Source organism: Patiria miniata, unplaced genomic scaffold (assembly GCF_015706575.1).
Source record: "Patiria miniata isolate m_02_andy unplaced genomic scaffold, ASM1570657v1 HiC_scaffold_13, whole genome shotgun sequence".
NCBI classification, from domain to species: Eukaryota; Metazoa; Echinodermata; class Asteroidea; order Valvatida; family Asterinidae; genus Patiria; species Patiria miniata.
Genome location: NW_024037051.1, coordinates 3589363 through 3655208, shown reverse-complemented (window position 1 = coordinate 3655208; position 65846 = coordinate 3589363). Strand labels below are relative to the sequence as shown.

At 41.5% G+C, this 65846-nt stretch overlaps 5 protein-coding genes across 5 annotated transcripts; 3 read left to right on the top strand and 2 right to left on the bottom strand.

Moving 5' to 3' along the window:
- Positions 1–5535: 5535 nt before the first annotated feature.
- LOC119721513 (cholecystokinin receptor type A-like) lies at positions 5536–6516 on the bottom strand. Its single transcript, XM_038191590.1, has one exon. The coding sequence runs from the start codon at positions 6514–6516 to the stop codon at positions 5536–5538; it is 981 nt and encodes a 326-aa protein (XP_038047518.1).
- Positions 6517–10606: 4090 nt separating this feature from the next.
- LOC119721512 (galanin receptor 2a-like) lies at positions 10607–11611 on the bottom strand. The gene has a single exon (XM_038191589.1). It carries the CDS (start codon positions 11609–11611, stop codon positions 10607–10609), a length of 1005 nt encoding a protein of 334 aa, XP_038047517.1.
- Positions 11612–23601: 11990 nt separating this feature from the next.
- On the top strand, positions 23602–24561 carry LOC119721461 (galanin receptor 2a-like). The gene has a single exon (XM_038191541.1). It carries the CDS (start codon positions 23602–23604, stop codon positions 24559–24561), a length of 960 nt encoding a protein of 319 aa, XP_038047469.1.
- Positions 24562–38974: 14413 nt separating this feature from the next.
- On the top strand, positions 38975–39952 carry LOC119721511 (neuromedin-U receptor 1-like). Its single transcript, XM_038191588.1, has one exon. It carries the CDS (start codon positions 38975–38977, stop codon positions 39950–39952), a length of 978 nt encoding a protein of 325 aa, XP_038047516.1.
- Positions 39953–53084: 13132 nt separating this feature from the next.
- On the top strand, positions 53085–54071 carry LOC119720216 (trissin receptor-like). The gene has a single exon (XM_038189823.1). The coding sequence runs from the start codon at positions 53085–53087 to the stop codon at positions 54069–54071; it is 987 nt and encodes a 328-aa protein (XP_038045751.1).
- The last annotated feature ends 11775 nt before the right edge of the window (positions 54072–65846 follow it).

The following is a 65846-nucleotide window of genomic DNA, read 5'->3' as shown; positions in this document are numbered from 1 at the left end:
TTAGCCAGCGGAGGTTTTTTTTACCCCCCCCCCCACCCCATATTTTGTAGAGACTGCCCTTTTCCATTCAAAATGCCCTTTTTTCACCAGCGTTTACCCCCTCCTGATTTACAGTGTTGAAAACAAACCCGTAAATCCGTAATCCGTGGTTAGATTCGTCGTCCACGAATCGCGGAGCCCGGGTTCGAATCCCGCAGGTGTATTTTTTAACATACATGCTCAGTGATTTTCTATAATATATTTAATTTCCCGTCGTAAAACACCAACAGTACCTTAGCTTAATCGGTAAGCACTGCTGCTGGTACTGTCCGCGAATTCCAGTTTGTGCATCTTCGTACAGGTTCAGGGCACTTACTGACCACTCGGGGGCCAGGGCTTAGGGTGCCGCCCTGTTCCTCCCTTAGCTCCTTGCTTTTACATGGTGCCTGACCCTCATATGGATGGACAGGGAAGGAAGTGTGTATTGGCCGGGAACGCTGAGATCCCAGAAGAGCCCTAAGGGATTGCGATGGGGCATCGTTATGGCCCATCCAGTCCTTGAATGCTTGGCTAGCACATAACTTTTTGATTTTTTCAGCCTCTATTTTTTTTTACTTTGGTTCAGTTTGATATTTACATCTGCTCGGCAGGCTCCGGTAGTATTAAAAACGACATAAAGGTATATTTCATAACTCAATGAATATTTAATAATTGACTATAATCAAAATTAAATTTCGTTCGATCAATATGACTATAATTATTTTTTTTTTTATACATTTCCATTTGACCAAAAAAAACCCCCACAATGCACAATATACATCTTTCAAATAACGTTTTTTTGAATTGTGAACATTTCCAACAATATAGTAATTCGCAAAAAGGAAAAACGAAAGAAAACTATAAAGCCCCTCACACTCAAAACTGGACTAAAATTGAAAAACAAAGTCCAGCGGAACACAATTTACATTAAGGATTACATTTTCAAAAGTCATTACACGGGGCTTTATACAATTTACTGTGATTGACATGCAGGCGCGGATCCAGAGGTTTTTTTCGGGGGTGGTGGGGGGGGGGGGGGTCGAACCCCTCCCCTGCTCTGACACAACAAATTCAAGCTATTCTGCAGCGGTTATTAGGTATCTGACGGGCCTGAATCTAACGGGCCTGACCCCCCACCTCATGCTTCATGGATCACCTCGGGAGGCTAGTTTCACTACACCACGAGCTAAAGCAGGCCTTATTTTGTTTAATGCTCAAACTATCTCCCACTGCCTTCACCGGCACCCCAGCAAAAGTTCCTATGGATCCGCCTCTGACGTGAGTTGGTAAAGTTATATGGAATCATCACTATTTTGACCCAAATGAAGTTTCTGTAGGTCATGTAGAATGAAGATTGTTGCCCGAAATATCGACTTCTGAAATGATGTTGGAGGCCCCGGAGTGTGGGAAGCCGACGGGCTACGACCCAGCAGCTAAATAGGCAGCGTGATATCAGCCGATGGCTCATCCGTTTGCATTTTGACCCCTTGCAAACTTCATATGATGAATATAAACGACCTGCCAAAAGCGTGGATCACAACAGGCGAAATGGGCGTATCCAGAAATTTTCCTGGGGTGCGTGGGTTCATCAGCTAAAAAAAAAAAAAAAATATTAAATGTAGACTGGTTCCCCCCCCCCCGATCCTTTATTAAATGTGTGCTTAACAATGCAGTAGGCTATTTGATGATCTCTGAAAAATAGCTTCTGCATGCCTTGCATGCTGGATATTTTTTTGTTATTCCTTTTCCCGATATTTTTGGCGACTATTTACCCTTTAAAAACCTGCAGCTATAATTATGTCTTTATATCTAGGTCATGATAAGTTACCCAGAATGCCATCCAATAGGCGTAGAGCGGGGGGGGGGGGGGGGGAGGGGGTATTTCCCCCCCCCCCGCTAAAAAAAAAAAATGAGCGCGCACGCACATCTCCCTAAAAATTGTCCGTTTCGTGTGCATAATTATCAGTTTTGAACAACCGCCCTATCGAAAGATGGCCCCACCAACTATTTTATTTTACGGAGGCAAAGTGTCCTCAGAAAAAAAGTGTCTAAATTTCAGCACGGACTCGGATGTGCGAGTGCCCTTTACAAGAAATCCCCTCCTCCCGATACAAATGACCTACATCCTTTGACTTGGATATATTGGCATTGACAACAGAACCCAATTTTCACAATTCCTGCAAGGCTCATTCTGCCTTGACTACTGGAAAATATAACTGACCTATTTCTTTAATACGATATTTCACATGTTTTATTCAAGTTAGTAGAGAAGGGTCTCTGGACTACGGAAGACGGATAGTGCCACTCAATAAGTATGAATATATTTTTTTGGTACGTGTGAAAATATTTTTTTGTACAGCGTCCGCCACATAATAAGTGGCGGCCGACACATAATAACTGGCGGCCGCTGTACACAAAAATATTTTCACACGTACAAACAAATATATTCCGACTTATTGAGTGGCACTATCCGTCTTCCGTACTGGATGCATGGGGTCGAACCAATACCAATATTTGATTCCTAGCATGCATTGTTATAATCGGGTGGTGAGAAATAATATTGTAGTCTCAAGTAAAGTACATGATAAGCCTGGGTAAATAAAACTAAACATTTGGTTCTGTCAAACTATGAACACGTTCATGGTTTAATACAGTCACAATATGGGCATCCTCCATAATTGGGTGTGTACCATATTGGACCCTGGTAGAAGTTTGGAGAGATCATCGAATTTCATGCCGATCAGCCGAGTAAATATTATAAACTGTGGCCCCACAGACCACTGCATAAAAAAATATATTAAGCTTCTCATTACGAAAGGCTATTTGATAAGTCTTTTTCACTTGTAGTGATGAAACAAAGCAATTAACGCCATTAAAGTTTTGCCACCTCCGGTGGTACCAACATCTGGTCTGGTTCCTGGACTATTGCGTCTGGTCATGGAGGAAGGAATAGCTATTCCTTCCTCCATGGTCTGGTGCAAAGAGCTGAGACAGCGCTATGGTAAAGGACTTCTCCGAAATACTAATGATAACTGGCTCATTGTGTATAGACCAGGTACATGAAAAGAATTCAAGTAAATAGCCATTCTGAATCGAAGCACTGTGATCATGGGCGTCGCCGGGGGGGGGGGGCGAAGGAAAAAAGGAAAAAAAGAGGCGCGAAGTCATATTGGTTTAAATTTTATGGGTTGGGGGCGGCACAATGTCCCTGCCCCCTCTAAAACTGATAAATCGAGAATATGTTGAGAAATACAGGGAAAAATATGTTTTGCCCCCCTCTTAAAAAAAACCTGGCGACGCCCATGACTGTGATGTACTATGTGTGTGGTCTGGGCCAGGCTTAATAGGGCGTACCCAGTCTTGATCCATGAACACGATGCTTCACATCGATAAGAAAAATCAGGGTCTTTCTCCCTGATACAATTTGTTATTAAATTACGTCTGATTGATGTAAAAAAGCCGTGATTATCAGCGGGGGAACGAAATGTTACTTACAAAGGTTGATTGTTTGAGGGAAAAGCATATGGGCGAGTAATAAAACTAGGCCTCGTGTCGCGCACGTTACGGCACGTGCATGCAGCTTTCCTCACCGCATTATAGTCATGTGAATGGTATTTTTTTGATAGCCTAAATTCATGTATCGCATTTAAGTGGAAACAGTACCGGTCTTCACATAATGTCCATTTATAGAGTGGGTTACAGTGATTGTCGTATACGACAAAGACTTCAGCGTTTGAATGAAATGTCAGATCTTGGGCACGTTTCCGTTTGACGCACATTGAAGATGCTTTCTGATTTGTTTTCTTTCATAATACTCACGACTTCAAAGTTTCATCATACGAGGGACAAAACGCTAAAATGCTGATGTCTTTTCCCCTCAATTAGAAAATTAAACCCCGGAGAATGAAAGGCCGAGTCCAATTCCAAGGAGATAGTGAACATATATATAATTTTTTTTTTTTTTTGGGGGGGGGGGATATGTATCGGGGAAGTAGCAGTGCTAAAGTCGAATGGATCTTTTTCTGTCTCTTTTCCCAGTAGGTTAATTGGTTTAGTCTACACGTGAACGATGAAACAATTGCGAATGTATGTGAAAGTACGAACAACTGTTCTCATTTATGCACGTCGTGATAGCTATGTTTTACAAGAAGAAAAAAACACCCTTTTTAGTGTAGAGAAAAATGAATCATAATCATTAATCATTAAGGCCCAAAAAAAGTCTCCGGTTTCTGGTATGCGCGCGCGTCGCCGTAGCCATGCGCGTCGGCAAAATGAAAAAGTTTTTTTTTCAATGAAAGATGATGTCTCAAAACCGCCAAACTCACTGGTTTGACTGGAATCCTGCTGCTGCACAATTTTAACGTGTTTTTAGATTGGGTTATGGTCGAGAATAAGCTTTATGTGGCCTCTCTGGACTCCCATATATTTGCACTAAGTTTAGTCGGGCACCATTTGCAGTCATCAGCCGACATTTGAAGCAAAAAAATCAAGTAAAAAAAAAAAAAAAAGCCGCGTCGCCGCACCACTTTTTGGGCAAGCTCCATACCAGAAACCGGAGACTTTTTTGGGGGGCCTAACAACCTACACTGTAAAAACACCTACAATCCCGGCCATAATGGTTGGGACACTCCCTGAGCCTGCCACGGTCACCCACTCCCCCGCTCCTCCGGTCAATGTTGTTCTCTCCAGCTGATGGAACACACACCGCGCGATGAGAGACAACATTGAACGGGGGCCGGGGGCGAGATTTGGCCAGGATTGTAGTTAGATTTGACTAGGAAACAGTGACACAGCTGACAGCTGTTTCAACTTTGATGGCTAATTTCAAGAACGTTTGACCCTTTAATTAATTACAAAGATTTCAGATGATGGGCAATATTAACTGGTAATGGCATTGCCGACGACAAGGCAACGTGGTCAATAGTTGTCTAATTTATATGATATTTTGAATTGCCTCCAATTTATTGCGTGGGCCTAGGTGAGCAGGCATATACACGCAGAAGTGTCAGCTAGTACAATATTATACTACGTGTCAGTGCATGATTATAGATAGTTAGAATCTTTGAATTGTTTTTCTGCCTAGAAGTGCAACAAAATTGCTCAAAATCGTAAGTAGGGTACGTGCATAACACCTAACTTATTAAAGTTTCAGCTTGTATGCCTACTACAGAAAATATGTGCATAATTCTTGTATTCCCTCGCTGGCGTTCGTAAAAAAACCACCTTCAACGATTGTTGTCTTCCGAACAATATCATTATGGGCGGAAAGAAAAATTAAACTTCACAGAGTATTATTTGGTATCATCCTTATCTTCACTTTGAGCAATTAAAATTAAATCGGTAAGTCCGTTTCCGGACTACCAATGTTTTTCTTTTATTCCTATACGTGCCTTTCATTAGTCCGATAGAGTAGACCTACAAAGGTGTCCATGTACTTAGTTTGAAGATAGTAAGGGTAGTAATTTCCTGACGTTTACGTGGTTATAACAGAGTATGATACAATAATGAATCAATCCTTTAGGCCATGTCATCAGCGCGGAACTTTTGACCACAGAACATCTCCTTCAGACCGTTGCGGAACTGCCGGTATTTGAAGGCGTAGATGACAGGATTGACGCAGCAATTGGTGGCCACCATCGCCACGGACAGCAGGTAGTACCACTCGTTGGGTTGGGTCTTCCAGCCCAGATTGAACATGAAGAAGATGAGCTGGTTGGGCGTCCAGCAGACCATGAAGGTGATGAAGACGATCAGGAGCGTCTTGAAGGTGTTGCGCCGGGCCCGGAGGAGGGACCCCATCATGCCGGTCTCCGCGGATGATGACGCTCCTGCACCACCGGACGTGCTGGGACCGCTGGCGCCGGCGGGAGCCGCCACCGCGGGCTGCGGGCCGACTCTAGACGCTCCCCGCTTCAGTTCCAAACTGATGCGCATGTAGGCGAAGAACATGACCCCCACTGGTAAGAAATACACCAGGACCACCGTCAGGATGCCCACGGCTTGGGAACGGGCAGCGGCGTTGGAGAGGCACCTGCCGTCTTCCACCTTGAAGATGATCAAGTTGTAGACCTTGATGACCACGCCGATGATCCAGCAGGCTCCAATTACCGCTCCGATTTTGAGGTGCGGATGCTCGGCGAAGGCGGCCTGGTACTTGAACGGGTAGACGATGGCGAAGTACCGCTCTAAGGTCAGCGACAGCAGGTTGAAGGTGGAGATGACGAAGAGGATAAACAGCAGGAAGTTGGAGAGCCAGACGAGGCAAAGGAACCGACCCAGGCTGTCATCGGGTAAGGGGTCGGGCAGCGGGACCTCACTGGTCAGAAGGATGATCGTCGATCCCAAGAAATCCACCACAGCTTGGTGGAAGATGAAGGCGTTGGTGCGAGTCTGCATCGCTGAGACTTTACCGATGACAACACAGACGAGACCGTTGCCCAAGATGCCGAAGATGCCTATGAAGGTCTTGTAGATGCGCAAAACCAGAATGTCCTCCATAGCGACAGTGCTCGCAAAGCCAGTACCATCCACGAGAAACTGAAGTGTCGATATCCTGTCTGTTACAACATCAAGTCCCGTTTGCACAAGTTTCAGCGCCCACCAAAATATATACATGCAAGTCAAGGTCCCCACGCGAGAACTTCAACACCAACACATATCAGTTGACTTAATGTAGTGCAAATTTGGTGCAAATTTACCAGAAATTTATTCATCTTAAACTAGAGGCATAAAACAAAGATATCAAGCGTAAAACAGACCTTGCGGTGTCTTAAAATAGTGTGTGTAGCGGTCACAGATTAAATTTGCCACGAACAATACGAAAACAATTCAATTGTAACTGATCGTTTTCCCGGAGAGAGAGTGATTTTATAAATTTAACTTGCGAACAGTGGTATTTCTTTAATTTCATCACAGGTGAATTTTCCCCCGTGTGCGCTTGTTTAACCTTGGGAGTCCTCGTAGCACGACACGTAACTTCCACCGTAAATTGATGTAAATGAAATTAGTCACAAAACAGTTCGGAATAGTGAAAACACTTTACAGTAATTAAAGTCGGTTCCCGAAGTCAGGGTGTCCCTTTTCTTTTCTATGATTCTCATGTTTGTTTTTGCCTCTGAAAGTAGGGTCGGTCGGTCGAGAAAAATAAACAATCTGAAGAAAAGAAGTTGCAGTTGCAATCGTATAGATATGGCTAAATTAAATGATGCCAAGCACGTATTGTCTGCACCGAGCAGTGCACTAACGTTTTGGATGTAGTGCATCAATGACATACCAGTAAAGGTATACTATAGACACCTAATATGATGAGGCTACATCCTCTCATTTTGTGGGATTTCACTGGTTGCTATATACGCCGTACGTTGCGAGGGAAAATCTGGTATCATTTTTAATAGCTTGTCGAATAACACAGTGCCTGAATGCCTGAATTTGTATTCATTTTTTGTTCAATTGTAATTTTGTTTTCGGTAATGAGGTTCCAGACAGGGTCGGCAGAAATAAAATATAAGATTTTTTTTTCTTGGGTATAGTTAGCCCAAAACAGGGTCAGTCGGAACAGGGGGCAAAGAAATTAATAAAAAGGAAAGCTTAGGATCGCACTATGGAATAGTACTGACATTTATCAATGTAACATCGGTATGCACAATTAACAATCAACTCATCCTGATTTGGGTATTTCTGCATGCAGCAGCAACCTGGCATGCTAGCCCAGTGTTTTAATTACAATTGTTCAATAATTTGAACCTTAAAGCACAAGCAAGCGTTATAAATCTATCCCATTGAGCCAACAATTAATTATACAGGGTGAGTAAAAAATACGAAACCCAAATGTCGGGACCATTTTTTTAGTGAAGTTCTGCATGTAGCAGCTGCAAAATCTAGGATTTGAAAACCAAATTTATAAGGGTTTTTTTTAGTACAAGAATCATTCAAATCACTCATGTAATAACCATTCATTCATGTGGAGACGCGATTGTAATGCGATTCTACCGCGATAGGTCAATATTTTTTGAAAACTTCGGGTGTTAACAATTGAGTGTGTTCGTTTCTGCTTGCAAGCGTAATGATAATTTTAAATATCCGTCACCTCCAGCGTGTGTTACAATTTTATTATAGGTGAACTGTACGTTACAATTGTATTATAGGTATACTGTGCATGGTGAACATCAGGCAACGACATTATTTAAGGTCCGCCAATTTGCAATAGAGAAGTTACAGTTTCAAGCAGGTATTTGATACTTCCATTCAGCAGACATGTCTCGACCTACGTGATGCTGAGCTGTGAAGATACCGAAAGGAACTTGGGGCTTCATGGGCGATTTCATGATACCCCACGTATCATTTGAAGGGGGTCTTCTATCAATTATGTGCATGCCGTTAATCTATGAAGTCAAGGCATTTAGCGGTGGCGTTTTTTTATATAAGATCCCGTAAAATGAATTGCTTCAACTTCATTTAAAAATGCCAACATAATAAACCTCTCTTGGTTTGACAGTAGGTTCCTTGTTTTATCAAAGTAACTCACGTTACACAAAATGGTCATGGACAAAATATAGATACATTTGCATTTGAAAGTTGTCCTCATGCTGTGCACTGATGGGGAAAAATGTTTTTAGTGTCCTTACATTACATTAGGGTATGAGTCATACAGTGAAATCTTGATAAGTCAAACCTCAATGGAACAGGTTCAAAATTTGACTTCAGCAGAGTTTTGAGTTAAGCAGGGTTCCATTGTTATTGAAGGCAATGAATTCCTTGTTGACTTAACAGGTGTTTTGAGTCATCAGAGTTTGACTTATCAGATTTCAGTGTATTCTACCTTTACAATTAAAAAAAAATCACCAATAGAGGGATATACAGGGTATCTCACGTTACATTTTGTCCGCCTGTGTTCGGTACCAGTTAAAACATTTTTTAAAAAATAGTAATCAAGCAAAAAACACTTTTGAACAGAATATGAACCTTCCTCTTCCCTAAAAACAACTCACAATAACCTTTTACGTTTGCATGTAAAACCAAGGACCCAAAATGACTATACCAATAATCCATAAGTTTAGGCAAATAACACTTTGGGGGTAAAATACACTTAACCAGATTCCATCTCACTGGCACATCATTTAAATGGAAGGTCTTGTTGTTCCCTTCAATTTGATACCACATTTGAGATTATGGCGTTTTTAATTTCGAAGATTCCGGGAGAAATGGATAGTCAACTGCAGAATTTGTCTTCGCACCCACTCTTGGAAATTGCAAAGGCTAAAAAATGCCGGGATTTAATTAACCTAGTTTTACCTCCATCCTCCAACAGCGAATTGTACGCCTTCGTGTATTATTTTAATAGACTAACTAAAACGTATCGGTAATCGTATTTTCTAGAATAAGTGTTTGGGAAAAAATTGCAGAAGGAAACTGGCATGTTTTTAGAATCTACTACACTGATGCCAATGAATTAAAAAGAAAGAAAAAGAAAGAGGACATTTCCTATCTGCGACCGGTACCGTGATTGTTTTGCTTTTTACCTTGATGTTGTTTTCCATTGACCTGGAACATCATAATGGTCCGAAGAACCCGTACCATATAGGCCCTAGCGCTAGACTTACCCGCTATAATGCCCCACGGATATGTAATTCAAAACATGCAGCCAATATCAGAGAACCATTGTGTGGACACAAATTGGTACCATTGTGTAGTCTCGAACATTTAGCCCGACCATACCCGATACCATAAGGTAACCCCGATCCATGTAGCGTGAACCACTATGCCATTGCACCAAAAAAACATACAGCACCGAACCTACAGCCCGAAACCATTTAGAACCATACTATGAACTTACAAGATTGTTTCATAATGTAATTTATAACACCTCACCCACAAATTCTGTGTCTTGATTGGCCGAGAGCGAGACACATGATACTTTCTATTTTTGCTATCTTTCTGTGCACGGCCAAAAGTACTATACCGGTAGCAACCAAAGTACTATACCATTAGCAACCAAAGTACTATTTCCACGGCGCAGTATTTGTGTGCAAATGCATGCTGGAGTGCGCTTTGCGCGTAGCGCGTTTTGTTCCAAAGAGAGCGCGCCACAGAGTTGGGTTCAAACATTTCGCGAAGGGGTAGTTTAAATACATTTTCCACCAATTTTGTATTAAAATTGAAGTTCATTTCAACTGTGTTCAGATTTAAATAATTTAAAATATTAAAACCAAGCAGAATCTGTGGGTGAAGTGTTATAAAACAAATATTGAATGCTATATCTCGTGGTGAAGTAAAACTAGCCTCCCTCGGTGATCCATGGAGCATTCTATTTTCCCTCGGCTTCGCCTCGGGAAAATAGAATGCTCCATGGATCACCTCGGGAGCGAGGCTAGTTTTACTACACCACTCGAAGCATTCAATATTTGTATACTATACAGGACCAAACTGTTGATTTAAGTACCACAATGAAGCCCCGACCGAGTAACCCCTTCACAGAGGTCCGGTATGATATACACAACATTACCAACAGTCTAACAATCATAATGTCAATTTGACTGACAACTGGTAATTCATCGAATACACAGAACATTACATCGTCCAACAATGGTGTCTAAAGAACGGAAAGTGTGGTAGGTTGCGTAGAAGGTAAACGTAAAGACCTAGACCTAGCCAGGAGATGGGTGTTGGGGTTGGATTTCCTGCTAAAAATCTCCATCAGCCCACTGCGAAACTGGCGGTACTTAAATGAATAGATGAACGGATTCACGCAGCAATTAGCGGCCACCATCGCTACAGACAGCAAGTAAAACCACTCGTTGAATTGCAGCGGATACAAACCAAGGTTGTAGGTGAGAAAGATCACCTGATTAGGGGTCCAGCAAACCAGGAACGTGACGAACACCGTCAAGAGTGTCTTAAAGGTGTTACGTCTCGCCTTGAGTAGGGACCCCATCATACCCGCCTCTGGAGATGGCTCGGCGGAGGTACCGGCAGCTGCTCCGGGCGGTGCCGGTCCTACACGGGCCGCGCCCCGCTTCAGCTCCACACTGATGCGGATGTGGGCAAACAACATCACCCCGACTGGGAGAATGTACTCCATAAACGCAGTCAAGATCCCAACTGCTTTCGATCCAGGGAGCGATTGGCACCTTCCATCTTGGATCTGGAAGATGGTCATGAGGTAAGGCTTCATGGCGGCCCCCAAGAGCCAGCAGGAGACGATGACTGCTCCGACTTTCACACGGGGATACTTGAGGAAGGTTGTTTGGTACCTGAACGGGTGGACGATGGCAAAGTACCGCTCCATGGTCACCGCCAACAGGTTGAACGTCGACACTACGAAGAGGAAAAACAGCGTGAAATTGGAGAGCCAGAAGCGACAGAGGAATCTCCCGAGAGCATTTTCCGGCAGGGGGTCGGGCATGGGGACTTCAGTCTGCAGGAGAATCATAGCTGAGCCCAGGAAATCTACCACAGCTTGGTGGAAGATGAAGGCGTTGGTGCGAGTCTGCATCACCTTGACCTTACTAATGACAACACAGACGAGACCATTGTCTAAGATGCCTAGAATCCCGATAAAGGTCTTAAAGATTCGCAAGACAAGTATTTTCTCCATTATGAATTCTCAAATTTGAATCCCTTATAGTTTTACGATCGAGACAAGATCCCGTGATGCCGTGCGGGTCCTTGTTCTACGGTAAGATATACGTCGTGATTCTTAGTCAGGACAGGTACCTGACATATTCTTGACTACGCAGTAAGTATGCCTAGATCGTGAGACAGCCTTACATGTTATGGTAGTCAGTTCTGCTTTACCATTGGTAAGTGACTTCCGTCTGTAATGAGAAAAATGTTCCTTTTGTCAGCTTCGTAAGTTCACAATTAAACTAGCAGGGCTGCCACAGGATCATACGACTGTTTCTGTTTTGCGATGCTCCCCAATTTTCAAAGTGGTTGCGTCTTATATTGACAAGGGATGCAACTCGCGACGGTTCGCTCATTCAGATCTTCTCTTGACAATGTATGCAACATTTTCGACCTAGGAATAACAATCGATGAAAAAACTGCCTTACTTCCACCCGTACCGGTTCCATTTAATTAACTTGCATGCACTTACTTTAATTCCCCAAATGGGTCAGCTCTAATTGTGCGTCCCCTCGGTCAGAATCGAGGCGTATGTTTGAACGTGACTTAATCCTTTTGCCTCCTTTCGTTGCTACGAAGAGATGCGATGTACGTGCAGAAGGTAAACATGTCTTGTTCGTAATTTTGCTACACATGTTTGCTCATTACGGTTGGATAAAAGGGGAGGCTACATCGCCCCATTTTGGTTTTATGTGCCTGAACAAATGCCATGTATGGGCCGTATCAGCTGGTACAAGTTTCACCTTGTCGGCTGTCCCATTAATCTGAGCATGATGATGATAGGCGTGATGCGATCAAGCTAAATGAGTCGTTTGTAGGGAAGTTTGATTTGGCGATTCAGGCCAAAATAGGGCCACTTCATTACATCACTTCATCACAGCTCTTGGTGTTCCGACTTCCATAATTTTTGAACTAAAGATGGTATCAGCATGCGGTTTTCACAGCAGTAATGCTGAGATTGTGCTCTTTAATTTTCAAATCTGTAAAAAAAAAATGACCAGGGTCGACAAACGACTCATTTAGCTTAATCGCATCGTGTGCAGAGCCGCGGTCGAACGTCTGATATATTTAATATTCAAATTGTATGCGACCCCCGCGACTATAGAAACTGTGATCTCATTTCGATCAGAAATGTGGACTAAGCTGTTAATTGGTCAATTTCGATGCCATGTTTGTAATACATGTACAACATCGAGTCGCCGAAGACCCGATATAGAATGCGCCCGCGCTGAGTGGTCAGAACCTCAAGGTCAAGACGCAGTCTTGTTCTGTAAAATTTGCATAATTACTCGCAGAATCTGCTCACATAATTATCATAGACGCTTGCTGTGCTAGAGGATAATTATTCCATAGACTACTGTTCCATGCGATATTGCATTACGATTATTGGGCAAATTGGGGGCGTGGCAGGGGATGAGGGAGGGGGCGGGCTGCACTTGCTACAATTCCTTCCCGAAACCCATGCAAGGATTATGTGTTCTCCCCCACACCCGCTCTCCTGTAACGTCACATGAGCTATTAAGGGCCGTTAGAAATAAGTGAACGGTATTTATGCGACTCGGAAAAAGGTTGCTTGTTGAAGATATTATGATCTACACCGGGTGACAATCTGCATTGAAATCGGAGGAGGCGTCCATAGATCATAAGATCTTTTACGCTATTCCGCCCCTCCCCCGCCAACCCTTCAAAATCCAACTGCACGTTTTGCTTGATTCTGTTGGAGTGAGTACTGCATCAATAAACTGATTAAACCTTAGACGAAGATTGTGCCCATACATGCAACCTGACAGCTTGGCACCAGAAAGAATTGAATTCAGCATCACCCAAAAAAACCAAGCATTTGTATGTTGCCGCCAGAAACTTTGAACGGACTTCATTTACTAGGCGAGATAGGATTTCTGGCCCACGGTCTAATCAGGATCATTTACATTTGTCCCTAAGTAACGTACCGAATTATTATAATAAAACTTGGGTTGAAGGTCGTATGCTGAAACCCCGTGAAAGTATTCCCTCTGGCTTGATGTTATTAAAACATACACAATTTAGGTGATTTTCACTTTACCAGTGTGTGGAAAAACAACGTGTTGTGGACGAAATCGTGTTTCCAATGAGCTGAAATTTCAACAGAATATTACTTTTTAAATAGGTTATAGGAACATTCTTCTGTGAATTTTGAGGGTTGTTATTATTGAAATCCAATAAAATGCATGACAAGCAAATGATCCTGTATATTGCCTCTTAACCACCACTTTGCCTCTAATATGCACTCGTGTGCCATTCACATCAAAATGCAAAGAAGTGTTACTGTGGGCACGGTCGAATAGTGACATATTGGTGATATAACCAGCTAGTATTTGTCAGTGTCACTGAATGGGATAGTGCCATCCCCTTTCCAATCCCAATACCACCTCCCACCACCTCCACCCACCTATTGATTTTCGAAGGCCAGGTGTCCGGAGAAAAAAAACCCTGTCTACATTCCAAATGTTTTGCTGATGACCCCCCCCCCCCCTTCGAAAATTCCTGGATCCGCCCCTGGGAAGTCAACTACATCTTGCCAATTTTTTTTTTTTTATTCAGTGATGTAAACTCATGATAAACTCATTGCAATAAACATAACCACAGACAATAATATACTTGTCATCATTCTTTAGGGGCTTGGCAGGTCTCTGCAGGCTTGCGAGATACAGTGCCCAGGGCGCTTTTGAGGAACCCTTGGTTTCATTACAAAAAATACTAATACTAATAAGGACATTTATTTATCTATTTTAAATGGGTGCAGTGGCAATGTCTATTCCTTAAGATTTCTTTTTTTTTTCGGCCCAACGACCGACCCTACTTCAGAGGCCAAAACAATATATGAGAACCATGAATAGAAATAAAAAGGACGCTCTTATGGGAGGGAAAAGGCATTATTTGTGCGTGTCCAGTGTCGTATGACTAAACGACGCTTCAACTGTTTTGGATGCTTGACTTGAAATCACTCAAACATGCTCCGGCTTCGCTATCTTTTGAAGGCCGTAATGTGAGATCTCTCTTTATTCGAAAGGGCATCCCTGTTTGTTTTCCAAGGTTCTGAGATATTTCTGCTTCTGAAGAACCCTTGAGAAAAAAACATGCAGCTGCACCCGTGTAGATGGCTAATTTAAACGATGCCGACGCGTGTTGTGTCTTATATAATTTTGTTTAAAGCAATTTGCATCGAGATGATTTTAAGTTGATTGATATCACTGAACAAAATAATAAAGCCATTTTTGGCAAGATGTAGTCGACTTACATTATATCTGCACCATGCAGCTCACTAACATTTTGGCTGTAGTGGCAGTCGTGGTTTAACAGTAGGGTTTTAAAGTAAACTATAAACCCCTAATATGATGAGGGGCAACACACTTTAATATAGCTCTTTGGTCCCAATCCACGGCACGGCCACACGCCACTGCAGCTCCATTCCATGGTAAATGGACGCTCCATTGCTTTGGCGGCTCCCATCAGTCAGATGACGAGGATTTATTCAGGTGTTGTATTAAGCAAACAATGCATGATTTCATTCGGTGACAGATGGCATTTCATCTGTCGGCATTCCATTCGCCACCATTTTGGAAGGTTCCATTCTAATTCTCACCTCATAAAATTGTTCTTACCATTGCACTCACGAATAAAAACAGAGCCTGATTGACTGAAATTTGTATTCTTTTTTGTATTGGTGCGGGTTTGAGACAGAGCCGGTCGGCGGTAATAAAAGAAGATATATATTTCTTTTGTTCTTGGATTGAGTGCCCAAATAACTGTCGGTCGGAAATGAAAACCAAAGAATAAAAAAGGATACCCAATGCGATGGAGAATCTACTGCGTGCATCTATTTTTTCTAACCTCTGATTGACTTTTGCTATGGCCTGTCATTTTCTGCACGTGTTCATCACGGGTGAAAAGAGAGATATTGGCCCATTTTTATTGGTGATAATAATATCACACTCTTCCAGAGTAAAGTTAAAGATCATTGGGTATTTCACAACGGGAGAAAACTAAAATGTTTCAATTCTGATTGACGACTTAAAAAAAATCCCATAAAGTTTCAGATTATATACGGACTTTATTTTTTAAACAAATTTTGGTTTCATAAATAGGAAGTCTTTAGGATACTAACTTTATAAAACGATAACAGCTAGACAGGGTTTTGGCAGTATCAGTTTGATTTTGTTTCAATTTTTTCGGTAAGTAAATATTTGGATAATGACCAAATCTCATTTCCGTTTGAAATGTTCTGCATAGATTTTTATTTTGAAGGAGAAAATACCATGATTTACATACAATAAATGCATTTTTTGGTATCGGCAACGACAAAATAGCCAATTCTAGCATTTTTTTCACAAAGAACAAATTATAAAAAGGGTTAAAACAGAATAGCTTCATTTATAACGTTTGAATGTTATCTTTTTTGCAAAACAAGATACCATAGAGGTATTAACACTGACACATCATCGATTTCGAGCTAACAATGGAATCATTCTACCGGCACGCAGAACCAAGCCGGAAATTAAAAATATTCCTCCACCCTTCATATCTGTGAAATTGCCTACCATTATTTTGCAGACAACTGCAATAGATCGCTAATTTGTTGCTATCGACCTATATATTTCAATAACAAGAACGTCCGTCCTTCGCCAGTAAGAGTATGAAGCTCGCAGGCATTGTACGTTGGTTTCAATCTGTGGAAAAGGTGTTCATGTTTCATCAAAGTTTTGGACATGTTCGATAATAAAACAAAAATGCCTTTAAAATGTGGAGGGATGAGAACTACGTACAAAGCAGCTTGTTGGTTCAGATATTGTGTCATATTCTGAAAAGTAAGGCTATTATATAAACCTATATAACCTCCTGTGAAGGGTGAGTAAAAACAAAACGAAACCCAAATGTCGGGACCATTGTTTTAGTAAAGTTCTGCATGGAGCACTTCCAAAATCTAGGATATGAAAGCCTAGGGGGGGGGGCGTCATGTAGATCAATGATAATTTTTTTAGAAACTCAAAATCTCAGTGGGCACGACTGGGGGGGGGGCAAAGGTTTCATGGGCTGTCCCCCCCCCCCCCCGTGGCTACGCCACTGCTGAGGCGAAGCCGAGGGTAATTATCACCCATCCAGACTCACACCGGTTTTAAACAGAGTGTTTAATACCGACGGAACACATATTTATTCCCATTCATAAATACCTTTTTGGTCAAAAAACAAATCTTTTCGGTCCAAAAATCAAAACAAGTCAAAAACTAGATGTTGTTAACCATTTTGTTCAACAACTTTACTTCATGTTTTACGAAACACCTCTCTGACTATAATATGGAATGCCCCTCCACAATTGCGTGCGCGTTGCGCATTCCACCTCCAAGGTCGCGGTAGTATTGCGCATGCATACGTGGGGAATTTGAATGTTCAACCAAAGAAACGTAAAAGGCACCGGATTTCATTGGAGTCCAAATTTCATGTGACACTGGAAAAGTGTTTAAGACCAGCTAGCCATGGGCGTTTACCAAACCTCAGGCTTCGGCTTCGGCTTAGGCTCCGGCTTCGACTTATGAGGCTTCGTCTTCGTGCGGCTCCGCGCCAAGCCTCAAGGCTGCCAATAAGCTTTGGAACGCGTAGGCTTTTGCTGGCTTCGGCTAGCGGCTCCAACCATTCGCGATGCTTCGGCACCTTTCGTCGTTTCGCGTAACATTGTCAAGCTATGAATGACAATGATATGGATAACTTCAGCACCAATAAATGGCTTTATTTGTGTCATATCAATACAAAAGCGGGCTCTGCTGTGAAATTTCGAGTCTGCCTTGAAATACTTTGCGGGAAAGGGTACAATGGGCATTATACACTGTAAACAAAACCCGTAAAAACACTTGTCCATTTCCCGTATTGTTTACGGTTTAGTACCGTTATTGCTCGAACCGTCACAAGAAAGAACGTGCTACGTGCATTTCCAGTAAAACTTGGTGCCCTGACGCAGGCTGGGATTCACAATGGTTTGTATTCGTAACTTTTCAAAACCCCTCCCCTTTCAAACCCTCACAACCGCCTAGTTTTTAAAGCTGTGATTCGTGTGCACTCACGCAACGTTCGCTACGTGCTGATCATTGGGACGTCAAAGCTTTGGTATTGCGAAATTTGAAGAGTCAAGCAGCTAATCCTGCGGTGTTGACCAGCAATAGGTTGACCCCTTTCTGTGGGATCGGTAAAAAGTTGTAAATGAAAATTACAACTTAAAGATAATTTCATCTTAAGTGATTTGAAAACCACTATGCGTGTAAAAGACAAGCTGCAAGACGTATGCATACCCCACTCCCAGCTGCTGCAACTGGAACCTACCCCCCTCCCTACCCCTACACTCAGCTCTGACGCCACCCACTTTGTATTCCATTACTTTACGGCAAATTGCCGTCAAATTTACGGGAAATTCGCGTTAAAATTACGGTCACCGTCATTTTTGGAAACCCGTAACTGACCGTAATTTTACGGTCTTTTGTTGGCAACCCGTTTGACAGTGCTTTTACCGTAAAATTACGGGCAAATTTTTTACAGTGTATCCAAATCTGATTTCTTTTATTAGAATAAATTTTCTAATATTTTCATTCCAACTAAATTAATTCTTTTCCCCCATTTTTGTAAAGTCTGTCACATTTTTTTTTGGGGGGGGGGGTACTTTTATTGATACTGATTGGGTGAAAACCAGCTTAGCCCACGCGAACGGGAATTGTCTTACAGCCACTAAATCGAAATCATCATCATCATTATCTAGCGGTCGCAACCGAGATCTCGTTCACAACGCCACGCCAGGGGGGTGTTTCATAAAACTTTACAATTAATCTTATCCTGCCAAAATCAATCTTATCTCCAAAATAAACCCTTAAATTTACAATTAAACTTATCTCTGTTTCATAAAGAAATCTAAGATTGATATCCATCTAAAATTAACTCTGAATCGAACCTAACTGTACAATCAATCTTAAGTTTCATGATCAATGTTGGCGAAAATGTAAAAATTAACATTTTGTCAGGGTGAGTATAAACTCGCTGTGAATTACCATGGGTTTTCAGTTGCTTTTGATGCAGAATCCTTGTGCTTTGCATAGGGAGAGAGTCTTTGGGGACAGGAAGAACCCTTTTGATGTATAGGATGACAATACAGATGAAAATGATGCTACTGAAGCACTTCATGGGGGCGCTGTCAGGGGCCAAAAACTCCATCCCTTTTCAGTGAATGTTTGACTTCTTGTTTGGACGAGACCTCTGCGATTTATTCTTTAAACATTAACATAATTTACACAACTTAAAATATTTCACGAAGACAACACTTAAATACTCATTCAACTTAATTGATGCACGAAGGCGTTTTAAAAAAAAAAAAAACTTTAACATTTCATAAATCCTTATTTGATTTTTGATAAAAATTTGCAAAATTTGAGTTTTGCAGACAATATAATGTTCAGTGTAAACATAACTTCCACACTCATCGTTTCAAGTGAAATATCCCTTTTTCAAAAAAAAAGGAACACACTTTTAATGAAAAAAATTAACCTTACAGGTACAAATGTGCAGTGACAATTATTATTTCAAACATGCTTGCCACTTAAAGTATTACCCTAACTCCGTTCAATGTCAACCTGGCTTGATGTTCATTATATTATCATATGTCACATTAAGTCCCATAAGCTGGGAGGGACAGCCTCCCAACCCAACTCTTTTTGGGTCCACTTTTCTTAACAAAATTTTTCAAGGAATACACAGCATACTGTATGTGCAGCAATATTCAGAGATGGAATCAGGATTTTAGATTATAACAGTCTGGCACAGAATTGTTTGGCAGTTCACAGCAGAATTAGAGGTAATCTGACTTAGAGTTAAAAGTATTAGCTTACCTGTAGCCATTTTCTTTTGGTTGTATTTGTGTACTTGCTCAGCACCTTTCATCCAGCATTTCTTCTTCCTAATTGTTGCAACCTTTCGAGTAATGAAAACAACAATAAGTGAATGTCATGGGGACCATGGGATTCAATATTCATGTTTATCTCACTATCAGTAACAGAGTTTTCCAGAGGTAATACAGTTAATGAATGCTTTCAAAATATATTCCAATCAGCCTGTCCGCTGAATGTTTTTGTGAACACCACACACAAGGCACACACCAATGTCATACATTCTCAGTTAATGGTCAACAAGATAATTGCCAAGCGAATCGATTTCGGCCAATCCAGAGGCAGAATCTTTGGGTGATGTATTATAAAATGTATATCCTACTTACTCGTCCATACATTGCATTACAATGGCCTCTCCTTCCCTCCGGGAATTCTTCATCATATTTGTTTCCTCAAGTCGTTGAACTTCTCTTAGTAAAGTTCCTCCGTCCCTGTTTACAAATTAATGTTTGAAGTTAGTGCAAATTGAAAATATCATAAAAAAAAACCTGTCAGGCCTGTAACATTTGTTGACCCATTCGCCATTGTATGTAAACCTTATTTAGATGTAGGGAAATTTGCTAGTTAGAAATAAATAAATACAATCTTAAGGATTTTTCATAAAGGGAATGACTTATATAATCCAGGATCCTGGAAGAATTAGGGCTGTCTCCACTATACCGAATATTTGAATATTTGAATATCTCATCATCAACCAAATATTTAAACAGTTTTGAATATTCGAGGAAAAAGAAGAAAAGTTGTGGCGCTTTATTGCCAGATGCCACTTTTTTTTTATCGAAGGTGGTCCATTGTCCCCATCCTTTTAGAAGGTTAATACCCAATTCACACTGAAATAAAATACCTATGGTAAAACGCTCTAGCGGTCCATAATTAATATTGATCGCCGCCCTTCGTGTGGCACTTTTGACTGGCTTTGCAAGCAGTTGCAGGTGGCGTGTATAAAAAATGAATCAGAGAGTTTCAAATAATCAAATATTCGGTGGAACACGTACATGTAGTTTCGAAAAATCGAATACTAATTTACGTTTTTCGTAGATGGACAGCCCTAGAGAGAATTGACAAATTGCAATGCGAAAGATAAATTTTCATAATCTTCACACTCACCCAACCTCCCCCCCCCCAAAAAAAAAAACCCGAAAAGAAACATCCAAAACACTACATGATTAATTCCAAAAACAAATTCATCAATATTTCTGTTGTAGACCTAGCCTAAAGAATGGTTCGCCACTTAATTCACAGTCAATTAAAATTCCAAACCATATATTTGCAAGGACAGTGTCATGCATAACTTGATGCCCGACATTCACTAGTTACATGTACATGTTACTATACGTCCACTGTTCTAGAATCATTCTGACCGGTGGCTATAGTTACGGCAGCCGTAACGTGATTTTCAACTGCTAGGGCCTATAACCTATACTAATTAGGTATTGAACAAAGCCATAATTTAAATCCAGGCAAAATGTTGGGCCTATAAAAATGTATCGCTGTTATTCCAACCAGAACGATTTGGTAGCTCTGCCTCTTGGTTGGCTTTAAAAAAATCATGAACTTACTGAATATAGTGAACCCTGGATCAAAGTTTGTGCTGTGAGAATTTTATATTCTTTTGGCTCTTTTTTGTTCTATTTATTTATTAGGCCTAGCCTAGGCCCTAGTTTTCTTTAGTAGGCTATGCCCTCTACTTAAGTTTTACTAGACATGTCCTAGATATATCCCGTGGCTTTGGAGGATTTTTGTATTTTTTATAAACTAATTTTTTTTAAAGGGAGGATAGAGGAAACAATTCCATACATGGTCATCACTAATTTTTTTCTACAGTGACCTAGGCCTATGCCTATCACTTTTTTTAATTAATAATATTAGCCATGCAACATGGCCAAAGTCTTTAGCAGGAAAATTATTGAACAAAGCTTTTGAGAAAACACTTCAGATTTTTTTCAGAGCCGTCTCTAGAATTTTTGCAAGGGAGGTCAAGTGATGTCTGGGTATGGAATTCTTTCCGAGAATAGTCTGGTTATATTGACAGGTCGGAAATCACGACAGACGGTCGACTGCCGTAACGATAGCCACTGTGACTTGAGTACACAGCGTAGCGTTAGCACTGCGACAAAGAATTATCATCCATTATCTGCCAATACTTTCACTACAAAGTCTACATACAGTTCGTGACTTTTTCCAAATTATGTCATGAACTCATGAACTTACCTTTACACCGAAATTCTTTCGGTTGGAAACTTCCATTTTCTTGAAAAGATTCTTTGAGTCATGTTGTGCGAGCAAAAAAGATGTCCGCCATTAAAGGCAGATGAAAATTGTATAATTTTTTTGTGTCTGTCACGTGACAGATACGTCACGGAGCCTCACGAAGTCATCTCCTCGGCAGGCTTCGCCAGGCTCCATTTTTTTGGGCCCAAAACGGAGCCGCATGATAAAGCCTAAGCCGGAGCCTTCATTTGGTACGGGCTTCAAAATGGCTGCATGGAGATGAAGCCGAAGACGAAGCCTATGCCGAGGTTTGGTAAACCCCCATGTCTTTATCATCCGTTTTAGACCGGCCACGTGAAGGGCTCTCGACCAATAGGAATGCGTAAACGGTCTTAGGTATTTATGAATACTGGCTTAATAATCATTCCGTGTTCGGCAGCGCGGCATTATGCCTACTTCAGCCGGTGACGACAGCTTTTCATATACATACCAATTTAATTAATGTTATTCACGATGATTAAGTACCAAAACGCGTATATAAGGGACAAATGTTCACATGTTTATTTTCCATCGAACGTAGACAGATATTAACCCTTTCGCTGAGACGTTGCGATGCAAACTGCTCAATCTGCCGTCTTAAGTTCTTATAAATAATGTATTAATGAACGACGAGTCAACTGATGACGTCTTCATCTCCAATCGGAACTACATCATGGGAGAAACTACCACAGCAAAATCAAGAGCTAAACCCACTCCCGACAAACTCCGGCTTTTTCGAAAAACTAACCGAACCTGATAAAACCTCAACATATTGCTCTCCTTACTACTACTAGAGGAACAATTGAAACCAACTAAAGTCATATGGTTGTTACCAACACTCCAAACTTACGATACATGATTGGAATATAACCAATCTCAACCACAACTTTTTCGTGAGTCAGCTTCAATTCTTTTTTGAATCACCTATTTGCAACTGAAGAGTGCCAACAGCAAGGCACGAAAGCATGCTATTGCTAACAAGAGGATTTGCGAACATAATCCTCTGCTCGCACATTTAATCACATTTGATTACCCAACCTATCATAGTCACTCAATCTCTTATGTCCGCCCACTCTACATTTCAATCGGACATAACCATCAAAGACTAAGTCATGCTTAAAATCCATATTAAGCCATATACAAGTCAGCAGAGAAGAAGTGTCACTGAATGGGATAGTGCCATCCTTTCTCCAAACATCAATAATAAAAATCGACAGTGTCAAGGCTGCGCGCTCGCAACACCAATAATCTGCAAGCACAAATTCAGACAGCTTTATTTTTCTTGCTTGAACCGTGTTGGAAATCTTTTTATCCAGTCATATTATTTATATCGAGTCAAGAATGCGATGGATGAGCTAAAGATGAGCGTAGCAGAGAACAAGCGAATCATCGACCGCGACTAACTTGATCCATTGTGGCAACATTACATATTGCACTGCCCGGAAAACAAATTGAAAATCACAAAACCATTTTATTACCCATCCGGAGCCCACGTGACACGCACGCACAGGTCTGGCAATAAGGAATCAACGGAACTGACCATTAAATTGCATGTTACTGAAGAGCTGTCGCGCATAATCAGGGCTTTCTGGTGTTTCAGTCACTCGTTCAAATAAAGCCAAAAGGTAGGGACTGACAATCAGACAAATGCTATTCGGAGCAGCTTCTGTAAAGCCTGAGCCTCGATCGTGGTGTTTGTTGATTGCTTTTACGCATTGCTCTTTTCTTTATTTGCTTTGGCGACTGAAAATTACAAATGGAGAAAATACTTGCCTTGCGGATTTTTAAGACAATTATGGGGATTCTTGGAATCCTGGGCAATGGTCTCATCTGTGCTGTCATCGGTAAAGTCTCCTCGATGCAGACTCGCACCAACGCCTTCATCTTCCACCAAGCTGTGGTGGATCTCCTGGGCTCGACTGTGATTCTCCTACAGAGTGAGGTACCCATGCCCGACCCCCTGCCGGACAATGCTCTCGGGAGATTCCTCTGCCACGTCTGGCTCTCCAATTTCACGCTGTTTTTCATCTTCGTGGTATCGACGTTCAACCTGCTGGCGGTGACCATGGAGCGGTACTTTGCCATCGTCCACCCGTTCAGGTACCAGACAACCTTCCTGAATTATCCCCGTGCGAAAGTCGGAGCAGTCATCGTCTCCTGCTGGCTCGTGGGGGCCGCCATCAAGCCCTACCTCATGACCATTTTCCAGATCCAAGATGGAAGGTGCCAATCGCTCCCTGGATCTAAAGTCGTAGGGATCCTGACTACATTCTTTCAGTATATTCTCCCCGTCGGAGTGATGCTCTTCGCCTACATCCGTATCAGTGTGGAGCTGAAGCGGGGCGCGGCCCGTGTAGGACCGGCACCGCCCGAAGCGGCTGCCGCTACCTCCGCCGAGCCATCTCTAGAGGCGGGTATGATGGGGTCCCTACTCAAGGCGAGACGTAACACCTTCAAGACACTCTTGACGGTGTTCATCACGTTCCTAGTTTGCTGGACTCCTAATCAGGTGATCTTTCTCACCTACAACCTTGGTTTGTATCCGCTGCAATTCAACGAGTGGTTTTACTTGCTGTCTGTAGCGATGGTGGCCGCTAATTGCTGCGTCAATCCGTTCATCTACGTGGCCAAGTATCGCCAGTTTCGCAAAGGTCTGAGAGAGATGTTTGGGCGTAAAACTAACCGGATTGATACATCTACCTGGGCTACCTACTAAACCAACCTTCACCTTTAGTCTGCAAGACATTTCCAACCAAGCATCTCTATAGCTGTATGCTCGATCGTAGACTAATTTAGCATCGTATACCGCAATAATAATAGTTTACCACATATAATTCGTCAGTTAATGCTATGTGACATCATATTTACCATGTCGACAAGGCGGATCCGGGGGGGGGGGGCAACGGGGGCCATGCCCCCCCCCCAAAAAAAACCCATTTTTTGTTTCTAAGTGACGTCGCAATAAAGGCAGGCACTGCGTACACCACCATCTCAAAAAGATTTGGTTAAAGTGGTCAGAAATTGCCTCAGATCGCACCACAGAGCATCTAGAATCCAAAATTGTTTCGTGGTCCTTAAGCGGGCCCCGAACCCCACGCCGTAATTTTTGGGACCCACTTTTTGGGAGACCAAATGTCTTTTGCCCCCCCCCCCCAAATGTGTTCTTGATCCGCCCTTGCATGTCGATGTCTTTGTAAGTATATCACGGATAAGTGCACGTCTAGGACTGCAAATTTCTTTCAAGAAAAGCGTGGCCTCGTACGTGTCTTTTCTATTGATGAAAACTTAACAAATTTGCTTTGGGTGGATTTATTATCATTCAGAGATCAGTTGTAAAATACTTGAGTACAGGCCCGTGAGCTGGGGGGGGGGGGGTGGAATGACTCCCCCCCCCCCACACGCTCGGTGATGAGTTCCGCTTACGCTGCGAATTGTTTTTTTTAACATGCTTATAGCAGTCTCGCCAATTACCTCGTGATGAACACGGACAATGATGTAGAAATGAAGGAAAAAATAATCTAATTTAGGCCGCATGCGAAATTCACCACTAAAATGTTGAATTTAGAGCAATAACTGAACGACGCTGTTAAGCACTTCATGCATGATAAATGCTATGTGTTTACAATGTAGCGTGATTTTACCGCATCTTTGCGTAGAATTTCGTTGTTATTTGACGCACATGTATTTTATTTCATCCTGCAGGATACACAATAAATTACCGTTATAGTTACATTGTTAAGATAGATTGGCCGTTTGGGAAAATATAAGCGAGATGGCCCCTCAACTACTTGAAATATCACACGGTAATTATATAGACGAATCTGGGCACGTAATCACTCTATACACACACACACATGGCCTATATAAAGTAAAATGTCAGACCCAATTTAGCACGGATTAAAAGGGCTGAACCGCTTATGAAAAAACGTTAAGTGGGAGAAAAGGGTCAATTTTCGTATAATCACTGCAAATTGGCGCGTCTCTCAATCTTCCACGTCGCTTTTGTGCTATAGGCCCTACAAAGTCATGTCGAAGGTACCAAGTGTATCAAAGAAACCTAGCAAAGGAGGTATGTGCTTACCCTACAGAAAGGTTGTCCTCTGAACAAGATATGCCACTGGTTGGAATTTGAGTTTACGCCCTGGTATTGTGTTGATTCACCGAATTCACTCAAGTAATCGAAAGAGAGTGGGAGAAATTTGGACTCTTATTTAATCTGGTCTCTTTTACCTTACAATGGGCGCGTTCGAGCAGCTTACGCGTGTATAAGTGAAAACTTACACAAGAGCATTCGATTTGCCCACCAGTCAGTCTGTAGAACAGACAACATACCTGGTTTGTTTACAATATAAAATCTCGCCATAAAGCAACCTTTGGTCTTAATTTTTTCCAGAATGCCAGACGAATACACCGCAGCGTTCGATTACCCTCATGTCGGTGCTTAATTCCTCGAGTGTACACCTCGGGTATACACGGGGAAGCTACTCGAACGTACCCAATATCTTACTACAATTCATCGCCATGTGTCTGTCTGTCTGTATCTCCAGAACTGAGCACCGTATAAGTTGAAAATCGGTAGGTGTATTGTTCAGGACCCAAGAATGTGCAATGTTTTAAGTTGTGTGGATGAGCGTATCTCAAAAAACCTGCAAAAAGAAGCAATACCAGAGGCTAAACGTCTATATAGACGGCGCCACGCACTGCTGCACATTTTCAACGGGCACTGCACTCTATACGGCGCCATGGGTACGGGTTAACACACCTGGAAATGGTGGTTTGCTATATGGGCTCCACCATTTCTTCAAGGGGGAAGATCGCGCAACGTTAAGGTGGGCCTCGACCATTTTTTGAAGGGGCGGATGCGCAACGGTGAGGTTTAGATATGGCGAGCTGTTATACGGGCACTGCACTCTATATCGCCACGTTTGCGGGTGCAAAACGCACGGCCGAACCCGTTTTTATTGATGTTGACGTCAGTACTTTATTCCGCTCAACATGCGGCGGGCGTCGCTAACCGTTGTGGAGCAAAACCGTCCTGCCGGAAAAATCTTGTGTCCAATACTGTAGATAACAGTCTGCTTTAAACAGAGCCAAAGATAGTGTCCACTCCTATAAAATCTGGTCCCTTTACCCATTTATTTGTTGAACGTTCACAATCCTCACTTAGGCATTCGCAATATTTTCAATGACTCAGTATTTCATTGTCCTAAGTTCACACTACACCGGCACAGCTGCGCTCTGTGCCACATCGGGCAGTAAGCGTCACGCGCGCGCCAATCTCCATGTAAGGAATTACTTACGACTACTCGCGAGCGGCCCATTCCATAACATCGCTATAGGGGTTTTTCAAAAAACGTGAAATGAAATTGTTGAGTAAAATCGTTGAAAATGTATATATATAAATTTTTTACTTGTGTTGACTTTTAGACGGAAAAGGTATTTATGAATGGAGATGTGTTTGGCCGGTATTAAACAAGTCTGTTTAAGACCGGCTGGGGCCTGGTCGCCAGTAATATCCCTCGCCTTCGGCTCGGGTTATTATTAGCGGCCATTGCCGCAACTTGTTTTAAACGGACTTGTTTAAAACCGGTCAAGCGCACATTTATTCTCTTAAAGGCATGATAATCTGAAAGGGAGGATTTTTATGGATTGGACGTAGGCCTAATAATAAGTCAGAATAAACGTTCACATCACATCACGAAGTACACGATATCAATCCTGTACTTGTTATTGCGGTATCGTATCCTGATAAAGGAAGCAAGTTTCCCTCCCCGGTTCTAAACTATTGGAAACGATGTTGAAAATAATGTGTCCCCAGGGACCATTTAAATAGGATTTATCTTCCCTCCCCCGGACACCATCATGAATATTTGCTGTGAAAACAAGCGACCACACTCGGCGATGTTCATCTTCTTAGAAACGGATGTACTGTATGATTGCATTAACGATGATGCTCACTGATCTACTAAATCCAAAATTGTATAAAAAATTAAATCAAGACACAAAAAAAGGGAACGATTGATACGAACCTTTTATGCAATGTAAATAAGTAAAACCAAAGTCTACCGCGAAAAGAAATCAAAAATGCTCGTCAGACCTGTGGTTTATGTTCGATTTCCTTGGCATGGAATGATTGATCACTCAGGATGAAGGGCCGGGGCTCGTTTAATTACTATAGAGAGCGAACTCCTAATTTAATTCTTCAGCGTAGGGCGCAGACTTTTCAATTCATTTGAGTCTTACAGTCATTGTCAAGGCCGATTGAGTGTAATTTCGCATGATAAGCGGGATTGAGCGGAAATCAGCGTCTTTGCGTATGGCGAGTAGCTCTCAATAGTAATAATAACTCTTTGCCGAGAGAAAAAAATAATTACATCCAGCAAGAATAAGAGAATATTTATTAAATGGATTAAATATATACATTCTAAGATAGACATCAAACCCAGGGGGTAGATACATGGATGCAGGGTTCGAAATTAGTGGTAGCCCGCTAGCCAAATGCTAGTCAAAACAGCGGCGGGCCAGTCAAACTATTCCTTAAGTAGCCCGGCTGGCGAGTCAAAAAGTTATTGGGATACGGCAAAGATGAAAGGACAGGAATAAATAAATAATGAAATTCAGAAAGCAAACCTGTATCAATTTGTGTCTAATTTTATCAACTGTTTCAAAGGGTTACATTAATAGAAATTTTTCTTTAACACTGACAAAATTGCCTCAGAATAGATGAGAAATCTTGCGTGAGAACAAAAATGATAACGACGCAAAAATTTACTATGATCCGATGGATTCTAGATTTATTCAGGCTCGTTTGGATCACGTTTTAATACAGTTCTTATCAACGGTCATTTTAGATTCGTTTGTAAATAAAGCCTTCAAGTTTATTTAAACCAATTGTCCGTCCCAAAAGACATTTTAGTCTCCTATTTAAGTTTAAGTTTTTACCAATGACTGCCATAAAATTATTTCATATAATTATTGTCATGCTTGAATAAGTGATTGAGTTCCATGAGTCCACACGGATGATTTGGACGCGCGCCGAGAGGTCACTTTTTGGCACGAAATTTCTCTTGCACGTCATGCGATTTTTCAGTTTCCACTAGATTCCGAGGGTGATTGTCTTAAGAAATCTATTGCAATGTACCAAAACTAATTTCAAAAACCCTAACTTTTATAACAAGTTAATTTTCCTTTTCGAGGGGCCCTGGGGTCAACTTTCAGGCTCTAAACACGTTTCACATGTATGCACATTGCTATGTATGAGACACTCTATAAAGACAACAAATATGCGGGCTAGTGAAAATGCTCGCGGGCTAGTTAAGAGTCTGTTTCAGTAGCCGCGCTGGCTAGCTAAAAAAAAGTTAAGGTCGAACCCTGATGGATGTATCTATTATCGCACGTTACTCCCAGCCACTGCTGGTACCCACGCTACCCAGATGCAATTGAATGATTCTTCATAAATAGATGTTCAAATTGAAATGATAATTTTCTAGCACTGCATTAGTTATGAGCTTTTCAATGAAATATCGCACGAAATAAAAATAGGCCGACGATAAGTAACCAATTAATTAATTTCAACTTTTGAATTAGGAGGGGATGTCTCTAATTCGAATCTGAGACCAGCGGGACCTAGTTACGCATGCGCTTTTGCGACGATGCAGCTTATGAATAATAATTTCAACGGCTGTTCATTATTGACTACAAAAATGCGCGTGAACCGGATACGTGTATACAGCTAGTCGCACCGTTGGGACAACACTATCATGAATGATACTTGAAACAAGACTTGGAAAAACACGGGCTTTTGCGATGAAGTGACAGGAAAAGACGCAAAATAGCAGAGGTTATGATCGAACGTAGGAACTGTAGCGTAGCCATAAATGCAGGCCGGTCTGGCTGCATATACATGTACGGTACGCCTACACATGGGCGTCGCCAGGATTTTTTTCTACAGGTGGGCAAGCAGATTGTTTCCCCAAAATCCCTAATTTTTCCCCAGCATTTTCCCGATTGATCATTTTTGGAGGGTGGGCAGAGATATTTGTCCCCAACACAACAAATGAGCAACAATTATAGTTTCGCCCCTCTTTTTTGTTGGCACGTCCAGAGGGGGGGGGGGGGGGGGGGGGGGGGGGGAGGGGGGCCCTTTTGCCCAACCCCCAAACCCCCCTCGCGACGCCCATGCTGTAAAAGCGCGAGAGTACTAGTGTCTAGCCTTGGTCTAGCCTTGGAGTGGAATTTTTTGGGTTCTGATTTGACAGGTCTTGCATAAAAAACGCTACAAGTATTTCATAAGTACTTCCTTCGTGAAATTTTGGTTGAGGAAAATTGACATTTAGGGCTGAAATTAAAAAAAATGAGGATGTTGCCGCCAAAGTGGGTATAGCGCCCTCTAGCATTGGGTATTGTTTTTGGATAGATATTGAAACCGCTCCCCCCCCCCCCAAAAAAAGGAGAAAGTTTGGACTAAATTTGAAATCTTTGGCATGGAAATAATATGTAGAAATTACACCAAAAATACTGTTTTGTCGAAAAATGTGCATAACTATAACAAACCGCCCTCTTGCAGTAACCGCAGCGCAACCACATGACGTCAATTTGTGTAATTACCAGCCAAACAACATTCCTGGCGAATCTGTCGACGCATATAGAAATTAGGATGTGAGACACGATGTGCTCCCTCAAGCCGTAAGAAGTCCCAAAATCCCCATCGGCCCTCTCACGGTAAAAGGCTGCAACTTTAATGGGGGCGCTGTTTCCATTTAACGAACTATCAAGTCCATTATGGGCCTTATTCACGAGTCGGCCATATTGAATTGAAAGTGAGGTAAAGTCTTAATTTTTGGACCTTGCGAAGAGAAATGAAAGCAAGTTAATTCCTAATTAATTCCAGTCTGCTTCAATGAATAATTTCAAATTTGCAATTAAAAATTCCATAATGTTTAAAGCCAGATTTAAAAAAAAAGACAGTAAAATAAGGCTGCATTGTGCCTGCATAAATAGTTGGGGCCATCCCATTGAACAGTTAGCACTTAATGAAATACGTTCAAGGAACTCGACAAAAATGTCCCAACTCGTGAATCAGGCCCATTGCCTTTTCCGTTGCCGTTGCCGTTGCCGTTTCAAACATATAGCAGGGCGTATCTTGTATCTTGTATCTTGCATGTTTAATTCAGTTTCTTTGACAAATGGGAGTTTGTTGAGATGCGTGTTATAGTTGTGCTATAGATGTGACCTGATGTGACCTGATGTCACGAGACAAAAGGGCGTAACTATACAAGATACGTCGTTTTACCTTATTACATGGTGCGGCAGGGTTCGACTTAAGCGGTAGCCCGCTAGCCAAATGCTAGTCGAAACAGCAGCAGGCTAGTTAAGCTATTAAGTAGCCCAGCTGGCGAGTCAACAATTACATGTATTGGGTTATATCAAACAGGAAGAAATAATGCATTAAATTCAAAAAGCAAGCCTGTATCATTTTCTGTCTAATAGTATTAACTGTTTTAGGGTTAAAGGGAAAATACAACATTTGCAAACATCAAGAAACAAAATGATCAAATTACCACGAATTCTTTACTTAACTGCTAGGAAATGACAGTCTAAAGCATCCCGTACAATCATGGCTCCTGGAGTGCTGACATTTTTAGGTAAAGTGCTATTTTTTTATGAATTTCCAACGCTGGTCGGCCGACCAGCGTTAGAGAAAACTGTTTTTTTTAACTGCTCCTTATTTTTCATATTTAGTTAGCCTATTCCGTATTTTCTTTGCAATGTATTACACCTTTGAAGGGGTACAATCCAGCTAGACTGATGCTCTGACCTTATCATTCCCCAACGCTTATCAATTGCTTCGTTTCATCTTAAGTGGGGTCAGGGAACCAGACTACAAGAACATGATTGGTTTTTTTTGGTTTTTCCAGCATCTCCGAACCCAAAACGTGAAACAAGTCAGTGTAACAATATTTGCTTTAACATACTATTCCTCCAAATCCATTTATTTCTGAAAATTACAGCCAATTAGATCTGTTTATTAAAAACACTGTCAAGATTGCCTCAGGATACATGTTTTACATGTATGCACATTGTTGTTTACGAGACACTCTATAAAAGAAAAACATGCGGACTAGTGAAAATTCCGGCGGGCTAATTAAGAGTCGTTTCAGTAGCCCGGCTGGTTTTTAGTGAAAAACAAACAAATTAAGGTCATACCCTAATGGTACGTTATGCTCGTCGTCATTGTGCCATAACAGTGCATTGGATATACCCTTTTACCATAATAACCCTTTTTAGTGTGTTTGTGCTACTTCATGGTAAAACGGTGCAACCAATAGAGGAAAACAACTGAACATTCTACTATACAACATAAGTTACAATCTGCAGTAGAAAAATTGGTTTAATATTATTGGTAAAATGAAAAAAAAAAATAATAATGTAAGGCCTTGAATTTTAAAATAGATTTTTCTCGCTACACACAGAACGCATTAAGGTCTGGCGCATTTTGCAGGATTTGTGTTTGATAGCACTAAGCGGACTTTCTATCGTCATCAATAGTTCCCGCCCTAATCCTTGATGAATAAACCCTTTCCTTTGCACGCTTGCATTAAACGCTTTACGGTCAAGGACTTTTTTTCACGAAGCCAACATATCTACATCACTGCATTTCTATATGAGATACGCATTACTGGTAGTGCACCCATTTCAATAACTTATAACGCAAGAAAAAGGGGCTTAAGGACGACCGTTTTGCGAGCCGTGTATGTTTCCCGTTCTTGCCTGGTTTCTAATGGTCCATAATGAAGGTATATACAGCCATATAATGTTGCAGCCCAGTAGACCCCAATAAATGAAAAGAAAAAAAAAGTTTTGCGCGGCACCCGCTAGCTGGATGGAGTCATATACTTTGACCTTAATTTGCATGTTGACCCCAAGTGGGCGTAGTAAACCTTGGTGAAGTAATTTTGCCAGATCAACGTTAGGTTCTTTGCGTAATAACGAAACGTTTTGGAGTGATTTCACAGAGATGATGTTGTGATATTTAACTATTCAAAGTCTGAAAGAAAACAAATTCAAAAAAGCAAAACAAAACAAATCAATCATATTGTTCACGTGCCAACCGTGACTTCAGAGGAAAGTGAAATCGGAGTATACCATTTAAGGCCAAAAAAAAAAGTCTCCGGTTTCTGGTATGGAGCTTGCCCAAAAAGTGGTGCGGCGACGCGGCTTTTTTTTTTTTTACCTGACTTTTTTGCTTCAAATGTCGGCTGATGACTGCAAATGGTGCCCGACTAAACTTAGTGCAAATATATGGGAGTCCAGAGAGGCCACATAAAGCTTATTCTCGACCATAACCAATCTAAAAACACGTTAAAATTGTGCAGCAGCAGGATTCCAGTCAAACCAGTGAGTTTGGCGGTTTTGAGACATCATCTTTCATTGAAAAAAAAACTTCTTCATTTTGCCGACGCGCATGGCTACGGCGACGCGCGCGCATACCAGAAACCAGAGACTTTTTTTTTGGCCTAAGGACCTTTCTACATTAACCAAGCATTTCAATTAACAATTGCATTTTATGTCTGCGCACACTTTTTGGCCTTTTACAAAAAAAAAAAAAAAAGAACGCACGAAGAGACCATTTAAGGCTTGGCGAATTTTGCAGGATTTGTGCTTGATCGCACATAGCGGACTTTCTATCGTCATCAATAGTTCCCACCGTAGTCCTTGATAAATAAACCCCTTTCCCTTGCACGCATGGGTAGGGACGTTTGCATTAAACGCTTTACGGTCATTGACATTGTAGTAATTTCACGAGGCCAACGTATCTACATCACTGCATTTTTATACGAGAGACGCATTACTGATAGTGCACACAATTTAAAAAACCTACAACGCGAGAAAAAGGGATTTTAAAGACGACTGTTTTCGAGCAGTGTATACGTCTCCGTTCTTGGCTGATTTATGGTCATAAAATGCCAGCGGCACCTCAGCGCAGGCGGTAGGGTTTATCACTGCCCCCCCCCCCCCGCCCCTCTGGATCCGTGACACTGACTGTATGTCACTGACAGTCAAAGTCAAGTCTGTAAAAGCCCCATGTTATGGAATTTTCCAATTCAATCCTTAAGGTACATTGGGGTTTTCCACTTGACTTTGTTTTTCTATTTTGTATTTCCAGTTTTAAGGGTTAGGTTTTTCTTGCGTTTTCCTATTTTGCGAATAACTATATATTTGGGGAATGTTCACAATTAAAGAAACGTTATTATTTTGAAACATGTAAAAAACACATTACAATGTACAATTTATATTTTTGCTCGATACAATATTACATACTGCGTTTCTTACTTCAATTGAAAATTGCGACATTAATAATGGCATAGTCATATTGATCGAACAAAACTTCGTTTTGATTATAGCCAATTACTAAAAATTCATTGATTTATTAGATAGACCTTTGCTTTGTTTTTAATACTACCGTAGGCCTGGCAAGCAGATGTAATCATGAAACTAATCCCTTAGGGCTCTTCCAGGATCTCGGCGTTCCCGGCCAATACACACTTCCTTCCCTGTCTATCCATATAACCCCGGAGGGCCAGTCACCTTGTAAAAGCAAAGAGCCAAGGGAGGAACAGGGCGGCACCCTAAGCACTGATCCTCTGAGTGGACCACATGCCCTGAACCTGTACGAAGGTGCCAACCTGGAACTCGCGAACAGTACCAGCAGCAGTGCTTACCGATTAAGCTAAGGTACTGTTGGTATTTTACGACGGGAAATTAAACATCTTATAATGCATGACTGAATAAAACGCGGTGTTAAAAAGCAAAAAGACACCGACGGGATTCGATACCGGGCTCCGCGATTCGTGGACGACGGATCTAACCACTCGGCCACCAGGCTTCCTTAGAATTCTCCTCAAAAACAATTTGTCTTAATAATAGGCTGAGAAACCTGGAACATTGCTGTGTGCATCTGTTTTGACTTCATGGACGAACAGAATTGAAGTCGATGTTTCGGGAAGTAATGAGTCAACTGTTTTCATTTGATTGGAAAATTGTATAGGCCAACGGCAGCCTCGTTAGTAGTAGGCCTACACGTGCGCGAAACATACTTATCGTTACGCAACAATGAACACTATTATTATGTAGGCTATTTTGAATTTTGGCTGGTCGGGGGGGGGGGGGGTTCAGGCCCGTAAGATTTCTATATCCAATCTTATCATGTTTGTAATATTTAGCCTATTTTGTGTGTGTCAGAGCGGGGGGGGGGGGGTCCAGCTGGGTGGGGGGAGGGGGTGGGGTTCGAACCCCCTGCGGATCCGCGCCTGACTTCTACTGTTTGTATTTGGAGATATACAGATTCTCAACTCCATCACTGCTATTTCAAGAAAATACGGACCTTTTGAAAAAAAGGAAACGATAATTTGTATTTACAGATTTGTTTGGTAACACTGTTATTCAGGCCTCTATGCCTATTCCGTTCGCTGTTCCCAACAGTCCTTCACCAGGCTGTAATCAAACATTATTTTCCTGAAAAATTAAGTAAACAGTACGTTCTCATCCTTTATTGAAAAAAAAAACCCCAAACCGTAAATATACACGAAAACAACATTACACAAGAACACCACATTACACCAGGGGAGCTGTTCACGATACCGATGTGCCTCCTTTATGATAGCGCTTCGTACGTACCCCCGCCCGGCAAACAGGGCCTAGGGCGCTGGGCCGGGAAGGGCTAGGCTGATGAGCTTCACAGAATCTTGTGAAGGAAGTAGGGATGGCATTCTGGGTAACTTATCATGCCCTATATATATAAAGACATAATTACAGCTGCTGTAGCTTTTTAAAGGGTGCAGGCTAGTCTGGTTCCCTGACCCCATTTTCTTTTGGACTTGAACAATATCTTTAGGTGGGGCCGGTAAACAGCCTAAAATCCCGGCTAAAATGATTGGGACACTTCCTGAGCCTAGCAACAGTCACCCGCTCCCCCGCTCCCCCGGCCAATGTTGTTCTCTCCAGCTGATGGAGCACACACCGCGCAATGAGAGACAACATTGAACGGGGGCCGGGGGAGGGTGGGGGCCCAGCGAGATTCGGCCAGGATTGTAGCCACCGGAGCCCATATTTATTGGGGTTTTTTTTTGGGGGGGGGGGGGGAAACAGTCTAAAGTTTGTGTTACTGTTTCACGCACACCGTACTGCAGCGCCCCACGTGAACAATGTGTTTTCACTATGGCGGTTATGAAACCAAGTTTCACAATTGGCTAAAATTTCCTTTGGTAGCAAAAATAAGCACAACTGTGGTTATAATAACTGCCATGTGGTAAAATCTGCTACAAAATACTTTACCGTTTTCTGGAACTAATCTCTAAAAATTATAGAGATTAGTTCCACAACAAAAGTAGGATGTAAAATTGCTGTCTATGATCGTGTGAAGAAACTTGCTTGGAATTATAAGGATTGCGTATGAATTGTTTGTGAGGAAGTCAATCTGACTGCGGAGGAGTGACTTCATACTTCGGCAACGTATAGGCAGAACGGCATAAGTGAATTACATTGTAACTGGTCCATTTTTAGTATATTTCCCCCCGGATAATTCGATCGTATTGTTTAACTGATTTTCTGAGGACGTTTCGCTATTTATAATGCTGGGTATTGAATTCTTTCAAAATAGCACAATAGATTGCAGGAAAAAGGTAAAATTTAGGTATTGGTGCGAACTGATTCTCGGGAATTGACGGGTAAAGTTAAAGAAAAAAAAAAAAAAAAGCTAAAAGGGGAGATACTTTTTCAGTTAATTTTTGTGACATTTCAATTACCAAAATCACATAGCAGTATTAAATGCATGTACATGTAAAAAGGCTACTAGTGATTGACTCCACACTGAAGGATATCTATGTTTAGAGTATGACTTGTTTAGTGATCGTAAATACCAGTAATTTTATATTGAACATTCGTTATCGACACAATTTAATAAATCATTTAAAGGTCAGTCATTTTTAACTCAAAACTGGGTGGACTCATTGTTCGGAAAGTTAAAAAAATGTATTAAAATTACTCCGAAAATCCAATACTGCAATCGATTTTCTTTCCTTTGGCGGGGGGGGGGGGGTGACACTCTGCCAAAACACTCAGCATATATAAGTGGAATTTTTTTAAAGGAAACTTAAGCCGACCTGCAACGTTGGTCCATTTGTGTGCAATCTCTTTTCGATGTGAGTGGTATTCTGAAAGTGAAACTGATGCATTTATTATTGCACACCAGCCAGATATCATCACACCAGGCTTTACAACGGACATGCTATTGTGTTTTGTGCTTTTCTTCGCGACAAAAACTTAGTAAATGTTTTGATGCTGCCGTTTGTCCCCATTTTGGAAATCACGCGGCCGACAAACAAGAATAATGTGCTTTCACTGATAGGCTAATCTCTTTATCTCAGCACGTAGCTCAAGCCCCCCCCCCCCGCACAAAAGAGCTATATGCCACTTATAGGCTAATCTCTTTATCTCAGCACGTAGCTCAAGCCCCCCCCCCCCCGCACAAAAGAGCTATATGCCGAGCAAAAAATCATTCAAGACCATCTACTCATGTTGACCGCACACGGTGAGTTTTTCGTCTCTCGAGGCCAAAGAAATCAATCAGGATAGATATTTGCCTCACGGCCTCGCGAGGCTTACAACTCAGTAAAAAAGTGAGCTACGTGCTGAGCAAACGGCTTCGGGAGACTGTTTGCTCAGCAGGTAGCTCTCGTTTGCGGCGGGGGCTTTAACACTAAATGAATGCCACAAATATGATGCCCAGCAGTTGGTTGGATCAACTCAATGGAGTTATATTCATAATAGTGCGATACCAAGGGCAAATTCTTTTGCACAGCCGACAGAATGAAGTCCTACCAGACTTGCGGCAATTTGCATGGAAGTGAGGACACCAAATTGGCACCAAAATGGAAAAAAAATACAGGAACTCTTAGTTTATTTGACAAGCGCCCTCTACCCACGTCAAAGACTTTCCATTTCGTTCTGACATCAACGGTGGATCCAGGGGGAGGGGCCAACGGGGGCCATGCCCCCACCCCTCCCCAAAAAAAAAACAAATAGGAACCCGATTTGTGTGTATGTGTGGAGTTTTTTTTGTTCAAGTACGTCGCAAAAAAAGGCTGCCATTGCGTACATAACCCACAAAACTAAAGCAATACATTTGCACCCACTCCCCTTGCTTTTTATATTAAATTTGGGGTGGAAAATTGTTTGGACCTACTTTTTTCGGGACCAAAATGGTTTGCCCCCCCCCCCCCCAAAAAAAAACCCACCAAAAATTGTGTTCTTGATCCTTTCTGACATTAAGGCTTTCAAAAATCCACATGATTCTGGAGCAAGAGTTTGTTTGGGCAAAAAGCCCTTTTGTAATGAGGCACGTATCAACAATCTAGCTCCAATGACAACTTGCTTCTTCAACACCGGGGATTCACAAAAGAGACCCTAAAGTACGCCACCAAGCGTTCGGTCATGGTCACATCCACTCCTCTGCACTCCGTCCTATACCAAAAGGCGCAGGTACTTAGCGGCTAAACCCTTTCACAAACTGAGATGTCGTAAGGTGTTGTAAACAGCGGAAGACCCACGATACGTTTGCGTTTCCTTCACATTTGCAGAAGTGATTGACCGTCACTATAGTCTGGGGAATGGCTATCTGGGAGCTAGCAAAGCACTGCGCGTAAACTGTGCACCTACAATTGCAATTAAATCGCGCCATTTATAGGGCTTTTGACACCTTCTAAGTATTACTCCAATTTTTTCATAATTACTGTGTGTTTGGCACCAGACCTGTGCGTCAAGTATTTTTTTCTTTCACAACGAATCCTTTAATCAGATTTTGATATTGCTTTGCAATAGTGAGAGGCTTCAGAAATTAATAATGTCCCAGTTTAATAATGTCCTTCGGAGCTAATCATTATGCTTCGTTCCGAATTTGTAGTATTACGCACGTGATTGAACACGATGGCGCAAGAATATGACTTTAAGGTAGCAGGTTATTCGGCCTTATTAAAAGCTGGGCCGCGGCTTCACAGCTCGGCAGATAGACGCAAAAAGGAGGCTGAGTTTTTTTAGCAAGAGACAGCGAAGTGCACAGTTAATAAACCACCATGGAGCAGATTCTTTGGCTGCGTATCTTCAAGACCATCGTGGGTATTGTAGGTATCTTGGGCAACGGTCTCGTCTGTCTTGTCATCGGTAAAGTCTCATCGATGCAGACTCGCACCAACGCCTTCATCTTCCACCAAGCTGTGGTGGATCTTCTTGGTTCGTTAACGACGCTTCTGCAGAGTTTGGTCCCGCTACCAGACCCCTTGCCCAGCAACGCTCTCGGGTGGGTAGTGTGCCACATCTGGTTCTCCAACTTTGTAATTTTTCTCCTGTTCATCATATCAACGTTCAACCTATTGTCGTTGACCATGGAGCGGTACTTCGCCATCGTGCACCCATTCAAGTACCAAGCAGCCTTCGCCAAGTACCCAAGACTTAAAGTCGGTGCAGTCATTGCGGCATGCTGGATCATCGCGGTTGTTCTCAAGTCCTACAACCTTACCATCTTTAAGGTGCAAGACGGTAAGTGCGTCTCGAATGCTGCGAATCGCTCTAAAGTCATCGGAAGTTTGACTGCCGTCCTGCAGTACATGGTGCCGGTGGCAGTGATGCTGTTCGCGTACATTCGCATCAGCGTGGAGCTCAAGAGAGGAGCGGATAGGGTGGGACCGGCACCGTCCGTCATCAGCTCAGCTGCCGGAGCATCCAACGCGGGCAACGCCCAACCGGCAGGTATGATGGAGTCCCTACTCCGAGCCAGACGTAACACCTTCAAGATGCTCTGGATCGTCTTCATCACCTTCCTGGTGTGCTGGACCCCAAACCAGACCATCTTTCTCATGTTCAATCTCGGCTGGAAGCTCAACTTCAACGTCGATTGGTACTACCTGCTGTCAGTGGCGATGGTGGCCGCTAATTGCTGCGTCAATCCGGTCATCTACGCCTTCAAGTACCGTCAATTCCGCAAGGGGCTACGCGAGCTATTTTGCAAGCAGCTCATGCACGTTGAGGAAACGTTGAACTCCCTTGTAGTGTGAAAGTTGCACTCTGTATGTAAAATACGGACTCATTAGTTGTACTGCGCATGCTTTAGTGGATTTTGAAAGGTCATGTTTGGTAGTTAGAGTCCATTATAACGTAAAGGAGACCAGATTTTATAGGAGTTTATATTTCATACGACACCGAATCTTCACGCAAAGAACACGATAACTTTTCAACGAACTCGAAGACTCTAACGTGTGGATTTTCTCGTGGTATCAGTCCTACCAGTACAGGCATAAGCCCATTTGATTGGAAAAAAAGAACTGTAAATAATCTCTACATTTTCAAGTCGCAATATCCCTGAAAACTTTCATCGGAACGAACAATAATACACTACACTTTTTTAAACATTCATAGACTCGTTAAAATTGAAAAGGAGGAAAATATATTCCTTACAATTGGATTTCGAGTATTAAACCTTGCTATGATTTGTGCACTCTTTTATCGCGTTTACGTTCACTGTCTTCACTCGGCTGTATAAAGACACGATACCCAATAGCAAAGATTTTCCCCGGTTATTTTAACACTTGTATCAGATATATTAAATCGAATTATACCTTCGTTTCGTCACACAACATGTTTCGTGTGAGTGATAAATTAAAATGTTAAAGTTGCATAGGTAAATGTCATTATATCAGTGTTATTCACGAATGTAGCATTCTAATTCGTCCTAGTTTCGGCAAATCCGTCTCGAGTGGAGATTGGCGTTGTTTTGAAAATAAAAACAAAAAAAGTCATTTTGTTTTTGTAATATCTAGTAGGATAATGCATGTATAATGTCACAAGACGCTCGTTGTGAGCAATAACATAGTCAAACTTTTGTTTTTAATTGAGCAGTGTAGAAATGATAATGATAACAATAGACCATGATCATGTTGCAGCCATTTGATTTTTTCCTATTCAAATCAATGTTACCAAAGCGAGGCTGGAAGGAAAAATAGTCTGGTTCCTTTTTGCGCCAAAAAATCTCATTCAGTACTGTTATTGGATACAGGGAGCATGACTGCAATGGTGGCAGCATGATAAAGGTCTCTTTGACCCGGACTCCGGGTTGTATAGGGTCGAACGCTTTTCCGGGTCAAAATGACACTTTCTAGGTCAAAATGACCCGAAAAATGAGTCGGAGAAGTGTCAGTTTATGTATCATTTGACCCGGAAAAGTGTGGGGCCCAATAGAACCCGGATTCTGGGTCAAATCTGGTACCCGGGCTGGGACTTTACGAGTGTTAATGTTAGTATCATGATCCGTTTCATCCAGGCTCCACATCTGGAATTGTTTTTCTCATGAATGTCAATGTCTGTGGAAAGTTCCCTTTCTCTATGACTGTGGGAACAATATTTCCAGGGGGGGCATAATGAAAACCCCGCCCCTTTTTTTTCTTATATGGTGGCCACGACCTTAAAAGGGTGTGTTCGAAATGGCTCCACATCTGGATTTTTCTTGCTCATGAATATAAACGTCTGTGGGACGTTTTATTCGTTCATGAAATATGGGCACATTTTTTTCCAAAGTGGGCATAATAATTAAACCCCCCTTTTCTTTTAAGGGCTGCCACGCCCCCAAAAAGGTACTTTTGTGGTGGCTCCGAATCTGGAAAACACTAATAATCTTTATAATTATGTCTTTGTAAAGTTTCCTGCTTTTGTAACAAGTGGGAAAAACCGTTTTCACTGCGGGCACGACAAGTCCCGCCCCCTTTTTTAAATGGATGCCACGCCCCTAAAAGGGTAAATTTGCGATGGCTCCACATCTAAAACATTTTCTCGTATGGATATAAACATCTGTGACAAGTTTCACACTTTTATGCAAAAGTGTACAATTTTTTCACATATCCGCTGGACTACTGGCAGAATTGATGAAATGTTGGGGAGCTTGAGAACTCAACGACAAACGAATCATGTACGCAACGTGTATGTTTAACGTTGTAGAAAACCAATACAGGCAGCAGCGCGATAGCTGTTACGGTGCCATGAAGTAAGCATGCAAACAGGCTTTTAATTAAAATTCCTCCCTTTATTGACGCAGTCGTGCTGAGCACACTGGCTTTTAGCAGAGGTGGCGGCGCAGCATTTTAACACTGATTTCTTCCGGCTGAAACTCTCCTTATTAAAGTTTCGAATGTGTAAATTGTGCATAATTTCTCTGAATGCATCCCTAAGGAGTCATTTTTTTGTCATAAGTGATATCCTAGGGAGACACCGGACATTAAGGAGACATTTCAATGACTCCCTTATGTCACAACTCCTCTTTTGAGGCAAAATTTGGGTATTTTAGTTGCTAGATAGATTTCTCATGCACCGAAATGTAAAATTGTGTACAACCCTATGGGAATTCCCCCCCCCCCCCTTTAGGTACCATTCTCCGTCACGCTGGTAATTGTATGTGATTGAGTCTCGTATAGGAGTAGTGCCGACCAGTAAATAAATGTTCATAGGCACTAATCATAAATACCTAACTCAAAATAATAGGAATGTGAATTTTTGTTGAATTATGTAAACGTTTAGAAAATATTTTAAAAACTGTTTAAACGTTAAAATGTTTAACCAATTCACAAAGACTGACGCCTGCCAGTTATGTAGATTTGAACACTTTTTTATGTTGGTAAAAGTTACATTTTGAACAACAAATACATTGTAATAATATTATTAGTAGTGTGTATTCAATGACGAGAAATCGGTCATTTGGGAGACATTCCCATAGACTTGTGCACAATATTTTTCCATCTTTAATGTCACCTTACCCCAATTTTACCTTATCCTACGCCCACGAATTTCGGTATATTTATTACAATTATTTGGATAAGTAATTAATAAATCGGTTAATTACCCATATGTGTAGGGATAATAATGAAGCAAAAGCTTTTAAGGTAAATCCTAAACATACAAAAATAACACAAAACTACTACCAGACATTACGATAATTGCGTTACACGAGAGCAGACAAGGTTTTATCAATATTTGTATAAAAACAATGCCATTAAAGCCATCAATATTGGGGAATCTCTCCATGTTGTACATTATGTGCGTTTAAAAGAAATTGTGCCGGTTTTCTTGTGAAAGAATATATTGTGATAGCCTCCTTCAACGCTACCTTTAAATTGCTCCATACACTGTTAAAAATGCCCGTAAATATACGGACTCCGTAAATGTAAATATTAATTATGCTAATTAGCGTGATTACAATCAACCACATCGGCCCAAACACCTACACATAACACATCTAAGTACATATTGTTATTTCACCCACAACCGTGTACACATGTCCAAACTCATGTTAAAGGTCTGTTTATTTTACGGAATGAAAAAAGTTTTCCGGAAATTTTGCTGCCAGCAAGAAAAAAAGCGTTCCGTTTTCCTGCAGCAAAAGTTCCGGAAGTACAATATGTACTATATTATGTGCAGGTGTTTGGGCCGATGTGGTTGATTGTAATCACGCTTATTAGCATAATGAATATTTGCATTTACGGAAAGCCTCCGTAAAATTACGCCGAAAATACGGAATATTTCACTTTACGGAGTCCGTAACTTTACGGGCATTTTTAACAGTGTAGCAATATGCCATTCGATGTCAGATCATTTGTTGATATTGAGGTACAGTTAAAGTTGATGTAGAAATTACCCTTGGATGCCCCACGAGTCCCGTATGAATATACCAATTAACACAAAGTGAACATATTATTGAAATCTAGAGGTAATTCATGTTTAAACGTAAACATCAATTTACCCAAATTAATTCTGTACAGTTCATTGAATTTCAGTATTTGTAATCCTGCAAATGAGGGAGATTTTTGTAATTATTCTGACGGCTTTCCTTTGTAATAAGAACAGTTTATTACATTGTAAAGTTGCGCCACCCGAAATAAGAATACCATAATTGAAATATGAAAGGACAAAGGAATTGTAACGTGTAACAAGAATAGTACTTGTTAAAAACAACCTCAAAAGGTTCATCACACCAATGTTCTTTAAGATCATACCTAAAACATTTTTTATATATTTGTTCCAAGATAGACTTTCATCAATGTAAAATTCCAAGGAACGTGGTACCTTTGACCTGATTCAAAGCAACTCCATTAAACAACATGGGGTACCACAGTCATACTTATTCTGTCTTGCCCTGGAAATTATATAATTAGTCTTCAAACGATTTATAGATAACTGATATGATGAGAACCAATACCTTATATTTATGAGCCCATATTTAGGTTGTGCATAGTAGTGTTCACGTTTGCGTGATTAAACAGCAGATTTGTATCGTCTGAAAAACAAGGAAAATTGTATCGTATTAGTTTAATTACATTATGTCATTAACGTAAATGAGAAACAATAATGGTCGTAGTACTGAACCTTAAGGTACACCCAAAGAAATTGTTTTATGTTGCGATATTGAGGAATTAACACGACATATTGTTTTACGTATTCCAAGTAACTTCTGAACCAATCCAAGGCAATGCCGCGGACACCAATATGTTCCATTTTGCCAATGAGAATATCTTAGTTACCAAAAGCGTAAGACAACACAGGTAATATTGATATTGGTCTATACAAAATACTGTGTTTACTTTTCGAAAATTTTAGACAACACATGTAATATTGATATGGGTCTAATAGTTACAAATACATGTGCTGTGTTTACTACTTTTTGTATAAAAAGGTTCTGCTATTTTCATGTGGTCAGGGAAAACCCATTTCAGAAAGGAATTGTTGAAAAGCACTCTCAGAGGCTTAGCAAACTTATGCCTTGCTTCTTGATAAGAAACGAGGTTAATCCCTCATGGCCTCGACATTTCCATCAGGACGTTAAGAAATTGCAGTTGCCACTTGTGTTCAGTGACTGGGCTTAGATATGAAGAATGCGGGCACCTGTCAACAAGAAAGGTTTCAAACATAGAGATATATTAAATTTGATATAGCTCTATGGTTTCAAATGACTTGTTGGCTGGTTGTAGTCCACTTCGGGGGCGGATGCAGGATTTTTTTCGGGGGGGGGGGGGTTCAGGCCCATCAGATTTGTAAGCTCTGGCAGATGGCTTCTACATATCACTTGGTGGTCGGTATGTCAGACTGTCCCAAATTTACCAAAAGTATGGTGCCCCATATGTGCCATTGGCGTCGCATTTTTCAGCTCTGGCAGGGATGATTTTGATCGATTTCTAATTGAATAATAAAGCGCCTTTTGACAGCACGATTTCTAAACGTAATCACTCCCAGGGAACATTCATGTTGGAATTCTATCTTGGTATTCCTCAAGTAAAAACATGTTAAATAACTTGGAAATTTGTTTAAAACGAATTGTACTTGGGACCTTTTACATCCGGCATTTTCGCGAAGATTTATCTATCTAGGCCTACAATCGATGGATTCTAGATTTAGTAGGACTGGCTTGAATGCAGTCCTTATCAGCGGTCATTTTAGATTCTTTTTTACATGCTTATCAGTTCTCAAATTTTATTCAAAAAATATTGTACGTATTAAAAGACATTTAAGTCTCCTATTTAAATGTCAGTTTTCACCCAATGACCGCCACGGTACCACGAGTACACCACGTTCCATTAGTCCACATGTATTTTAGATTTTCGGAAGTCAAGTGAGAGGTCAATTTTTGGCACGATATTTCTCTTTCACGTCAGGAGATTTTTTTTCATTTTTCGTAAACTGAGATGCTAGTAACAATTCTACAAGCGCCGTTTTCGAGGGAGTTTGCCTTTAAGAAATCAGTGTACCAAAAATAATTGCAAATTTTAGAATTTTTGAAAGTAAATTTTTCTATTCGAGGGGTCCGGTAGCGCACCACTATGGGCGAACTTTCAGGCACTATTATTTGTGCTTTGTTAAACTCAAAAGGATCGCGTGAACGTTTGTTCTTCTGTTTATAATTCGGGCGTTTAAATGTTTCGGAAAATTTGTGAACGGATTTAGAAATGTGTTTTCGTTTAAACGTTTAAGCTTGTCACATCCTTTAAAAAAGTCAGAAGTTTTTACACGTGCTCAAGGCATACATTACATACTCAAAGTAAAGCTTGATTTACTCTCTTTAAACTTTCAGTCCCTGTTTTAGCGGGTAGCAGCTCAACGGATCATCATGTCTCTCTGTTAGTCCGTACGTACGTACGTTAGTTAGTACGTTAGTTAGTACGTTAGTACGTTAGTGAGTTAGTGAGTTAGTGAGTTAGTGAGTTAGTGAGTTAGTGAGTGAGTGAGTGAGTGAGTGAGTGAGTGAGTGAGTGAGTGAGTGAGTGAGTGAGTGAGTGAGTGAGTGAGTGAGTGAGTGAGTGAGTGAGTGAGTGAGTGAGTGAGTGAGTGAGTGAGTGAGTGAGTGAGTGAGTGAGTGAGTGAGTGAGTGAGTGAGTTAGTGAGTTAGTGAGTTAGTGAGTTAGTGAGTTAGTTAGTTAGTTAGTTAGTTAGTTAGTTAGTTAGTTAGTTAGTTAGTTAGTTAGTTAGTTAGTTAGTTAGTTAGTTAGTTAGTTAGTTAGTTAGTTAGTTAGTTAGTTAGTTAGTTAGTTAGTTAGTTAGTTAGTTAGTTAGTTAGTTAGTTAGTTGGATAGTTGGATAGTAGTTCGTTGGTTAGTTAGTAACAAACCGGTTGGCATTGTCTGTTGCTCCTAAATTTTTTGACCGAATTTCAACCAAACTTTGTCAAAAGTATCAGTAATCTAGCTCCAACATGTCACATGACCAGACTGTGGTCAGAGATCATCATGGGGTCAAGGTCAAATTTCAAATGAGCTCAAACTTATGACAACAGTAGCGTTGTCAACATGTTGGCCTTCGGTCAAACATCAGAAAATGTCCACGGTGACCTCTTCGTCTTACCTACAGTTATGGGGGTCAAAGGTCAAAATAGGTCAAATTTCAAAGAAGCGCAAATGACAATGCGCGCTGTCAACATGTTGGCCTTGGTCAAACATTAAACAATGTCCATGGTGACCTCTTCATCTGACCTACAGCTATGGGTTCAAAGGTCAAAATAAGGTGAACATAAAATAGTTGGCGCGCAGCTTCCGAGATCCGATCGACTTGTTAGGAGAGGAAGGCGAGAATCAATGTAATGTGTCCCTCAAAGATGAACGACCCTATAAAAAGCCTAAAACTGACTGCCTTTTTAAAAAAATGATCCCTCACTCCATTGCAAAATACGGCAACTTCTGGGTCAATTTCCAAACAACTATTGGCAAAGGTAATTCTTCATGCAGGGGACTTCTTTCATTGAATTCTTTAGTTCTGAATGATTTTGACATTGCTAATTCGTGCCACGAATAGTCGGTTAAAACAACACAATCTCGTATGCATATTCCGCCTTTCATTACATTAACCCTTTCATTACATTAAGTTGGTGATCACAGAAAACAGAAAGCCCCCCCCAAAAAAAAAAAAAAGATTGGCTGTTAAAAAGCTGTGCTGGTGAAAATAGATTCCGAGGTAACAGTTTTGTCCCCTACTCAGAAAAAAAATTGCGACAAATTATGCAATTACCTTCAGAGGTGAGTTCTTTTATTGGAGCTTGATTTGATTAAAAATTCATTTGACCAAAAGAACCTTCCGAAGCGGCCCTCGCCATTTATCAAAGAGTATATGTATGCAACTATTTTACCTCAAAGTGAGGGTTTTAATTGTCCATGGCAAGATAAAATTCGAATACTCCAAGGATGTGGAGATGTTTCACATGGAACTGAAGGGAAAAGAAACAATCACAATTGTATCTACATGGAAAAAGTAAGAAGCATTGTAATGCTTCTCATTCCCGTCAGCACTAAAACGGTAATGCACAAACGCCAAGGTTCTGACAGCTTTCTCCTTATATTGTAATTTGTTTAGCGAAGTGTAAATAGAGCAAAGTAACTTTTATTTTTCAATAGATTTTTATTTTTTTTATTTTATCATGTTATAGCGCTTTTAACTAATATCAAAGCGCTTTACATTGGGGAGATCTCTCTTGGGCACAGGGATCCCATTGATTGTTTGTCATTCTTAAGCCCTTTCCACCCAAATGTGCAAAATTCGCCCAAATGTAACCTTGCCCTTGTATCATTTTGTCACGTAAACAAGTGTTTCTTTCGTGACCGAGCGCACACACACACACGCATAAGATGCAAGTAGTAACAAGTGCGAGTGCACAATAAGCTCTGGCCGTGCTGCAAGAGGTCTTGCATGAAATGAAAAATGCGACGCCGAAAAATGCGACGCCAATGGCGCATATGGGCCACCATACTTTTGGTCAATTTTCGAGACAGACACACTGACCGAACACCAAGTGACATGTAGAAGCAACCTCGCCCCCACTGCTTACTTTATTTCCAACCTCGTTTTCAATAGTAAGCCCTGGATAGGAAACTTTCTTCCTGTATTCTGATTCGATACCGCAATTTGCTTATAATGGATTTATATCGTGTATTTGGTGTTGTTATTTCCAACGTGCATTACGTGTTTTCACGATCACTGTAATTTTATAGTCCACGCCTTCTCAATAATGCTTCTTCCCAATATGCGCATATTAATATGAAATGTGATACTTCATAATGGCAGACCAGATTGTTACATTTTAACTTATAAATAATTGTGTTTTCATAACTCACGCCGCAACGAATTGATGCTGTTTTTACCCCAGACACCGCATACAAAAACAAATGCTAATGGAACGCACATGCAGGCACCAGACTATTCCTCATTTGCACATGCAAATGATCCAATACCTGGGTGAGAGAGCAGGCAGTGTTGGGCGCGTACTGCTCGATACCCTGGGGACGAGGTTGCATGTAGAAGCTCCTGCCAGAGTTCGCTCGTACCCCCCGCCCTGCAAACAGGACGCTGGGATACGCTGATGAGCTTCACAGAATCTTGTGAAGGAAGTGGCCGATGACCTTTGTATAAAGCATCTGGCTGCAGCTGTTCAAGACCGAAGTCAGGCAATGCGCGCAAATGCTATCCGAAATCTTCCCATAGAAATGCACACATTACATACCGGATTTCTGTTTTATTGCGGACCATGTGGACAAAATTTTGAGTGTCGAATAATGCAATCTGACCGTTCGTGATTCGAAACGTGGTCTGAGCAAGTGACGGGAATTGTAAATTTACAACACAGATAAGTTTCACAGAATTTCCTACATTACGCTTTTCAACGAAAAAAACCCAACACATCTCTAAACTGAAATAAAAGAGTAATGAATCAGTCTTAACTGCCGTTTCAAACCTTGTAGAGTCATGACCGTGATGAGGCGCAGTTCACTGTTCACGCAAAATCCAACCAATCAGAGCGTGAATTCATGAGAGTATCCCAGCGTTCTGTTTGCAGGGCGGGGGGTACGAGCGAACTGCCAGAGCTTTATAGTGTGAACAGCGCCCTCAATTCAGGTAGCGCTGTAATCTCTGGTATTTCCATGCATGATGGACGCCGATCAAAGTGAACAATTTAGGACAATTTTTTCGCTGATTTGTCGTCTTCAGAGGATTTTACCGCCGAGCAGGAGCAGATCTAGCTTTCAGGAAACGGGGGGGGGGGGGATTGATAATTAATGACGCAGGGGACCGACTCAAGATTTCATTAACTTCGTACCCATCCAAATATTGACAGTGACAAAGACAAATTGCTACGCCGAGCAAAAGTTGTGTACTGTCAGTAAATCCTTGGCCTGCTTAGACTCTAACTAATGTTTCCGATATGATGGCATTTGCGACATTACCTCTACCCATGTGTACGTGTGCGCATCAACAAATTAAAGTCCCCGGTACAGCATGTACTGGTGCTCGTCAGATATTCCCAGAGTCCCTTGTTTCCGTCAACCATGTCTCGCAATCCTGAGATGGTTTCACCTTGCCCAACACACACAGACGTCATCAAGGAAACGGCTCTAATCGTGACAGAGTTTTGGCTGGTAACCTGCTTTTATAAAGCCAGACTTGTTTGTGCTTAGTAACTTTGTGTGGTTAGCGGTGCCGTGAAATAGGCCGCTGGTAACTGAATAAAGCAAACTATTGTGGCGAGCAGTCGATGGGGATCAGCAACATCGGGTTATTAGTATTCACAGTGCATTACCAAGAATTTAAACCATTGCTATGACGTCAAACTATTGTTAAAAGTGTGGATTCGGAACTACGAATCTGTTACGCTGGTCACAAAGTGTGGATTCGGAACGAAGAATCTTTAGTAAAGTGTGGATTCGGAATTACGAATCCACACTTTGAACAGTGCACGTCAGACAATTGTTCTCTATAATGAGCATTAATAGGACCGTATGCGTGAAAATGTCCTTCCGAAATTACCAATGCATCTTCACTGTCAGATACTCCGCCGTCACGCAAAACCTACTTCGAGTCAGAAAGAAATCATCGTCTGAACTATCAATTTGTCGACGGAAGGAGCCGCGACAAATGTTGCAACCTGACGCCACTGTTTTCTCCATATATCATCTCAATGAAGGGCATTCATTGCAAAAATGATGATAAGACATGAATCTGGGACTGAGAAATATTTCCAATTTTGTTAGGAAAAACTCTAAAAAAAATCTTGACTCTCCATATACTTTGTACACAATCGCGGAAGTGGCGTCAGGTTGCAACATTTATCCCAAGTCTTTTCATCTCCACTCACTGTTAATGCCAATACTTCTTTTGACGCAATGGTTTAAGTCGAAGAATACACTCGCAAGTGTGGATTCTTAATTTACGAATTCACTCGGCGCTTCGCGCCTCGTGAATTCTTAAATTACGAATCCACACTTTCTCGTGTATTCTCCTTAACTGACTCTTTTGTTAAGCTGTTAATATTAAGTCCCAGATAGAGATAGAATTGGGGCAATTTGCATCGATTTTAGGTCACAACATTGTCGGTGTTATGAAGCACCGATCAAATAGAACTCATCATGGAAGGCAAGTGACGACCGCCCCCTCTATCTCATCAAGAAAGGCAGTTTAAGACAATCGAAAAGCGAGTACCTACCGCGCGCGCGCCGTAAATTTGTCCAAAGGCGTCAAAGCAAGCTCTGTTTCATTTTGAGCTCACAATGTATGCAGTATTGTTTTTGTATGGCCAATGTGCACGACCAGTCGTAGGCCTATTTGCCATAATTAGCCCTTACGTCTAATAAGGCTTTATGTTTCCCTTTTTGCCTATAATAATGCACTACACACACACGCAGACGTGCGTTTCAGGAACGTTCTCAACAAAGGATGTACATGAGGACAAACAATGAATTTGTTCTCTCTTTGCATAGCTGTCCCTGTGCTGTTAGTTATACACGCACATGAAGACGGTGACTGAGCAGCAATTCCTAGTGACACCGGCGTCTCTTCACATTTTGTGTGTGTGCAATTCAATTAGTCTATTTAAGGGTAGATGGGCCTACATCATTTGTCGTTTGTGGATTTTTTTTTTCGTTTGAAGCAACAAAAGTACTCAAAATCTACAGAAGGGTGCGTAATAACCAACCTGATGAAGATTTAGCTCAATGCTGTATATTCAGAGAAAAACAATATTATATGATCTCGATTTTTGAATTGCGCCCGAAATCAGCGTCTGAGACACGTTCTCATTCAGCTGATTGCAGCTACTATGTTACGCACTAAACCGACTGATTGTAGTAACCGCACGCGCGTGTGCATCTTTGGAAATGACCGTCTTTAATTTCTTTTATTGTTTTCTTAGAAATGGCAGCATGCCAGAATAATTTCACAGGGATTTTAGTGCCACTATATTTAAACCAAGTAAGCTTTTCCACAATAACTGGGTCAGTTACTTTTTGGACAGCTGCAAATGATGGAGGCGGACACAAAAGAAGGGCGCTGTTTGGTTTGAGTAAATACAAAAGACTTTACCCAAATCAAACACTGCCCTCCAGTTATGTCTGCCATACCCCAACTAGGCTTATTAGTTCAGACATTAATTTGAAATTATTATGGAACTATCCATCTCAAACCTTGATCTGTTCAAAGCTGCTTTCCACTCGCACCTAAAATTAGACTGAGCAATCTTCTCCACAGCAATCCTGTTCCGAGTGTTGCTCCGGTTTAGCTGATAAGGGGAACCACAAGAAAAAGAAGTTGAAGCCGAAGGCACAGACGAAGACAAGTTTTGGAGAGAAAAAAAACCTGGTCACCAGGCGGGTCAATAATTTCACAATAGAGGCCCTAGAGCGCGCCACCAAGCGTTTAGTATTTTTCTCGACGAGTGCGCCACCAAGCGTGAAGCATTTAGCTCGTCGTGTAAAATGCTACCAAGGTACCAAGCAATTCGGCATGTGCTTTGCTGCAGCCATTCCTCAACTTCCTTAATAATTTGTTCACATGAAAAAAATAATAGTGCATATAGAGGGCTCGTTATTAAAACAATCACATTTCGATATAATAATAGTAATAATCATATCGATTTATATAGCGCGCATATCAACCAAACAGGTCATCATGGCGCTACCCCTGCTCACTTGGTCAAGGAAAACTTTCCAAATATCTTGGGGAATATATACAGCCCAATGTTGCAAATCCGCTAAATCAAATACATGACCATCTCTACCTTAAAGTATCCATTTACTTCTATGGAAGAAGTGACAAAGTGTCTTGCCCAAGGACACACGCACCACACACCCAGGCTGGACTCGAACCCACAACCTGCAGATTTAGCCAAAATTAAGATCATAAGTTCAATACACCAGACCACGAGGCCTATGGTACTCCACATAATTGGCTTATAATTACATGCGTATGAGGGTTTAGTTGTCAACAATGTCCCACGATTACAACAGATTATGCCCTTCGGATCTATTCAGCGATTCGTTCCGATGTCGTACACAAAATGTCTAACATTTCACACACAACACTGCATACAAGAATATGAATTATTGACAAGGTACCGGTAAGTTATTTATAAAAGCGGCAGGGCCGTGGCTTATCGTCTCGGCAGATAGACGCAAAAAGAAGCAGATGATTTTTCATTATACGCCATTCCGACATCGTGAACACGATTTTTAGTATTACACACGCGATTAAACACGATGGCGCAGGAATATGAATCATTAACGTGGTAGGTTATTAGGCCTATAAAAACGTTGGGCCTCGGCTTCACTCGGCAGATAGACGCAAAAGGGGCTGATTGGTTATCTGGCAAGAGAACGCAGAGTGCACAGTAAATAAACCAGCATGGAGGAGATTCTATGGCTGCGTATCTTCAAGACCATCGTGGGTATTGTCGGCATCTTGGGCAACGGTCTCGTCTGTCTTGTCATCGGTAAAGTCTCATCGATGCAGACTCGCACCAACGCCTTCATCTTCCACCAAGCTGTGGTGGATCTTCTTGGTTCATTAACGACGCTTCTGCAGAGCGAGACCCCGCTACCAGACCCCATACCCAACAACGCCCTCGGGTGGGTGGTTTGCCACGTCTGGTTCTCCAACTTTGTACTTTTTCTCCTGTTCATCATATCAACGTTCAACCTGTTGTCGTTGACTCTGGAACGGTACTTCGCCATTGTGCACCCGTTCAAGTACCAAGCAGCCTTCGCCAAACGCCCAAGACTGAAAGTTGGCGTGGCCATTGTGTCGTGCTGGATCATCGCGGTAGTTCTCAAGTCCTACAACCTTACCATTTTCAAGGTGCAAGACGGTAAGTGCGTCTCGAATGCCGCGTATCGGTCGAAAGCCATCGGGGGCTTGACGGCCGTCCTGCAGTACATCGTGCCGGTGGCAGTGATGCTGTTCGCGTACATTCGCATCAGCGTGGAGCTCAAGAGAGGAGCGGATAGGGTGGGACCGGCACCGTCCGTCATCAGCTCAGCTGCCGGAGCATCCAACGCGGGCAACGCCCAACCAGCAGGTATGATGGAGTCCCTACTCCGAGCTAGACGTAACACATTCAAGATGCTCTGGATCGTGTTCATCACCTTCCTGGTGTGCTGGACCCCAAACCAGGTCATCTTTCTCATGTTCAATCTCGGCTGGAAGCTCAACTACGACGAGTGGTACTACCTGCTGTCAGTGGCGATGGTGGCCGCTAATTGCTGCGTCAATCCGGTCATCTACGCCTTCAAGTACCGTCAATTCCGCAAGGGGCTTCGCGAGGTATTTTGCAGGCGACGTATGCAGCTCGAGGACGCGTCAAATTCTGGATCCTTTACGCAAACTACTTGAAGAAACTCGCGATGGACTCGAAGGCTTTGAGTTCATGGGTTTGCCAAGGCGACCTGTCGTACCTGGTTAAACCGATTTGTCTAACAGTAAAGCAACAAAGATAAACGACGATTGCGATGCCAGGTTCTATTTCCATGTCGAAAAATCTTTTGTGACTTTTCCTTCTTGGAACATTACCTGAAACACTAAGTCCATGTAGAAGTGTAGTTATTCCGTAACCAATCGATTTTGAGTAATGTTGTGATTTTTTGCACTCGACTATCACGTGCATACGCGTTCACTTTGCATTCAGAATAGATGCCCAATCGCACTGTTTTCATTAAAAGTGTAGCCTACACGGTGAGTCAAACAAGCGAAACCCAAATGTTGGGACTATTTATTTTAGTGAAATTCTGCATGTAGCACTTTCAAAATCTAGTATATGAAAGCCCAATTCATAAGCTTTCTTTTAGTACAAGAATCATTTAAATCACTTATGTACTTTTTAAGTTACGGAATTTTAAACAAAACTACCGTTTTAAAGTTCTGTCCACGGATCACAAAAAAATGTGATTTCTTTTAGCAAAACGAAAACTATTCACACACATCCCTATGTGAGTTTTCGTTTTGCCGAAAAAACAGTTACCTTCTTGTGATCCGTGGACTGAACTTTAAAACAGTGGTTGTGTTTAAAAATCCGTAACTTGAATTTGAATGATTCTTGTACTAAATGAAAGCCTATGAATTGGTTTATTATATCCTAGATTTTGAAAGTGCTACATGCCGAACTTCACTAAAAAATGGTCCGGACATGTTGGTTTCGGGGTTTTTTTACTCACCTTGTATTGGACGAGTTATTAAAATTAATTGAAATACGTATATACCTAATAAAACCTATTTAACACATTAGGCATACAAACGCTGTTTGCAACAGTTTATAAACGTTTTAACTCGCTTAAGAAAGATACCGCATTTACTATAGTAAAAGGCTATTTTTATTTAGATTCGTTATTCAGATATCGATGTTACTGAACATAAAACTCCCTAAACAGCTGGTTTAAGTTTTTCAGCAGCTTGTAATTGAAATTTGACATTCAGGAAAACACTGCGTTTACATTGCAAAAGTCTCTCGAACGTTTTAGCAACACTAAAGGAAGTTAGGAAGCGTTTGTTTTTACGTATACAAACGCTTCCTAACTTCCTGACGTAACGGAAGTATAATGTAAACCCTGGAATTAACGGTGTATGTCATTCAACACGCAGATTTTTCAGTTTCAGTTAGGGCCTATCAAAGAATTACTCTAGTCACGGGCATTGTTCCGGACTGAATTATATTCGCTTTGGCCTAAAAATAATCTGCTTATAATTAATTGATTATTTTCAGGGCAATCTCAAGACTAAAGCCCATTTGCTCTGATTTGCTACTTTGGTCGGCTTGATAGTATTGAACATTTTTAAAAAAATCACAAAAGGAAACATAGATGCAATATAATAATTTAAGTTGACCAAGGGAATTGAATGAAGCGGAGTTTGAACCTGCGACCACCGGATTGCCGTTCCGGTGCTCCACCAACTGAGCTATATCCAGCCCTGTGTTGGCGGTTCCCCATTTTGTCAAGAACTTTGTTCAAGGGACGCTGAGCTGTGGGTACGTAATTTATCATGCCATGTAGCCGGGGATCACGCCCAGAGTCTCGATACCTGCAACAAATTGAACAAAGAAGTTGAAGCGGGTTCTAAAACTGCGAACTCCATTTTGTCTATGTCTTTGTTCAAGTGATCCCCGTTTGCCATTTCCCATGTTTCCAACATTGCTAGTGTTGCTGGCATCGGGACGTTGGGCGTGATCCCTGACTGCATGGCATACACGGGTTTATGACTTCTGACCAGCGCCCGTTGAGCAAAGATATTGACAAATTGGGGCACCATCAACAAAGGGCTGGATAGCTCAGTTGTTCAACTTTTAAAAAGCTGACAAGATTTGACTGAAGGATTTTTCCCTTAACCGACGTGTTTTGTTTTTTTATAAAACAAAAGTCAGGTTGGCGTAGCGGTACTTTCCTCGCCTTCCACCGCTGTGACCCGGGTTCGAATCCCGCCCGGGCCAATATGTGGATTGGGTTTTCAGTCCCTACCTGATTCCGTGGGTTTTCCTCAGAATATTCATCTGGGCTTTTCCTCCCAACTCTAAAACTGTAATTTCTTGTCATTGTCTTCTCTCTACAGGTTTCTTCAGGCTTTCGAGCTACAGTGCTTAGGGCACTTTTGAGGAATCCTTGGTTTCATTACCAGAAAGAAATACAATAAATAAATAAATAAATAAATAAACAGAGTATAATATTACACAGTGTATATTAAGAAAAAATACGTCCGTCGGTGTACGTCGGTGAGGGGGAAAACCCCAATAATTAGAATCAGTTCCTCTAAACTTAATAAGGAAAGGAACTGGGTCGGTTTTACAAACTAATTTAATTAGTTGGGACCATTGCTGGTTATTGTTGTCAAGTAAAGAAGATCTATCGCTGTTAATTACATCAAGTTCGTTGGAACGCAAAAAGGACTGACCGTATATAGGAGTGGTGCTCGTGATATATATTTTTTAGTTGACAAGTTGGCAATTTGCCAGTTTCTGATTTGATTGAATTCTTTTGACGTGAATGAATTTTGCTAATGGGTTCATTGCGCGGTCGGAATTAACTTCATTATATTGAACCTTTTGGTTCCTGTCATATTCAAAACCTCTGCCTTGTTTTACATTTCGGCACGTTGATCAAAGCATTGATGTCACAATCTTCAAGAGTTTTTTTTTTTAATCAAGCTATCCTATATTAAAAGATGGTGTTTTTTTTTTAAAGGTCTAAGGAGTGTATGGAAACACAAAATGCAAGGGTTTATGGAGAGGCTTAGTTACATAGCTCCATGGTTATGCTCCGATTTCAGTATCCTCTGAAGTCACGATTGGCACGTGAAACAAAAGTTTCTTTCAGACTTTGAATAGTTAAATATAACAACATTATCTCTATGAAAACACTCAAAACAAAAAGGTACCGCTATTAGGCAAAACATAACGCTTACCACGCCCACTTAGGATCAACATGCAACTTGAGGTCAAAGTAGACATGATGACTCCACCCAGCTAGCACAGTAAAAAAAAAAATCGAATTCGTAACTTATGTTAAACTGATACCCATCCCAATAAATTGAAAATATGACCGGTAAAGTGCAATATTTTTGATTGCCCGACCTCACCAAAATCTCACTACCACTTGTATTTCCGGAAATAGAATTGCACAGATGTTTGTCGTGCACCCTTCTCTCAGATTAGGGCTGGTTAAAAAGAGCGGCAAAGTTTTTTGAGACCATTTTACCAAACTTCCTGGATGCCCCCTCACCTGTTGTTTTATGGAAACCTTTACCCAAATAGCATGTCACCAAACATGCCAGGCTTCACGACTATCACGATTAGTCAGTAAAATAGTCCATTTTCAGTCACAATACGCTACGGAAATACGTTGGTGCCATGTTAAAAAAAATATATTTTGCGAAATAACGCAATACTTTTTGCGGAAAATAACACATCAATATAGTGGTTTAAAGAGTGATTCTTGATGCAAGGCATCAATTTATTTCAAAATGAAATTGAACGGACTGGTTATTAATGTATTTTTTTGGGGGTGGAGGAGGTAAAATTGTTGGGAAACACCCATACGGGTTGGAAAATGTTTCTTATTCAATTGTTATTCGTTTAAAGCAGTTAGTTTTCTTTTAGCGTGTGTAATATTGAGCCGTTTTGAGCGTATAATTGATGCACAAAAAAATCATGACATCAATAGTATATACAACTTTAAAAGCCCTGCATTGTTGCAATAGTACACGGTGAGATGCAGCTCTTAGTCAATTGATTATTCACATTCAACTTTTAACGAAATTGGTTTCCCTCAATTTAAACTGCTCATAAAAATAATTGTGCAACACTTACGCTTGCAGCTGGCACACGGGAGCCATACGTGCTGAGCACAAAGTCATTCGAGGCCGTTTGCTCAGCACGTAGCTCACCGTGTGCGGTGAAACTTTGCTGAGTTTTCTGCCTCGCGAATGCCGTGAGGCAAATATCTCGCCTGTTTGATTTTTTTTCCGCCTCGTAAGGCGACAAACTCACCGTGTGCGGTAAACCTGAGCTACGTATTTAGCTAAAAATATTAACTAGCCAATGAAAGCACATTACATGTGCGCTTCTTTATCGGCCGAGTGATTTAAAAAATAAATGAGGACAAGCGCCAGCAGGCTTTAGAGGAATTGCTCATCTTGAAATCACGTGTAAAGAGTACGTAATTGTATTGGCTATATTATTATTGGCTCAGCACCGTGACGCTTAAATTGCCAGCACACGGTGAGTTTTTCGCCTCGCAAGGCGATACATTTCAAAAAGGGAAGGTATTTGCCTCGCGAACTCGCGAGGCAGAAAACCGCACACGGGGATATTTTGTGAGCTATACGTGCTAAGCAAACGGCCTCGAACGACTTTTTGCTCAGCACATAGCTCTCGTGTGCGGCGGGCTTTTGTTGCGGAGAATCATTCAGTTCTCTTCTGTCAGCAAGCATTCGTGATTTCTTTTGTTAAAAAACAGGAAACACTTAATTCAATCCTGCAGACTTAAAATCTGCTTCTCTGCTGGACGCTGAGTTGATCACAAAAAGTGTTATTATTTGTCTATACTAATTTCTTCAGAGGAAGTTTGTTATTTGCTTCCGATATACCCCCAATCAAGGGCAAAATTAATAGAGACCAAACCACAATTTCGTGAAGACCAAGTTTTTTTCTTTTTTGTTAAACTCATTATACCTTTTATTAGTTTTAATTGTACGTTTGGGAGACACTTTGTCGTCATTAATTATACCTTAGGGGGACACCGAACATTAAGGGAGACATTTCCTATGTTTCAAGGCAAATTGTTTAAGTCGCTAATAGGCAAGATCGATTGCTCCTACTCCAAAATTGGGGTTAGGTGACATTAAGGACGGCAAAATTGTGTGCACAAGTCAATGGGAATGTTCATCAAATGACCCATTTCCTAAATTATTATGTTTTCTTTTTATTCTTTCACCGTTCTGAAAATTCTTTATGGGACCTTTTTTTTTTTTTTTACAAAGCGCACGCTTTTCCTTCACGGCTGATCTTATCCCTAATTGAAGCCGCTGAAGAACGGCTATCAAAGACGCTGCAGTGCATGTCCCAAACGTCGAAACAAATTGCGAGTAAGGTCAAGCGCTGTTGTTATTCGTGGATTTACAACTCCCGCGGATCTTAATTTGATATTTTGACGTTTCCTCGGGGGAGCTGGGAGAGCCAAGCATGCACCACATGCACAAAAGACCAATACAGCCATCACTGATTTGACTAAAGGATGGTTGTGTGGACGTTTATATTCTTCTATTAAATGCTCTCTTATTTAATATCATTTCATTTAAAACGCGTTTTGTAGCCCAGTTGGGCGCATTCCAGGCCGTTAAATCCTTTTAATGAAAAAAACAAACCCTTAAATGGGGTATATCACACTGATATATAAATATGGGAAAGCGCATTGTCATGTTTAAATGTGTTCTTTATAGCACTTATTTAAGCATTTTCTTTGTCCACTGCAAATTATTAAGGATGGTTCATCCCAAAAATACGTTTTTATTTAATTGCTGTTTTACTATCTTATTCCACAGAGTGAAACTAGGAACCAGGCGACTTAAAGTGAAATCAAGTCTAATTTTAGATAGAAATACTTTGGAAAAGTATCACTCCTGTTGAATGTGGAATCATCGTTTTGTTCCCAAGTTCAGTCGGACGGAATGCATTGTCCCTCTTTTGAGACGTAAGAAGGTAGCGATGCAGAAGTTATTCATTTCTTGATGAGACATACCTTCTTATTTAGTCATGAAAAAAATCATTTGCAGCTGGTGTGGCAGGACATTTTGTGTGTGTGTGGGGGGGGGGGGATTTGTCCCCTAGTCTAAATCCATTGATACACTGAGTACACTGAACTAATCTTTATTAGTGTTTCATGTTTTTCTCTGTATGATACTCGTAATGTTTCTTGACTAACAGGAGTGATTTATCTTTCCTTTTCTTTTATTTTGGCTCCACCTTGAGGAACTACTTGTTTGGTGCACAGGTGCGCGCAGGCATATCAGTCTTAAACAAATAGTGCGTACACACGTCGTCACTCGTTGGCCTAAGTAATTGATTTTTTTTTATCTAGCAAAACGCGTGGAAGCTGCGGAAAATGAGCGGGGGCTAAGTTTAGTAAAGTAGTTCCAGCGCGTCGCGCGTGGGGGACCTCATCCCTGAGGGACGTATTTGTAAACCATAATCTCCGTTGTGCATAGTCTGGTTCCCAGGCCAAAAGATTCTGACTATTCCTGCTGAATCTCAGGTCAGGCAGCCTCCGTGGCTAAAAATAAACATGATGACACTGATGGCCCTTTTTCAAAGCTCGGCTTCGTTTCCGATTTCGCTCTATCACCTTTAGCTTTTAATGTTCTGATCAAATTTTTAAATAAATCTCTTGCTTCGTAATATCATACAGTTAATACAGTTTGATGTTTCTGTAAGATAACATTGACTAATGTTGATCTGGAATCGTCAAAATTAGGCACCCAAATAGCACTGTTAGCAGGCGGAGCCGAATGAAGACCGAGTTTTGGAAAATCTCAGTAACGGTCGTCAAATTCAAAATTGTACATGACGCAGCAAAAAGTTCGCCCATACGATCCGAGTATATTTGATGCACAAAATCGTCGTTGAATTTCAAGTTTTCTAAATGAAAGCAATGAATATTACAATCATGTAATTATCAACTCATTTAAAAAAAAATTAATAAGCAATTAGCAGTTAATTGAACCTATATTATACTCGGAAATACTCGGGCGCTATCCGATTGTCGACGAAACGGATTCGGCAAACTTCGGAAATTTTCAGGAAAAGGAGGAATTCCTCCCGTTTTAGTCACGTGACGTAAATTGTAATACAATGTATTACCGGAGGCTACCGGACCTAAGATTCATCAGGAATAGTCAGAATCTTTTGGTCTGGGAACCAGAATATTGTGCAGAGCGGACAGAATAAGCTAGAGAGAGCTGTCTCGGGAGACACAATATCCTAGACCAGCCAGGCAAAGTTGTCCGGAGGAAAAGTTGTCCGAGCAGAATCTCCGTGGGTGGGGGGGGGGGGGCACAGAATCTCCGTCCACATCGGACAAAAGTTCAGGTCGATATTTTGTGCGTCAGAGGCACAAAATAAAAAAAAATGGGTTTTTTTCCAGAGTGATGGAGACGTCCAAAAAATGGAAGGAAAACACAGGTTTTCGTTAAAATACAACACACGAAATAAATTCGTTTTGAGAAAATAATCGAATGCATTGAAGAGCACGGCGAGAGGAGAGCAAACTCAACACTTAATGTCTGGTGCCTAATTGTGCTGCACGTCCGGGCGATAAAATAACAGCAGTCTTTGTCAAACTAACTTAGTTAATTTAACTAATGTTAAAGAAGTTCAATTCCTGTTGTGTATACATTATGTTTTATGCTTCATTCTGAGCACTGTAATAAAGATGTCCAAGCACGCGATTTCGTTGTTTTTTCCTTTCTGTATATCAATGGAAAGACTGTCTTGCCTTTTGCATTCATGAAATAATTACGTTGTTGTCGATTGTACGGTTGTCTTCGACGTGCATGTTCGAAAGCGTCATTAATTCAAACGACTCAAGCTCATCAATGTGCACTGTCTATTCAATAGTTCACGCGCGACTATAGCCTTCCAAAGTTCAGGCCAAGTTCGGGCAAGGACAATTAGTTGACTAGTGGTTGATTTGTGACGTACCTTACGCCTGCGCACTGATAGCAACGTGCGAACGTCTCTAGTCAAACGCTGGTTAAAATGTCATCGCAAAACTTCTGGATCCTGGCTCTCTGCTAACGTTATTAATGCGCGCGGCTATTGGTTACCAGCGATGCAACCAACCCCAGTAGGCTGGTTCCAAATAGTCGACTAGCGTAGTCAACCACCGTCGACTAGACAGAGTTTGGGCAAACGTTAGTTAACCATTGGTCAACTATAGTCCTTGCGCGAACTTGGCCTAAGTTTGTCAAGCAAACGTTGAGTTTGATAGTCAAGCAAACGTGATTTTATGAAAGCAGAATCACTGAAAACACACTTGCAGTATAACACTGAAAATTCCTGATGACAGAGGTTGCAATATGATGAAAAGATGGCAAAATGCTGTATGAGCAAAACAAAACACACAAAAATAGACAAACAAGATTAACATGTGAGGAATAAAGAAGCGGTAGACTCAATCAGGAGATGAGGCTAAGATGCATATTGGGAGATACGAACTTGCTTGAATGAAAACTAGAAAAAAAAACACGGACCTCAGAGATCTGATAACCTCATCTATACCATTGCATACGCGAGGAAAACAGAAGCGAATGGTGTTAATAGAATAAGAGGTGCGAGTGAATTTAACATATAGATTGGTGCAGAATCGTGTGGAGTGGTTATGTATGTATCGAACTGAAGTATACATAAAGAGTAGACTTGTAGAAGAAGATTGTTAGTGAACTTTTGCGCCTCTGGTTCTTTTCAGGGCGATCGTGTAGTGTAGGGCCCCCTTTTTTTTATCAAATTAGAGTCAAACATGTTTTTCTATGGCTCAACATCACCTTTACAATCAAAAGTAAACTTTTATTCAATTCTATTGACGCCCGTTTTACAATTTTGACCAGATTCTTGGGGTAGAAATCACGATTTTCCTGCGCGGTTTGTGCCTTGCGATTCAGCGCGCCGTGCGTGCTCACGGTACATCGCGCGGTGATCGCCATCTTTGTTTTCGGGTCGCGTGTTGTCGCCGCGCTGTCATCGTCATTTTATCCCCAAATTTCCCTCAAAAAAACAAAACCCTGCCCTCTATCTATGATATACCTGTTTATTGAGAATGTCGCCAACTAGTTTCGTCGGTCTAACAATTTTAAAGTGGATCTTGTTCCCTTATAGGAACCGGGCCCTACACTACACGATCGCCCTTTTCAGCACCATTCTCTTAGTTGAGAAATTATTCGCACATGGTGTTTCCGCAAACCTTCCTTCTTTAGCCCCAAATCTTACTCGCCTATCAGTTGTCCCCCCCCCCCCCCCCTCCGGGCTGCCCCACCCAAAACGTGGGGATTGTCACTTTTGAAGTGACAAAATTCCCACCTCTCGCGCACAATTTAAGTGACAATAACCGATACATACGTGGGGCGCACTAGTAATTGCCTTTCCATATAGTACGCCAATGGTTACAATGTAATTTGATTGACCAAAATCCACACCCCCGGGGCATGAAAAACGTGACCAAATCCCCTGGCGTCGCCAAGATTTTTTTCAAGGGGGGGGGTGGGGCAAAGCAAAAATTTCCCCGAAATTCCTTAACTTTGTGATTATATTCTCAATTTATCATTTTTCCGAGCGTGAGCAGGGGTGCATTTGCCCTACCCCCCCCATCAAATTAACAGCAATATGGCTTTGCACCTCTTTTTCCTTTTTTTCCCTCCTTTTTTCCGTTTTCCAGGGTTGGGGGGAGGGCAAGCGCCCCCTTGCTCCCCCCTCCATCGCAACGCCCATGCAAATCCCGACATCAGACCTGGGGCAGCGACGGGGGCGGGGGGGGGGGGGGAGAGAGGGGGGGATATTCAAGTGACGGGCGCATTATACAAAATATATCCCGGTATGGATTTCGTTGATGTCAGCGACAGTAGTGGGAGTGTGTAATTGTGAGAGGTGAGGTCGGTGCTGAATGTCCTCCGGGGGAAGAGAAAGTACAAATGCGGATAGCCTTTTTTTTCGTCAAGGTTTTGATGGACTGAGCCGCTGCGAATCCTCCCCAAACCGATATTTTTAGCAATTCTGGTTTGGGGACATATTCTATGTTATACCATGGACGGTATTAGATTGCGATACACTTTATGATGTTCTTGACCTTGTACAGGGATTCTCATGATAACTTATTTATTTCCCTTAAAGCCATTTCTCCCTGTGGAAACTTACTTAAGTACGAATTTTCGGGCATCTCCCGCCCCTCGTCAGGTGTAATTGCTTGAATGTGTATTAGATTCAAAAGCTGAAAATCCATACTGCAAAATCTTTATGTTTGACGACGACCTGACGGACGCTGCCCTGTGCATCACCTCATGTTACCACGTATATGGGCCTAATAATAGACCCAGCGGTCAAGGTAAGTGAGGTGATGCTACCGGCGGCGTGCACGCGTATCCGTGTGCATGTCACCCAGACACGCATGCTTGTATTAGGCCAAAAAAAGTCTCCGGTTTCTGGTATGGAGCTTGCTCCAAAAATGGTGCGTCGACACGATTTAGTTATCCCATCTTATTTAAAGAGAATGTACAACATTTGCCTTTGCTGCAATTTTCAGAAATAAATGAATTTGGAGGATGAGTATGTTATAGCAAATATTGTTTAAATGACTTGTTTCACGTTTTGGACTTGTAGATGCCGGAAAAAACCAAGAAAACCAATCATGTTCTTGTAGTCTGGTTCCCTGACTCAACTTAAGATGAATCAGAGCAATTTATAGACTTTGGGGAGTTGTAAAGTCAGAATATCAGTCAAGAAGGCTTTGTACCCCTTCCCAGGTGTGTAATCAATTGCAAAGAAAATGCGGAATAACAAATTGGGAAAAAGTAGGAGCACTTTTTGGAAAAAAAAACAGTTTTCTCCAACGCTGGTCGGCCGACCAGCGTTGGAAAAATACATTTTTTCTTGAAAATGTCAGCACACCAGGAGCCACGATTTTACAGGATGCTTTAGACTGCCAATCCCTAACAATCCAGTAAGGTATTTTGTGATAATTTTGATCATTTCGTTTTGTGATGTTTGCAAATGTTGTATCTTACTATCTTCCCTTTAAATCTACTCGACAAAAAAAATATTGAAATAATAATCGCAAGACATTGATTGGGGAGGAGAATTTTTGATGAAGCTCTTTGAATTGAACTTTGACGATACACCAAATGCGATTTTAATCAGATCTTATTATTCTACGCTCTTGAGCGGCGGATCGAGATACCGGCAGACAATAGGACAAAAAGGAGGGCCGCAGCCCTCATTTCTGAGTGTTTGTGTTTTGTCGACCTCGATCCACCACTACTCATCCACCGTTCAACTTCTCCTTTTCTTCTGGCATTTTATTCGACGACTCAGTTGAACTGCATCCACCGGGGGACAAGAATGGTAATGTTCCCGTATTGCTGTCTAAAACTACAGCGCCGTGGCCTTGTGGTCCGGAGCATTGAATTCGTGTCTGCGGGTAATTCTGCAGGTCGTGGGTTCGAGTCCAGCCTGGGGTCATGGTGCGTGTGCCCTTGGGCAAGGCACTTGGTCACTCACTGCTTCTCTCCACCCAGGAGTAAATGCGTACCTGTGAATGCGGTTATTGTGGTTGATTTTAGCTGCTTTGCGCCGAAATGGCAGCATCGAGCTGTATACTCCCCAGGGAGCTGAGATTGTCTTTGGAATGTTTTATTTGCCCAATGAGCAGGGTAATAATGATGTAGCGTCTTGAGCACCAATACTGGTGGATACATGCGCTTTATAAATACACACTATTATTCCACTAAATGTACCATTAAGGAGACATGATCATGGGTGAGACATTTTCATGTCTCCCTAATGTCACAGCCCCCCTGTAGAGGCAAAACTTTGCTGTCGCAATTAGGTTATATTTATTTTTCTCGTGGTCTACCGAAATACAT

Bases quoted from the DNA above. Each gene is read 5' to 3' on its own strand.
- LOC119721512 (XM_038191589.1), bottom strand. From the start codon at position 11,611: ATGGAGAAAATACTTGTCTTGCGAATCTTTAAGACCTTTATCGGGATT.
- LOC119721513 (XM_038191590.1), bottom strand. From the start codon at position 6,516: ATGGAGGACATTCTGGTTTTGCGCATCTACAAGACCTTCATAGGCATC.
- LOC119721511 (XM_038191588.1), top strand. From the start codon at position 38,975: ATGGAGCAGATTCTTTGGCTGCGTATCTTCAAGACCATCGTGGGTATT.
- LOC119721461 (XM_038191541.1), top strand. From the start codon at position 23,602: ATGGAGAAAATACTTGCCTTGCGGATTTTTAAGACAATTATGGGGATT.
- LOC119720216 (XM_038189823.1), top strand. From the start codon at position 53,085: ATGGAGGAGATTCTATGGCTGCGTATCTTCAAGACCATCGTGGGTATT.